Consider the following 72,089-nt stretch of genomic DNA (forward strand, 5'->3'; position numbering starts at 1 on the left):
TTTTGTTTTTGGAATTAGCCTTCCCCTATGTTTTCCCCCTAATTCTTTCGAAGAAAGGATATGACCTTGAAGTTGATTGTGACCTTATTTAGAGTAAAATGAAGCGGCCAAGCGATTTGAACTTCAAAATCAAAACAAATCGTCAGCCAAGCAAACACTACAGAAAGTATGACATCAGTATTGCTATGCACAACATAGTTTTCATGCATAACCGTAGGACATATCCCCATTGATCTGCGCCTAAATGTATGCACTTGGTAAAACCCGCAGATTGGTGATTTGGTGGGCGTATGGCATATCCTTTAACTCTGTGTAAACTCGCAAGGAAAATTCAGAAGATGACAACGAAGATATCAAAGTTGAGGTTAATGTTGAACACCATGTTCTTGAGAATATTTTGTTCCGCTCTCTATGTTTTCGGAAAATAACAATATTTTCTCAAGATACAACTTCAACTTTGATAATAACATAAACAAATTCAATAACCAGAGGAAAATGTTATAAACTCCATTGTTTTTGAAAAGAAGAAATGGTTCCATTATGATTCACACAATTTTGATTTCTTATTTTGAGAATCAAATCCAAACTGAGAATTACAGACTTTGGTTATGTTTTTTGAACCGAAAATGAATGCTCATGCTGTCACACGTTGTAAATAATATTTTTGGATGTGAATTATAGACTTTGGTTATGTTTTTTGAACCGAAAATGAATGCTCATGCTGTCACACCATTTCTTATTTTGTGAATTTTGAATACTTGAAAACAATAACCTTCTAACCTCTATCTAGCTCACAATTTCCTTCAATTGCTTGGCGGTTAAGGCAAAAAACAAATATCAACATTTCATCTATCTATTCAACAAAATGAAAGACAAATGTTTTGTGACATGTACGGTGAAATAATTAAACATTTGATTAATGATCAGGATACTTACTAGAAATATATGGTTCGATTACCGTAATTGAGACTAACGCGATTAAGACTAGACCTGAAATAACAAAGGAGATCGTAAGAAGGGGCTAGGAAGGTGTCCCGGCATATTCTCCTACGCTCAATTTAGGTACTGACGACAAAAAGAAGAGAGCATCTAAGGATGTTGCTGAAAGTTAATATATTGAATGAATAATTGGACTCCCAAATCTGATATTTATAACAGAGTGAGTACCTGCGATCTATCATGGGCTACCTACCTTGGTTAGAAATGGATTGGGGGTCCTAAGTTCAAACCTTGATGGTCCCATTCATGGAGTATCAGAACATAAGTTCATTTCTTCATACCAATATTTTCTCGGACGAATATATCACATAGAGTTTTCCTAATGCAATTCATCTTACTAATATGATTTACCAGTGATATTCCGTTAATCTACCCAATGTAGGGTTTATCTTAAAATGTAGGTGTTAATGTGAAATCAATAATAAACTATTTTTATCTAAAAAATATAAAATAATTTGATAATTAACTTAATTTACTCGGATAACGTATGTGCTTGAGATACTTTAGTTTCTAACAATAAAATATTGTTTTCACTTAAAAAAGTTCCATTGCAATGATAATTAGTTAGACCAACCACTCTATTGCTTGTAACTCACTCTTGTCCCCACTTATTTGGTACAAATTCCAACAAATGTTTGACAATATAACTGGAATATTATTAAACTTTGAACTATATTTATGTAATTTATTATTTATTGGAATTAAGGGGCCAAATGTGCTAATCATAGAAGTTTTAATTATTCATTTAGTATTACGTTAACTTTAGTGTATTTTTTTTTTCCAACGTCAGAATGTGCAAAAAAATCACTTGTGATTTAAATGTTACAAAAATTGAACATCAGTTTAATTACAAAATCCAGAGTAATTAAACCAAAATCTCCAATTTTCTTTATTTGAAAAAAAATGTTTATATATATATAGTAAAAATTATTAATGTACACATTGAATAATTAATAATCCTATTGGACTTGAGAGTTATTAAATTTTTTGTAAAAATTTGTTTGAGACGTTCTCATGAGTCGGATTTTGTGAGACGAATATCTTATTTCGGCCATCTATGAAAAATATTACTTTTTATGCTAAGATCATTACTTTTTATTGTGAATATCGGTAAGATTGATTCATCTCACAAATAAAGATTCGTGAGACCGTTTCACAAGAGGTCTACTCTAAATTTTTTTATCTAAGTAAATATTTTATATTTTTAAATAAAATTTATTCGAAATCTATTCTAATAAATCTTTGTTTACAATTTTCCATTAGTTAAATAAATTTTCGTGTTTTAAAATTTAATTAATAGTATTAGGTTTTAATATTTATTAAAAATATGCAAATCGAATTTAATTACGTCTAATAATAAAATTAAAAATTACATTACATTTGGTTTAAGCTTTTAATGATGATTCATTGTGGTACCGCCACTTTTTGGTTGGCGGAATCTGGGTCTCACGTCGTCGGGTCACCACCTAACGCCGCCTTCCACCCACGCTGTCCCACCACCAACGCGAAACCCTCGTTATTTCGGACAAGAACTGAGAAATTTCCACCCCTAATTCCCTACCCAACTCTCCCCCCCTCCCTGATTGCCCAGATTCGGCGAGGGAAAATTCTTTACGAGAATGCAGCAAAACCCATCTCCCCTGCCGCACATGCCAGAGCTTCCCGAAACTCCCACCATCGCCCCTCATACTTTCCCAGTCGATCCCACCTCGTCTTCGCTCTTTGACTGGTCTGATTTCCTTGATTTCAACCTCGATGAGAACTTCAGCGTTTCGTTCCCTGATTCCCAGGAACCCGAGCAACCCGGATTTGATCATAACCAACAACAAGAGAACCCGGGTCGGATCAGGAAGAGGGATCCCAGGTTGGTGTGCTCCAACTTCCTGGCGGGACGGGTCCCATGTGAGTGCCCTGAGTTGGATGAGCAATTGGAGCAGCAGCAGGAGGAGGAGGAGTTTGGTAGTGCCCTTCCCGGGAAGAAACGGGCAAGAACGGCGAGGCTCGCGGGTGGAAGCCAGGTACGATGCCAGGTTCCTGGCTGTGAGGTGGATATTAGCGAGCTAAAAGGGTATCATAAGCGACATCGGGTGTGTTTGCGTTGTGCAAATGCAAGTACCGTGGTTCTTGATGGGGAGAACAAGAGATATTGTCAACAATGTGGAAAGTAAATTCTTTGATCAATATTTATATGTTTTGATTAGTTTCTGGGTTGATTAATGCATAATTAAAGGAATGCTGCAAACCATTATGAAAGTAGGTATAATTAATGATGGCCGGATCTAGGGCTCAGGGGGCGTGCGTGTTGTCAAGTTTATGTTTTTTCCGGGGTTTCCAGTAGCGGTTACAGATCTGTGCAAACGAACTACTGCATCTAACTGTAGTTTGCTTAATTCGATTTTTTTTCCTTGCATGGTATTTTCTTCGTTGACTTGATAATGAAAAATATTCATGACCATGAGGATATTGCATGCCAACAATGTTTAAGTAAGCTCCTTCACTTCTGTTAAGGGAAGTTCTGTAGATGCAAGCCACTACAGATTGTGTTTTTTGTAGATTAACAATCAGAAGTCTTTTTTTCGTGTATATGGCGCTGATTATAGTTGGTAGTAATGGAAGACCAATGAGTGAGTTATTTATACCAAGCATTATTCTTATAGCTAGATCCTATCTCCTGTTCCCTACCAATTGGGAAAGCTCGATTAAGAGGGTTCATGGAAATAACATGTTCAAAATCATGATCACTTCCTGTTTTAAATCCTGCTGCAGCTGCATGAGCCCTTCACTAGCGCCATAAATGTTCTCTAATGGAGAAGATTTCGGTTACAAAATGGCAATTATTTTAGGATCTAGACTACAATATTGCAATTCATTAGGTTTATAGAGTAAGGTTCTTACCTTGACCCGATTCCCCCGTGTTTTATTGTGAAATGTAAATAACAAGGGCAGCTTAAAAAGTCGGAGGTTGACTTTCAATTGTTGTTCATACATCCTTGCTACTTCCTGGTTGGCTGTGACTAGATTTTCAGTGTGGATACTGTTGGTCTCATTTTCCACCTTTTAAAGATCTCGTAAACATCAGATTTATTTTTCAGAAACCTTTTAAAGATCTCGTAAACATCAGATTTGTTTTTCAGAAAATAAACCCAAACTTTTCTACTCGAATCGTCAATGAATGTGACATAGTATCTCGAGCCTCCAAGGGATGTTACAGGAGATGGTCCCCATACATCAGTATGAACCAGCTCCAACTTTGCTGCTCTCGGTTCTCTACCGCCTTTTGAAAAGCTCATCTTCTTCTGCTTTTCAAAGATACAACTTTCACATAGTTGGTGTTCAACAGTCTTTAATTCTGGTAGCTTTCTTTTCGACACCAACATCTTCATTTCCTTCGCACTCATATGTCCAAGTCTATAATGCCATAGACTTGAATTGGCTCCAGCATCCACAGCTGTTAATGTGTCTCTACAACTGGAAGTCATATACAGTGTTCAGTTTTCTTTCCTCGAGCAACAATCATGGCTCCTTTGTTAACTTTCTAGGAACCATCACCGAAGGTCACATTGTGGCCTTCATCATCGAGCTGTCCCACCGAGATCAGATTGCATGTCAATTTTGGTACATGCCTGACTTTGTTGATTTTCCAGACAGATCCATTTGACATCTTTATCTGTACATCACCCATACCAACAATTTTCAAGGGTTTTCCATCAGCCAGAAAAACTTTTCCGTAATCGCCAGCAATGTAATTATCAAATACGTCACGATCATCAGTGGTATGAAACGAAGCTCCCGAGTCCATAACCCTCAATCAACAGGGCTTTCCATGGATAATAGTAGAGCGTCATGTACTTCCTCAGTGACTGCATTGGCATTATTCTTCGTTGATCTGCAGTTCTTTTTCAAGTGACCAGTTTCACCACAACTCCAGAACTTCAAATTTTTTTCCAAGTTGCTTTTGTCTTTTCCATTTCTTGAGACTTGAACCTACCGCGCCATCGGTTAGAGCTCTTTTCGCCACTCCTGTCCTTTCCTCTGTTCTCGAAATTTAGAGCAGATCTCTTTGATGTTCCTTCCCCCGAATCCATCATGCGAACTTCTTCAGCAAGAATTTGATCTCTGACATCATTGGATTTTAGCTTTCTTTTTCCAACAGATTTGCTAACCGCTGCCCCATTGGTTCCCAAACATAATAAGTGCACGAATCTCATCATCAAAATTAATTTCAACTGACGTTAGCTGAGAAACAATCGTGTTGAACTCATTGATGTGTTTAGCCACCACCGAAACACCTTTTCCCATTTTCAAGTTGAATAACTATTTCATGAGATGAACTTTGTTGTTTGCTGATGACTTCTCGTACATGTGCGATAAAATGGACATCATCTCTTCTGTGGTTTGTGCCTCCGCCACGTTATGTGCCACATTCTTCGTTAGGGTCAATCGTATCACACCTAACACTTGTCGGTCAAGGAGCTCCCAATCATCATCCTCCATCTTTTCCGGTTTCTTTCCTGATAGAGGTTGATGCAGCTTCTTACTGTACGTATAATCTCTTATCTATAACCGCCACAACGAAAAATCTGTTCCGTCGAACTTGTTGATTCCCGGTCCCCATCCATCATCTCCGACCATCACTTTTCTAGCCTTAGCAAAAAATCTAAAAAATCTTTTCTGATGTGGAAGATCAGTCAAAGCTGCAACCACAGAGCATACTCATAATTCTTAAGAATTTTCACAACAAGGCTCTGATACCAGTTGTTGGGAAATTATAATGAAACGATGCCGACCACGATGATAATATAGTACCCAACTATTGCGGAATAAAATAATCAACAAGAACATAAAGATTTACGTGATTCACCCAAGATAGGCTACGTCCACGGAGCACCGCAACTTTTATAACTGAAAGAAATATTACAATAAGTTTATACACCAATACACTCAATATCTCTCACTCCCAAACCCGAGTATACCGATAAAATAATTTCTCTAACTCACACAAGAGAATTCCCGCACTCAAGAAAAAAATACACTCTTTTTTTTCTATCCACTCTCTTTTTATCAAAGCTGAAAAGCTTTTGATTTTGGGATACAGTAACTAAAGGAATTGAGCTCTATTTATAGCTAATTCCCTCGTTCAATTTGATAAATTTTCCGATGTGGGATGTGGTTTTATATTATTTTATTTAATATGTGGGTCCCACCCTTCACCTGACAATTTGCCATAATATCTTGAGTGATCTCAAGAAGAGTACGTGAAAAAGGTGGTTAGCAGATTTAATATGAATGAAGCTAAATCTGTGAGTACTCATTTGGCTAGTCATTTCAAACTAACCAAAGCACAATCACCATCGACGGAGCAGGAGCAGGCTTATATGAATAAGGTTCCTTATGCTTCTGCTGTCGGAAGCCTCATGAATGCATTGGTGTGTACCCAGACATAGCACATGCAATGGGAGTTGTGAGCATGTTTATGAGTAATCCAGGAAAGCAACACTGGGAAGCAGTTAAGTGGATTCTCAGGTATTTGAAAGGTACTGCTAGTTGTTCTTTATACTTCAGGAGGTCAAAATTGGGCTTACAGAGTTTTGTCGATGTCGATATGGGTGGTGACCTAGATGGCAGGAAAAGTACTACTGGATATGTGTACACATTAGGTGGTACCGTTGTAAGCTGGGTGTCTAAGATGCAAAAGATTGTTGCGCTTTCGACTATTGAGGCTGAGTATGTTGCAGTTATAGAAGCTAGTAAGGAGATGATATGGTTGAGAATTGAGATCCATTCTGGAGGAATTGGGTCAGAAGCTTGAGAGTAGCAAATTACACTGTGACAGTCAGAGTGCTATTCACTTAGCAAAAAATCCTATTTATCATGCTAGGACAAAGCATGTACAGGTTTGTTACAATTTCATCGGATCAGTTCTGGAAGATGGAGTCTTGAAGTTTGAGAAGATTCTTGAAGCAAGAATCCTGCTGATATGCTCACGAAGACAGTAATCACTGACAAACTGAAGTTGTGTTCGACTTCAGTTGGTCTTCAGGAGTAACATTGGAGATATGAGCTACTGCTGCACTGATGATGTGAAGACATGATTGAAATCAAGTCTTCAAATGAGAAAATTGTTAGTGAGGGGGGGCCCGCATATTAAATAAAATAATTTAAAACCACATCCCACATCGGAAAATTTATAAAATTGAACGAGGGAATATAGCTCAATTCTTTCAGTTATTGTAATCCAAAATCAAAAGCTTTTCAGCTTTGATAAAAAGAGAGTGGATAGAAAAAAAGAGTGTATTTTTTTCTTGAGTGCGGGAATTCTCTTGTGTGAGTTAGAGAAATTATTTTATCGGTATACTCGAGTTTGGGAGTGAAAATATTGAGTGTATTGGTGTATACACTTGTTGTAATATTTCTTCCAGTTATAAAAGTTGCGGTGCTCCGTGGACGTAGCCTATCTTGAGTGAACTATGTAAATCTTTTTGTTCTTGTTGATTATTTTATTTCGCAATATTTGGATACTATATTATAATCGTGATCGACATCGCTTCGGTATAATTTCCCAACAGATACAGTAGTCCAAGCACTTATCCCCAGTGACGGATTATCTTTCGCACATTGCTGTCCCTATCAATACATCATTTTCTTTCGTATTAAAACTTTTAAAATTTGAATACTAACTGGTGCCAATCGACTGTAAGTGTAGACTATAGTTTTCTCGAGGCGGATTCTGATGTGCGACTTGAATCCACTGTTGGATATGCACATGAGGTGATTTTTTGGGAGTATGAGTGTCTAGTCATGGCAAAAATAAGTTTCATTTAAGCTTTATTGTTGATATTTTATAGCCTTTACTCAAGTTTTCTGTTTCTGGGAAAATATGTATAATATACGTAGGAACTTTTAGTCGGTGGCCTTTACTTTTGAGTTAAAAATGTTAATGGTCCTGTGACAGATTATTGTTTCTTGGCTTTCTACAACACAAATTGTCTATGTTTCATTTGGTCATTGGCAAACTACTACTCCATTCCCACACCATTATTGTATTTCAGAATTTGTTTATTCCTATTAGATTAACTGCTGAAACTGTTGTTCACTTATTTCTATTGAATATCTTGTTAATATATCTAAATATCTATTTTTTCAGGTTTCATGTTTTGTTAGATTTTGACGAGGGTAAACGCAGTTGCCGAAGGAAATTAGAGCGGCACAATAACAGGCGTCGAAGAAGACCTAATGATTCTAAAAGAAGCGGGAGCAAGGAACCTCAGCCTGTTTGTCTGGTTGACGATGCCAGTGGTGATGATGACTCTGGAAAAGGTATATCAACCTCACATGGAATGGTGGTTGGCAATAATCTTAACGAAAGACTTTCAACTGCCTCTCGCCCTTATTTATTATCTTCTCTACATGCATTGGTGGGATGGATGGTCTCTTTTTTGGGACTTGTATTTATGGGAGCATATCAAATCGCCTCTTTTTTTCCAGTTATATATTTGGAGAAATGCTGTTCTGTGTGGTGATATGGCTTTGCTACAACTGTTCATGTTTACAATTAGCATTGCTGTTGGCGCTCTAATTGATATTTGATTGGCGGCAGATAATGTATGTGTGAGCAGTCAGACGGAAGAGAGACCGACAATGGTGGAGTTAGATGGACGTGTCTCACCTCGAGGCTCAGCTCTCACTTCCCAACATCTTCAGAATGATAGTGTTGTATCATTTGGTGCTTCAGGTGAGGCAAATCTAGAGGAGGAGAAACAGAATTCAAAATACAAACACTCCCCAGCATACCATGAAAACAGGAGCATGTTTTACTCTGTGGTATGTCCAATGCCTTGGAGCTTTATTATGTCTTCTATTTTTGTTCATTTTTTAACTTAGCTTTGATTAATCTGCAATGATTAAACTCTCTGGCAGTGCCCTTCTGGCCGAATCTCCTTCAAGCTCTACGACTGGAATCCAGCTGAGTTTCCTCGACGGCTTCGAAATCAAGTACCTTAAAGATATATTTTGTGTTAATTAGACAAGCAGACAAACATTTTTCTTTAACATGCTTGATTCTTCTATAGATATTTCAATGGTTGGCTAGCATGCCTGTTGAATTGGAGGGATATATCCGTCCAGGTTGTACAATTTTGACGGCTTTTATCGCAATGCCAAAGCCAATGTGGCTTAAGGTAGTCAGAAACTTATTCTTTTTACTATGGATAACTTAATAATTTTGTGCCTATTTTTCAATATCCAGTTTCTGTTGACGTCACGAGTTACTTCATAAAGTAAATGATAATTTTTTGTAAGATTGTTCGTTCCACTTTGCAAATGGTTAGCTTAGCCATGTGTGGTTTTAACTCTTTTGTGAAGTTAAGGAATGGCTAGCATCCTTTATATATCCTAATTGTTTAATGTCTTTGCAATGATCAGTTATTGGAAGAACCATCTCTGTTTATAAAAGGCCTTGTTGCACCACCAGGAAATATGTTGTTCGGAAGAGGTACTATGCTTGTGTATCTAAATGACAAGATTTTCCGTGTCACAAAAGGTCAGTTTGCATTGTAACATATTAATTTTATCATGTAGTTTTTACTCATAAACTTGGTGTTATCTACCTTTATGATTAATCTTGTTTATTTATTTTACAAACAAAGCTGTTAATAGAAAATGTTTTACGAGTATTTGCTTGCTTATTTATGTTGAACATTGCAAAATGTCCCAACTATGGCCTACTATGTGTTTGATTGATAACAGCTGATTATATTTATTGTATTCCCTTTTCTCCTACTTGTCTCAGCTCTTTGGTTGACATGTCGATCACAATTACAATAAGTCAATCTTCGTGTCCTTGGATTTTTACGCAGTGACAAACAATCAACCGTTGAACAAATCCTACTCAAAGCTTTTATCACCGCTGCCATATAGATTTTTCAACCCAGGATCATGTCATAAAGAGTTTATGAGGATGAATAAGAAATGGTGAAATATTACTGTCACCTTTTGTGTAGATACACCAGGCACATATAATTAGGTTTGAATGAAATCCGATAAATAATCTATAAATTGTTTGACTTTTCTGATAACAATGGTATAATAATTTAGCATATTTTGTTACTCAGTCCAGCGAGCAGGAATAAATGCCACACCTTTTGTGGAACGAAATAAATTTATGGAAGATAATATCTTTATTGCTATTATTTTTGCAACATTTTACTGAAGATTTTCCAATTATTTTAATGCATTCCTAACATATCGCTGGATCATATGGAACAGATGCAGCCTCTATAATGAAGGTTTCGGTGAAAGATCGAGCTCCAAAGCTTCATTATGTCTATCCAAATTGCTTCGAGGCTGGCAGGCCTATGGAGTTTGTAGCTTGTGGAAGTAATCTACTCCAACCAAGATTTCGGTGTGTTTGTTATATCTGATTCTATTAATTTCTTTATATTTGACCGTTATCTCCATCTTTAATTTGTGAAAAAGCATGAAGTATGCTCTTTTATTCATCAAGTTTTATTCTTTGCATGATGTTAGTTGTATGAAAATGTAATGGCTAGATATGCAACAATGCATTAGATTTTATGAAGCAAATTTGATGGGTGAAGAGGAAAGAAAGCAAGCTTTGTTGGGATTGGGTGGATCCGTGTTAAGAGTTATACGTAGGTGAGGTTCCATGTGCAATTAAGATGGATGATCTGCTACTTGATAGTATGTGAAGAGATTGTTGCACGTCATTAGGATGGATTAACTACATTGATTGGGCAATGTTAGAGGAGTGGTTTCTTATGTTCGTTCTGATGGAACTGTGAGATTGATATAGACATGTAATCGTTGAAGATGATAATGAGGTTTTACAAATCATGTTTGATGCTTTATTTAGTTATGATAATTGACCATTTTGTGGAGGTGCAATGTGAGTTATAAAAATGCTCTCTGGAATGCTTGTTTCAAATTATATTTTGAACAAGATTTACGGGGAAGACATGCTTGGTGCAGTTGCATTTTTTAAAAGTGTTTTAACTATGATTGAGTGCTTTTTTTTATCGGTAAATTGAAATCTGTAATAAAAAATATTTATTACAGACAAATATTCAAGTGTCGAAGCACTCTAGTGTGAAAACTTGAGGATACAAACTATGAAGGTGGTGAAAAGTAAAAACTTTTATCTCATGCAATAAAAAATCAACAGATAAGTCAACATTATCAAATAGTTTTGAATTCTGTGCATTCCAGATGAAATAAACTGTGGCCAAGAGCGCTAACAACCGAGCCTTGACTAGACAAGATGTTCATAAATTAGAGTTGGATGAACAATTTCACATTTATTAATTTTCTTTACTTGGTGTCTGTTGACCAGGTTTCTTGTGTCGTTTGCTGGGAAATATCTGGCATATGACATTTGTGTATCATCTGCCTGTTGTAAGAAAGGTGAGAATGACAATTTCGACCATCAATTGGTGAAGATATACGTGCCTCAGACTGATGTGGATCTTTTTGGCCCTGCTTTTCTTGAGGTGAGATATGCATTTGATTCTATTATAAAACTATTCTTAACGCTTAAATTTCTGACAATGGACACTTTTTATCGTGCTAGAGCTTCGGGCATGCACAATCTGGATCTTTGGTCATCACTTCAAAAGTTTATAGAAGCATGCTCTTTTGATGACTCCCAGTTGAACTATTAATAAATCATGTGGAAATATGAATTTTTTTTCTCATCGAGTATCCAGAGAAACTTGGGAATTCATTTATTTTAAACTTGTGGAGTTGGGACTTGGCTAGCTCTATTGTTTCTATATTGCGATGTCTATCCCCATTCGATTTATATGCTAACTGCCAAAAATTATTTTTCTTGTATCTATTTTATTGTTTTTCTCTATGCAAGCTAAGCTCTAGTTGACATTAAAGGGACATTGCATTAAGAAGACAGTCGGGAAATGTATTTATAATCATATGATAGAGATACTTGTATATGGATTTTGACTGTGAAGTTGACTGGAGCTGCTAGAAGAAGCGAGGACTTGTGCCATTATGATAATGGTTCTTTGATTTTCTTGTGCAGGTCGAAAATGAGTCTGGCTTGTCCAACTTCATTCCTATTCTCATGGGGAACAAAGAAACATGCACAGAAATGGAGATCCTGCAACTAAATTGCAACACACTTATCACCTCCGAAGAACAAAAATTATCTCCTTCAAGATCTCCATGTGAAGTTTTTACTTCAAGACAAGCACAGTTCTCCGAATTTGTTTTAGAAGTAGCTTGGTTGCTCAAGAAACCTGCGTCGGAGCAAAAGTTGACATCTCATCACATACAAAGATTTAACTATTTACTGAACTTTTTGATAGAAAATGATTCATCTGTTGTATTAGGGAGAGTGTTTTCATACATTAAAGATGTGGTTGATGACAATTTGATCGACGGAGATGCTGAATCTGATATGAAGCTATTACGAAAAAGTATGGATATTTCAAGAAATATGCTCGATCAGACCTTTCAAAATAATAAACATGCTGTTGTCCCAACTACCAATCAGGTAAGGGTATCGGATTTCTTGGCATATCTTAAAACCAACGTGATTGCTCTTTCTTTGGCGAGTTTAACTTTTCAGACATTTTGAAATAAAATATGTAAGGTGCACTTCACTTGAAAGCTTTGGTTACTCCCATGATGTTTTTGAAGGCAATTTTTTTCTTATTTGAAACGACTATCCTACTTAAGTATCTTGTTTCTTGCTGACGTATGTGTTTCAGGCCTTGGAGAAAACATTGAAGAATGTTCCCTGGGTGCAAGAGTTCTCGCCGGCTCAAGACGAAAGTGCCAAAGCTCCTCTTTTGAACCATCAGGTAGTCATGAACCTTAATCTTCACGAAAGGCCCAGAAACTCTGGTCGCATGTTGTTTACAGGGACACTTTGGGCTTCTCGACCTTTTATCATGGCAGTGGCGGCATTTGGTGTTTGTTTGGGGGTATGTGTAGTCATTCTCCACCCTCAGAGAGTTGGTGAAATCGCAACGAGTATTCGGAGGTGTTTGTTTGACCACAAATAGCGTCAGCCAGACTGATTGGCAAGTCTTTACCTCTGTCTGTGCATATTAGAATGTACATCACATCACGAATTGGATAAACAGCTTGGTGTACCAACATACAAAATCGAATGTCTGCTGGTCTGGGAGCGCAGGCCACTCTGGTAAAGTTGATTGCACTTTTTATTTTTCTTAATCTCAATAAATCAACAAGATAGATAAATGTAATCCAAGTTTGGTGATTGAATGAAGCTAATGTATTTCACTTGGTGTGCATTTTTTGACTAGTTATTTTTGTTCAGGTTTTATCTTCTAGGATTATAAAAAGCGAGAAAAGAGGCAAAATTTCGGCCAAATAATAGATAAAATAAACGTGTTTAGTTTATAAATACAATTTCAATTATTGGGAGAGAAAATAATATGTATAATAATAGTTCGAAAACACAACACCAATTTTTTTGGATGCAATAAGAAAATTTAGTGGGTGAAATTCAGCTATACTTAAATTTCAAAAAATTATGAAATTATTAATTTAGTAAATTGTTCGAAGTCAATGTAAAAAAAAAATTATAGTTTTAGAGATATTATTAATTTCTAAAAGTTTTTTTTCCCCTAATCTATCTAATCTAATACTGTTATAAAAGTCTGACTTTTAATTGTGAATTTTAACATCTGCCAGCTTTCAAACTTGTTAATTTTCTTTGTTTTACGGATTTAGTCGTCTTTTTAAAGATTTTTTTGAGAGTTTATTTATTTGTTTATTAGAGCTTTGCACATTAGATTCCGGGGCTAAAGTAAAATCCGTATGTCAATATTTGATTTAGTGAGATGTATTCAATTTAGAGTTTTGACGACTTTTATTGAATTTTTCAAATGATATACTTTTATGGATTTGATAGATTTTTATTGACTTTTACAGAATTAAACAGATTTATGTGGATTCATGTAGATTTTCTTGCAAATTTTTTATAAATTTGTGAATTTTTTTTTATAGAATTTTATAATTTTGTACTTAATTATAAAATATTATTTTTTATTAATTTCTTTGAACCAATAATTAATTCACATATATAACATATTCAGTTTGAAATAGTTTTTCAATATTTATATTAATAAATAAATTTATTTATTTAAAACTTAAATCATTTAATCCTTACATGTGTATATATAAGAGTTTGTATGCATGTTTGTAACATTGTTTTTGAATTGATAATTTACATGTGAAAAAAATATTATTTAGCATTGCGTGGATATAATTTTGTATAAAAATATCACAGCTTACATATTAATTGAAAATGCTAAAAATCATTTAAAAAATCATGGTTATTGCGATGTTATTCAATTATTAAGAATTAAGCGATATTTTTTTGGATAATCTTTTATTATTATTGAATATTACATTAATTTGTATAAATCATAAATTAAAAATCACAAAATCAATTCTAGAATTCAAAATTTCCTATGATGTTAAAATAAAAAATTATTAAATGAACAATCAGCCAAAAAATGAAACATTTGAAAAGGAAATATGAAAATATATATAGAGGTATACTTCGAAAATTCGAGAGAGTAATAGAGATAGACGAGAGGAGAGAAGATAAGAAGAGAGGTGATGTGAAGCGACATAGAAAGAAATAAATAGCTTGTGTATGAGTTAAAAGTTTTAAAAATCCATCCAAATCTTTGGTTGAACCAATTACAATTTTTGACAATTTATAATTGTACATTATGCTTTAATGTTTGTATGTTAATGAATTCCATGAAGTTATTAAAAGTCTATTGAAAATTTGAATATTCATAGACTTTTATAGAGTTTTCAAAGTCAATGTTGAATACCACTCAACTTTTTAAAACTCTATGAAAATCTATTTTCAATACCACTGTGTTAGACTTAATTTAATTGTAGTGATGAGAGTCAAAACCAGTAGGTCGTGATAGTTAAATCAGAAGATAGTATAATAAGCAGAATCTCTCGTATCGCTTAAACAGAAGCAATATTTTTCAAGTACTTAAACGGCTTGTATAAAGCAGATTCAGAAGTTAAAAAAGGCAGAAATAGAACTTAGCTTAAACAAGAAGAGCTTAACGTCTTTTGTTTGATAGTTACCCGTCTTAGATGTTACCGTTACTTTACCTAGTACTAGTATTAATTGCACCATTAATGTTGTACGAAGACATTTAACGCTCCTTACTAGTTTTGGTATGAGACAAAGACTGATTATTCTGAAGCTTTCTGCAAGACCCTTTTTAGGTGATAAAGCTGATTTACTCAGAGTCAAAGAAGTCGTTTTACTTATAGAAGTTGGATTCAAAACTTTCTATATATAAGGATCAACCCTATATAGAAAGAGACAGTCATCTTTTTATCAAGAAACACATTATCTATCCAACGTTATTTTGAGCAAATCAAAGAACTACTCGTTATCATTAAAGCTCAACATACGAAAAAGCAGCACACTCGTTATAACATTTATCTGATATTCTGAGATCATATTATGCTGCTTTTTCGTTATCTCTTCACAAGCTATACACTTTACTACATCTTGTTGAGAATACTCTGTAATCTGGAAAAAAGTCTTTTCCAGAACTTTGTTGTATTCATTCTATTGTGTTGTAATGCTAAGAGTTTCAGTAAGCTAAAGGTAAGTCCTATTGACGTGGGAGTGTACAAAATTTGTACTGTAATAGCCAAAGTCTTTTAGTGATACCTTCTGGAAACAAAAAAAGGGGAGACGTAGAAGATTTCATCTTCGAACTTCCAGAAACAACTACTGTTTACTGCCTACTGTTTTATTGTTTTCACCCTCATATCATCATATCGTTTCCGCACTTATTATTGTGATCTGCTGAATATTATTCGAACAAGATAAGATATAATCTCTAACAGGATTCTAGCACCCTTTTCAAAAACGTTCAACAAAGCAACAAGTTTATTCACTCCGCCTCTAAACTCGATATCGATCCCCAACAAATGGTATCAGAGCAGGCTATTCTTGTTCTAAAAATTTACAACAGAAATGGCACATTTCAGAAAGTTCCTATGTTCTCAAAAGAAGATTTTGATGGCTGGAAGATCAGAATGAAATCTCATCTTGCAGCTCAAGACGATGACATGTGGTTTGTCATCACAGATGGTCAATTGAAGATTCTAAAGCCTAATACTGCTATCGCTATCACTGATGGAGCACCACAAATGCTCGAAAAGCCAAGAAGTGAATGGACATGCGAGGACAAGAAGAGAGCAAACTTAGACAATGTTGCGAAGGATATTCTCTACAAAACACTTGATAAAAACACTTTCAGCAAAATCAAGATGTGTCCTACAGCCAAATAAATCTGGGAGAAACTCATCTATATTTGTGAAGGAAATGAACAAGCAAAAGAAAACAAGCTGTCTGTGGCAATGCAAAAGTTTGAAAATCTAAAGATGAAGGCTGGAGAAACTCTGAGCGAGTTTGATGAACGTTTCAGCAACTTAGTAAATGTGCTAGCAGCTATGGGAAAGGAATATGGCAATAGAGAAGTAGCACTCAAAGTGATGAGAGATTTACCCAGAGAATGAGATGTCGAGACAATGGCGATGAGAGTCTCAAAATATCTAAACAAGTTAGAACTACATGCCTTGTTTGCAGACTTGAAATGTAGAACCCAAAAACCAGTTCACGTAAAACCCATGCATTAATTTAATTGTTAAATTATTTATTTAATTTTAAAATGATTTATAGCGATGCATGATCTATTTAATTTATATTATTTTAAATTATTTATGTTTGTGTGATGTACGCTAAATGTTTTCTTGAGTTTCATGTTTTAGGCGATTATTCGATGCGAGATCGAGGAAAAGAGACCGGCGACGATTTTGGCAATTTTAAAACGTGGTATTTTATTTTAAGTTAAGAATGAGGCATTCTAAATGATTTATTAAGTTTTAGCATTTTTAAAGCCTAATTTAATTTATTAAGTGATTTTAAGATTTTTAAACTTTTAAAGTTTAAGGCACGTGCATTTTATTTCAAATTTAGGCATGCTAGTAATTTAATGGAGAATTGGTATTTTAATTATCATGTAAATTGTTTATTATTTATTTAATTGAGCTAATTGGCCCCTAATTAATCACACACACACACACACAATCACACGATTTTACACACACCATCAGCACACACATTTCATTCCATCTCATTTCAGATTTTTGAGAGCAAAAAAAAAAAAAAACCTAGGGTTCTAAGAAAACTCAGTAGCCGCCCCCTCCCTTCAAAGATTTCATCAATTCTCGCCACTTTTCTTCAAGAAAATCGTGCAACGTTTGTCCCGGATCGTCCCTTGCATCTTTCCCGCTTTGGTATCGTCGGTTCGGTAATTTTAAAGATCAAAGGCATGTATATTCTTTCATTTTTGCATCGATCTTGTCATATTATTCGTGTTTTTGTTTATTATGCGTAAAAATTCATGTATGTTATAAAAAGTTTGAGCAAAAACTTGTTGGATCGGTTTTGAAAATATTTTAGATATGAAAACTAGGAATTTGCTGTCATTTTAAATACTGCGACTTTTCGGTCGATTTTCTGGAAAAACTTTCAGCATATAAAATGTAGAACCTTTTGATATCTTCGATTTGACAGTAAATTCGAAATATCTGGATAAGAAATGAGTGAGTTATGATTGTTTTCGTGAGACTGCTCAAACTGCGTTTTTCTGAAAAATGCGTTCTTGATGTGTTCTTGAAGTATTATTGTTGCAGGCCTTGTTGGGATCGACGGGTGTTCACTGCTGTGTTTAAGTATGTTGAGTATGATGTTGGGATGGTTTTTGGTGTGTCAGTTCGCATCGATAGGCACTTGTATGCATTAGAAATCGTAGGATGCGTTTTGGGTGTCAAATGTCGTGTTCACGGATTGGGTTGCGTTGTTTGTGATTTTGAATAAGTGCCTTAGCATCCTAGGAATGTGTCTTGAGGTAGGATTACGTCACAAGTGTAGAGAATTCCGTTCATCCACGATCCCAGCACCTACACGGACCTGAAGCCGGACCTGTACACGGGGTCCGTGCCCTTTTTCCTTCAAAATGCGAATTTCCAGCATGTACCCGGACCCTTACACGGGGTCGTGTACCCCTTTAAATATATATATATATATATATTTATATGAATATAAAATATAGGATTCGTTTTGTGGTTATGAATATAAATTATAGGATTTGTTTTGTGGTTATGAATATAAAATATAGGATTTGGTTTGGGTTTTATGTCATGGTTTAGTACGATGATTAAACGAGGTCAAGTCCCGAGTGATCTAGAATGTCATAAGCTATTTATTTACTTCGGTGCTGAGCACGAGTACCTACGTCTAAGCTATGAAAGATAAGTGTTTGAACTCATGTTAGTATGTACAACAGTGGCCCCAAGCGAGATCCAAAGAATCCTTCAATACTACGTAAGCATGTTCGATGTGCAAAAGAAATTTTTTTAAGTTTTTGAGATATGCTAAATGTCTTGTGACCAAATTATGAACGGGTTTGGAAGTCGGTGGACATGGCCGAGGATCTCTCCACCCCGGTAAAGCATGACCAGAGACCAATCCACCCGTTAAAGCATGAACGGGGATCTCATGTTTGTGGTAGTGGACTTTCCCTGCCAGCTCAGTACTGTGGTTTAGTCTGATCAGGCACATTTATGTATGGGTCACTTGCTTTGAAACATATCTCTACGCAAAATGATGTTATGTATGCTCAAGTATGTATGATGCAAGTATGTTTAAGAAAAGTTTTATGATAATGGCACGTCTAAGTTTATGCTACTACGTTCATGTTTCAAGTATGTTTATACTGTTACGTTCAAGTTTCAAGTATGTATGCTCTATTTTAAAGATGCATTTGGTTTTATTACGTATTACTTGTTATCTCCAGTTTATAAATGTTGAGTCTTTATACTCACTAGACTTGATCGATGCAGGTGAGGATGAATTTGAGGAGACGAGGGGTGGGGACCAATGAGCCGGCTTGGACTGAGCAGGAGGCTAAACCCGAGGACCGCCCATGTTTTTAAAAAATTATGCAATGTTTCAAGTACTTTGATTTCACGTTATTGTTTACGATATTTAATCAAATATTTTTCTTTAGCAAACTTTATTAATGATCTCTTTTATTACAAATATTTTGGATGAACAATTGATTGATGACCGAAATTTGAAAGTTTATTTTATATTTAAGAAAATTTTTATTTTTCTGCAAATTTCAAGTAGTTCAAAATACGGTACGTTATATGAAAGTTTATGAGTTTGAGCTGGAAGTGAGAAGCGGAGAAAATCCCTTGTTGAATCCAGCTATCAAGGCTCTTGCAGCTACTGCCACTACTACTGCTACTAATGCAGTTATCTCAAATGTTTCACCTGCTGCTGAAAGCACATCTTGTAGTGCCCAAATTTAGTACACGTATAACCAATGTATTTATTAAATTGTTAAATATTTTAATTAAGTTTAAAATTATTTTAGTGATGCATGATTTATTTAAATTGCATTATTTTAATGTTTATGTGATGCACGTTAAAATGTTTTTCAAGTTTCATGTTCCATGCGATTATTCGAGGCTGGATCGAGGAAAAGAGACCGGTGAAGATTTTGGCGATTTAAACGTGGTATTTTATTTAAGTTAGAGTTGGGGCATTTTAACTCATTTATTAAGTTTTTAGCATTTTAAAGCCTAATTTAATTATTAGGTGAATTTTAGAATTTTAAAACTTTTAAAAGACTAGCACATGTACATTTTATTTTAAATTAGAGATTTTTGTTAAAGTTAAGGGAGAGTTAGTATTTTAAAATTAGTACTAATTAATAATTAAGCAAATTTTACTCTCCCTAATTTACTAATCACACGTACACACACATACTTTTACACACACTAAATAACGCAAAACATACACACTCTTCAATTCAGATTTTCATCATTCTTGGAGAGGAAATCTAGGGTTCTTCCTTATACAGCAGCCGCCCCATCCCCCTTTATCATTCCAGCAATTTTTCGTGAATTTTATTGCAAGATTTTATCGTCACGTTAGTCCTGGATCAATCCTCACCCCATCTCCGCTTCGGTATCGTCGTTACGGCATCATCAAAAGGCACGTATATACTGTTATTGCTGCATCGATCTCGTCATATTATGCGTGTGTTGATATTTATGTGTAAAAATTCATGTGCGATGCGTAGGAGTTTGAGCAATTATGTTTAGAACGCTTTTGAAGCCATTTTTAAATCTAAAATTTCTTTTTTGCTGCAATTTTAAATACTGCGAGTTCTCGGTCGCGTTATTGAGAAAACTTTCAACACAAAAATTGTAAAACTTTTCGTTACCTTCGATTTGACAGTAAAGTCGAATTATTTGGATTAAAATTGAGTGAGTTATGATGTTTTTTGTGGGACTGCTCAAACTGCGTTTTCAGAAATATCGATTTGATGCGTTCTTGAAGTTTTAATGTTGCAGGTTTCGTTGAGGATCGACAGGTGATCGTTGCTGTGTATAGGTACATTGATATTGATGTTGGGAGTATTTTTGAGATTTTGTTTCATGTCAATAGGCACTTGATTTAATTAGAAGACGTAGGAAACGATTTGATGTCAATTGACGTATTTTTGTGTCGTATGTGTCGTAGGGTGAACGTCGTTGCTTTGGGACGTTTGTGCGAGTTGGGTCAATGTTATGGCATCTTAGGTTGGTCTCGTGGTGTCGGTTCGTGGTACGTATAACCGAGTCCAGAATGATTAACATTTCGTGTTCAGAATTTTCGTGAGTTTCAGATTTGCGCAGGTACACAGACCCCCACACGGACCAGGGCACGGGGTCCGTGCCTTTGTTTCTTCTCGGTGTCAAAATTTGCGAAGCTACTCGGACCTTTACACGGAACCTAGCACGGGGTCCGTGTCCCTTCTTTTTCCCGAGTAAATTCTTTGCGCACATACACGGACCCCCACACGGACCTAGGCACGGGGTCCGTGCCTTACCTTTTCTTCACGACACATTTTAGCGAACCTACACGGACCCGTACGCGGACCCGGGCACGGGGTCCATGTATTTCATATTTTGGGAAAAATGTAATGTTTACTTTGAGGTTTGATGTCATGGTTTAGTGCAATGATTTACAAAGTCGAGTCATGGGAATTTTAGAATATCCTAAGGAGTTGAATGAACTCGCAATTAAGCATGATCAATACGTCTAAGCTATGCAAGTTAAATAGGTGAATTCATGTTAGTATGTGCAGCAACGGCCCCAAATCGAAGTCCAACGAATCCCTCAACGCCAAGTAAGTACTTTGACGTGCAATAAAATTATTTTCAAGTTTTTGAAGTATGCTAAATTTCTTGTGACCAATGTATGTATGGGGTTGGAAAGCGTTAAATCATGAACGGGGACCAACCCACCCCGTTAAAGCATGAACGGGTTTAGATCAGGATTGGAAAACGTTAAAGCATGAACGAGGACCAATCCACCCGTTAAAGCATGAATGGGGATCTCATGTATGTGGCAGTGGATATGTCTCTGTCAGCCCAGTACTGTGGTTTAGTCTGATCAGGAAAAATATGTTATGGGTCACTTGCATTGAAACATATCTCTACGCAAAATGATGAAGCTATGTAAGTTCAAGTATGCAACATGTTTAAGAAAGGTTTTTACATATGGCACGTCTATGATATGTATGAATATTCAAGTTTACTTCAAGTTCAAGTTTCAAGTATGTATGTTTTATTTTTAAGCTGCCTGTGGTTTTATTATGTATTATTCGTTATTCCCAGTTTATACGTGTTGAGTCTTTAGACTCACTAGACTTGATCGATGCAGGTGAGGACGTTTATGAGGAGACGGGAGGTGGGGACCAAGGAGCAGGCTTGGACTGAGCGGGAGGCTAAACCCGAGGACCGCCATGTTTTAAGCTTTATGAAAATATTTAAGACTTTTGTCAAACTTTAAATTTCAAAGCTGTTGTTGCAACAACTTGTGAGACGTACGGTTTATTTATTTTATCGAATTTTGAATGTTCACGTTAATTCAAGAAAATTTTAATTTTTCCGCAAATCTTGAATAGTAAAAGTACGGTACGCTACAGTTGGTATCAGAGCGGTGTTCTTGTAAAGGGTTACGCCTACTGCCAGCCGCAAGAAGTTCACGAAGTCACACCTCAAGTCTGTAAGTTTTAAGGTTTCAATTTTGAGTTATGTAGTAAGCATTAAGTTCTGATTTCAGCATGTGCATATTTTAAAGTTCAAGGACGTGCATCTTATGTTGTTTATATCATGTTCATGCATATGGGGCTTACGTGTTGGGTAATTTATTGGAACAGTATGCCTCCTAGACGCTTGATTATCCGAGAAGCAAGGGAAGAGGATAGAGAGGCCCGAAATGAGGAGAGGGCCAATACTCCACCTCCACCTCCGGATATGAAAGCTCAGATGCTTGCAGGTATGATGCAGTTCTTCGCACAGTTTGCGAGGAACCAGACTGCAGTATATGCGGGGGATAGGCCCAGACCGAAAATAGTTTACGAGAGGTTCAGACGTATGAGCCCAAAGGAGTTTTCGGGTACCACAAAACCGATGGTAGCTGAAGGATGGATAAGTCCATCGAGGTAATCTTCGACTTCATGGAACTGGCTGATGCAGACAGGGTCAGGTGTGCCACGTTCTTTCTGATAGGGGACGCCAGACTATGGTGGGAGAATGCGTCAGTGGCAGTCAACTTGTAGGTACTGCCTTGGAATGGGTTCAAAGAGGTTTTCTACTCGAAGTACTTCACTGAGGAAGTACGTTCTCGCCTAATCAGAGAGTTCATGACGTTGCGCCAAGGGGATAACAACGCGGCGGAGTTTTTTAGGAAGTTTGAGAGGGAGTGTCACTTCATACCCCTCATTGCGAATGATGCCCAGGCAAAGTTGAGGCATTTCATGGATGGTTTGCGGACGTTTTGCGCCGTGATGTCCGAGATGCGGGTCCTACTACTTATGCAGTCGCCGTATCTAGAGCATCGGCGGTAGAGCAGGACCATAGGGATATCGAGTTGGACAGGCAGGGCAAGAGGCCCTATCAGGCACAACTGCATCACCAGCAACAGCAGCACCAGAGACCCCAGTTTAAGAAACCATATCAGGGGTCGCCGGGGAAGAAGCCTTATCAAGGACCACCAAAGGGCAAGGGCCCAATCCAGTAGCAGGTGGCGCCTCTGAAGCCCGGTACTTTCTTCGTGTGTGCTAAATGCAACCGCCAGCATCCAGGGCAGTGTTTGTATGGGACAAGCAAGTGTTTCAAGTGTGGAGCTAGTGACCACATGCTAAAGGAGTGCCCACAGTGGAAGCAGCAAACCCAGGGCAGAGTGTTCGCCATGCATGCACAAGAGGCGAACCCAGATACTACACTGTTAATCGGTAACTTGTTTAATTCGGTACAGTTTTAAATTCGTGGCTTGCATGTTGAAATTTTATTTGGGATTATTGGTGTGATAGTGATATTTTTGTGTGACTTGGGATATTAATTTTTTGCTATGTTGAGGTTAATGTTAGAATAGTGGGGTATAAGTTTTGTGTTGTTCTAACGTCCCTCAGGAAACATTTTCGACAAGAGGTTATCCACGAAGGCCCTGGTAGATTCAGGGGCCACTCATTCATTCATCTCCGAGACCTTTGCTAATGATTTGGACATCAAGTCCATCGGCCTTGATGTGAATTATTCGGTGACAGTCCCATCAGGGAAAGAACTGGTAGCTATCAGCGTGGTCAAAGACATTGATCTAGAACTGCAGGGCCACCTAGTGTATTCAGCCTGATAATATTGCCGATGCCAGAGTTTGACATTATCTTGGGTATGGACTGGTTGACAAAGAACAGAGTTCTGATTGACTTTCAGAAGAGATAAGTGTTGGTCAGACCGATGGGAATGAAGCAGTTTCTATTTGAGCCATACAGGTGGAGAAGTTTCCCTAGCACGATCTCCTGTATGCAGGCGCGGAAACTTATTTCTAAGGGGTGTGAGGCCTTCGTGGCCAGCACTATTTCAGCACCTGAATCACACGCTCCGTCTATATCAAACATACCAGTAGTCAGAGACTTCCCAGACGTCTTTCCTGACGACGTCACAGGTCTACCACCAGAGAGAGAGAGGTGGAGTTCGCAATCTATCTTATGTCAGGTACAGTGCCAATCTCTAAAGCACAATACCGATTAGCTCCAGCTGAGATGTTAGAACTCAAACAGCAGATTCAGAAGCTTCTCGACAAGGAATTCATCCACCCCAGTTTCTCGCCGTGGGGCGCACCAGTGCTTTTTGTGAAAAAGAAAGATGGGAGCATGAGACTGTGCATCGATTACCGGGAGTTGAACAAGGTAATGATAAAGAACAAGTACGCACTTCCTAGGATCGAAGACTTGTTTGATCAGTTGCAGGGAGCCACGGTGTTCTCTAAGATAGATCTTCGATCAGGGTATCTCCAGCTGAAGGTGAAAGAGGCAGATGTGCACTAGACAACTTTCAGGACCAGATATGGGCATTACGAGTTCCTAGTGATGCCGTTCGGACTGACGAATGCTCCAGCAATTTTCATGGACTTGATGAACCGAGTCTTTCAGCCTTACCTTGATCAATTCGTCATAGTATTCATTGACGACATTCTTATCTACTCGAAGAGCCATGAGGAGCATAGCCAGCATTTGAGGACAGTTTTGCAGACCTTGCAGAGTTGCAAGTTATTTGAGAAATTTAGTAAGTGTGAATTCTGGTTGAAAAAGGTAGCGTTTTTGGGTCACATAGTGTCTAGCAGTGGAATTGAGGTGGATCCATCAAAGGTAGCAGCTGTTAAGGAATGGGTTGAACCGAGGAATGCTTCTGAGATCCGTAGTTTTCTGGGTTTAGCCGGTTACTACCGTAAGTTCATTCAGGGGTTTTCCTCGATAGCAGTGCCACTCACTTCACTAACCAAGAAGAATGCTAAGTTTGTGTGGATTGACGAGTGTCAGAAGAGCTTCGATACTTTGAAGCAAGCTCTTGTTTCAGCACCAGTGTTAGCCATGCCAACAGGGCAAGGTGATTTTGTGCTATACACCGATGCATCTAAGCTCGGTTTAGGCGCAGTCTTGATGCAGCAGGGTCGGTTGATAGCTTATGCTTCCAGACAGTTAAAGGTGCATGAGAAGAATTACCCGACGCATGATTCAGAATTAGCCACTGTCGTCTTTGCATTGAAGATTTGGAGACACTACTTGTACGACGAAAAGTGTCAGATATTCACGGATCACAAGAGTCTCAAGTATTTCTTCACATAGAAAGAACTGAATATGAGACAGAGACAGTGGTTAGAGTTGGTGAAAGACTACGACTGCGAGATTAGCTACCATCCGGGAAAGGCTAATGTCGTCGCAGACGCCTTGAGCTGGAAAGTTGCAGTCATAGCTCAGTTGTCAGCGCAGAGACCTCTTCAGTCTGAGATTCAGAGGTTTGGTTTAGAAGTTTATCGCAAGGGTAAAGCTCCGAGGCTGTCTAATATGACAGTCCAATCTTCCTTGCTTGATCGTATTCGTACAGACCAGCCTTCAGACGAGCAACTGGAGAAATTGAGGCTGAAGGACGAGGCTAAGGGCAGTGTACTCTACGCGGTGTCCGATGGTATTGTGAGATAGAGGGACATAATGTGTGTGGGGACCCGGACGCTAATCATCTTCTTAATCGTCATTGGGACTAATTATCAATTCAGATAAACAGGGTCTAAAATTTTTTTTCTTTTTAACATGCAAGTGCGGAAAGTAATGGAATCATTCTATTATACAAACCAGTATAAGAAATACAAATCTTGTACCTCATACATCTAGTTTAAAAACTAAGGTTCAGCTACTATGATCTAGTAATGAAACCTATCTATATCCAAGTCCGTGATCACCACTCTAATCTCGATCTCTCATCATCTTCTGGACCCTGATCCTGCCCCACCTGTTGTCATGCACACATACAAAACAAGACAACAGCCGGATAACTCCGGTGAGATATAAATATCCCAGTATAAACAATGTATACATGCAGTTAACTGAATTAACATAAAAGCATGAATCATATCTTATCACATGTAGCATAATCAAACAACATGTATCAATACCAGTCTGTAAATAAAACATGTATCGTAATCTATGAAACATAAATTCATACGGATCTGTAAATCAAATTCTAGTCTCAATATCTAAGACTCAACTCATCTCTCATTCTAACCTAGAGATCCCGATCTAATTTAGACTTTGGTATGCTGTATCGAGTATTTGCTGCATTAGACGTCGATCTACATCTAAGCTCGACGATACACCGTAAGTCTAGAGTCTCAGCTGTTCTGACAAAGACTCGGCTGTTCTGCCCTAGCTAGGCTGTTCTGCCCTAGACTCAATCTCTGGCTCTGCTATTAATCAATAGACTTCAAACATATCAATCTGATATTATGCAAATATCTATGCAATAACATACAGTATGTGATTTAGGGAAACTCAAGTCAAACCTAACTCGAGTTGTGAAATCCCGAATCAACATTAATTTATACCTTTATCTTCTCGATCTGATGAAGACGAGGTCTTGTCTTCCAATCTGTCCATACCCAGTCTTTATCTTCTCGATCTGATGAAGACGAGGTCTTGTCTTCCAATCTGTCCATACCCAGTGTCCAGTTGTAGCCTGCTCTGACAGGAACACAGTATCGCAGTCAGATTCAGAATCTGACGGGCGGATTGAAATATAAAGGCGTAAGGATTTTTCTTAGAAACTTTCTGAGCCTTTCTCGAATTCTTGCCGGGGGAAATGAAGGAATTGCTAATATATATCACAAGTTGCATGAAGACGAAACGTGGCTTCTTTTCACAAATTTTGGTCGGCGCTCGAGCGGTAATAATTTACCGCTCGGGCACGACCCTTTCTGCCCAAGCCTATCGAAATGTTCCCTTGGCGCTCGGGCGGTCAAAAACTACCGCCCGGGCGCCAACTCTTCTGCCCGGCTACTCATCTTATCATCCTCTGGCGCTCGGGCGGTCAAAAACTACCGCCCGGGCGCCAGACATTCTGTCTAGATTCCTTCTTGTGATGCATTGGCGCTCGAGCGGTACTTTTCTACCGCTCGGGCGCCACATATTCTGTCCGAACTCTTGGCTCACAATGCAACGACGCCCGGCTTCTTCATTCAAGTCCATATAATCTTAATCATGTCAATTATCAGCAAATCGTGTCCGATTATAATAACCATTGTCAAATCATTTCGGATTAACATGATAAATTTCTCGGGCCTTACAATGTGGGTGCCTAGCTTTGATTCGATCAGAGAGGATATTGTGTCAGAGGCATACACATCTCCGTATTCCATTCACCCGGGAGGTACCAAGATCTACAAAGACCTGCAGATTTTGTATTGGTGGCCAGGGATGAAATGAGACATCCGTAGATTTGTGTCTGAATGCCTCACTTGTCAGCAGGTGAAGACAGAACATCAGAGACCAGCAGGATTTATTAAGCCACTCCCCATCCCAGAGTGGAAATGGGAGAATATTACAATGAACTTTGTGGTTGGTTTGCCGAGGTCAGTCAGAGGATCGAATTCTATTTGGGTTATAGTGGACCGACTCACTAAGTCAGCACACTTCTTGCCAGTGAAGATGACCTTCTCCTTGACGCAGTACGCGGAGCTTTATATCAAGGAGATAGTTCGATTGCATGGGATCACAGTTTCTATTGTGTCCGACAGGGATCCGAGATTTACATCGTCCTTTTGGAAGAGCCTACATGCAGCCATGGGGAAGAAGTTGCTTTTCAGCACAACTTTTCACCCGCAGACAGATGGCCAATCTGAGCGAGTGATTCAGATTTTGGAGGATTTACTGCGAACGTGTATGATCGATTTCCAGGGGATGTGGTAATCAAACTTACCTCTAGTGGAGTTTACATACAACAACAGCTTCCAATCATCGATAGGTATGGCTCCATATGAGGCGTTGTATGGAAGGAAATGCAGATCACCAATTCATTGGGATGAGGTTAATGAGAGAGCAGAACTTGGTCCCGATATAGTTCAGCAGACTGCAGATGTGGTGGTCAAGATCCGAGATCGAATGAAGACCGCCCAGAGTCGTCAAAGAGTTATGCTGATAAGAGGAGGAGAGATCTCGACTTAGCCGTTGGTGATCACGTTTTTGTAAAGATATCACCTATGAAGGGTGTTATGAGATTTGGGAAGAGAGCAAACTCAGCCCGAGGTTTATTGGACCGTTTGAAATTCTGGAAAGATTTGGGACACTAGTTTATCGTGTTGCCCTTCCGCCAAATCTGGTCGGGGTGCACAATGTGTTCCATGTCTCAATGTTGAGGAAGTACCTAGCTAATCCTTCGAACGTGTTGAGCTATGAACCGTTACAGTTGGCTCCAGACCTGTCTTATGAAGAGAGACCTATCCAGATCCTAGACAGACATGAGCGTAGACTTCGGAACAAGGTGACCAAGCTGGTCAAAGTCCGGTGGTTGAATCAAGCAGTAGAGGAAGCCACTTGGGAGACCGAGGCGGATTTGAGGAACCGATACCCGGAGTTGTTTGGTAAGACTTAATTTCGAGGACGAAATTTTTATAAGTGGGGGAGGAATTGTAGTGCCCAAATTTAGTACACGTATAACCCTTGCATTTATTAAATTGTTAAATATTTTATTTAAGTTTAAAATGATTTTAGTGATGCATGATTTATTTAAATTGCATTATTTTACTATTTATATGATGCACGTTAAAATATTTTTCAAGTTTCATGTTCCATGCGATTATTCGAGGCGGGATCGAGGAAAAGAGACCGGTGGCAAATTTGACGATTTTAAACGTGGTATTTTATTTTAAGTTAGAGATGGGGCATTTTAACTCATTTATTAAGTATTTAGCATTTTAAAGCCTAATTTAATTATTAGGTGAATTTTAGAATTTTAAAACTTTTAAAAGACTAGCACATGTACATTTTATTTTAAATTAGAGATTTTTGTTAAAGTTAAGGGAGAGTTAGTATTTTAAAATTATTACTAATGAATAATTAAGCAAATTTTACTCTCCCTAATTTACTAATCACACGCGCACACACACACACACACTTTTACACACACTAAATAACGCAAAACACACACACACACACACTCTTCAATTCAGATTTTCATCATTCTTGGAGAGGAAACCTAGGGTTCTTCCTCATACAGCAGCCGCCCCATCCCTCTTTATCATTCCAGTAATTTTTCGTGAATTTTATTGCAAAATTTTAGCGCCACGTTCGCCCTGGATCAATCCTCACGCCATCTCTGGTTCGGTATCGTCGTTACGGTATTTCAAATCATCAAAAGGCACGTATATACTGTTATTGCTGCATCGATCTCGTCATATTATGCGTGTGTTGATATTTATGTGTAAAAATTCATGTGCGATGCGTAGGAGTTTGAGTAATTATGTCTAGAACTCTTTTGAAGCCATTTTTAGATCTAAATTCGTTTTTGCTGTACTTTTAAATACTGCAAGTTCTCGGTCACGTTATTGAGAAAACTTTCAAGACGAAAATTGTAAAACTTTTTGTTATCTTCTATTTGACAGTAAATTCAAATTATTTGGATTAAAATTGAGTGGGTTATGATGTTTTTCGTGGGAATGCTCAAACTGTGTTTTCAGAAATATCGATGTTGATGCGTTCTTGAAGTTTTAATGTTTCAAGCTTCGTTGGGGATCGATGGGTGATCGTTGCTGCGTATAGGTACATTGATATTGATGTTGGGAGTATTCTTGAGGTTTGGTTTCATGTCGATAGGCACTTGATTTAATTAGAAGTCGTAGGAAACGATTTGATGTCAATTGCTGTATTTTTGTGTCGTATGTGTCGTAGGGTGAACGTCGTTGCTTTGGGACGTTTGTGAGAGTTGGGTCAATGTTATGGCATCCTAGGTTGGTCTCGTGGTGTCGGTTCGTGGTACGTATAACCGAGTCCAGAATGATAAACATTTCGTGTTCAGAATTTTCGTGAGTTTCAGATTTGCGCATGTACACGGACCCCCACACGAACCAGGGCACGGGATCCATGCCTTTGTTTCTTCCCGGTGTCAAAATTTGCGAAGCTACCTGGACCTTTACACGGAACCTAGCACGGGGTCCGTGTCCCTTCTTTTTCCTGAGTAAATTCTTTGCGCACATACACGGACCCCCATACGGACCTAGGCATGGGGTCCGTGCCTTCCCTTTTCTTCACGACACATTTTAGCGAACCTAAACAGACCCGGGCACGAGGTCTGTGTACTTCGTATTTTGGGAAAAATGTAATGTTTACTTTGAGGTTTGATGTCATGGTTTAGTGCAATGATTTACAAAGTCGAGTCATGGGAATTTTAGAATATCCTAAGGAGTTGAATGAACTCACAATTAAGCATGATCAATACGTCTAAGCTATGCAAGTTAAATAGGTGAATTCATGTTAGTATATACAACAACGGCCCCAAATCGAAGTCAAACGAATCCCTCAACGCCAAGTAAGTACGTCGACGTGCAATAAAATTATTTTCAAGTTTTTGAAGTATGCTAAATTTCTTGTGACCAATGTATGTATGGGGTTGGAAAGCGTTAAATCATGAACGGGGACCAACCCACCCCGTTAAAGCATGAACGGGTTTAGATCAGGATTGGAAAGTGTTAAAGCATGAACGGGGACCAATCCACCCGTTAAAGCATGAACGGGGATCTCATGTATGTGGCAATGGATACGTCCCTGTCAGCCCAGTACTGTGGTTTAGTCTGATCATGCAAAATATGTTATGGGTCACTTGCATTGAAACATATCTCTACGCAAAATGATGAAGCTATGTAAGTTCAAGTATGCAGCATGTTTAAGAAATGTTTTTACGTATGGCACGTCTATGATATGTATGAATATTCAAGTTTACTTCAATTTCAAGTTTCAAGTATGTATGTTCTTTTTTTAAAGCTGCATGTGGTTTTATTATGTATTATTCGTTATTCCCAGTTTATACGTGTTGAGTCTTTAGACTCACTAGACTTGATCGATGCAGGTGAGGACGTTTATGAGGAGACGGGAGGTGGGGACCAAGGAGCAGGCTTGGACTGAGCGGTAGGCTAAACCCGAGGACCGCCATATTTTAAGCTTTATGAAAATATTTAAGACTTTACTTTAAATTTCAAAGCTGTTGTTGCAACAACTTGTGAGACGTACAGTTTATTTATTTTATCGAATTTTGAATGTTCACGTTTATTCAAGAAAATTTTAATTTTTCCGCAAATATTGAATAGTAAAAGTACGGTACATTACACAACTGAAAAGACTGGTGAACAAATCAGCAATGATGCAATGTCCCTTTTCATGAACAAGCTTTCTAGATTCGTGAAGAAGAATCACCAAACATACCAAAGCCCAAACCAGAACTTCAAGAAGGAATCACCAGCTGGTGATATGGCTTGCTTCAACTTTGGAAAAATCGGGCATTTTATTGTTGATTGTCCGAAACCTAAGAAGGATAGCCAGACGAAGAAAGAGTACAAGAGAAATGATAAGAAGTCCAGAAGTGACGCAAAGCAATGATTGCTGAGGAAAGTGAATCTAAGTGTGCGGATTCTAGCTCTGAGCCTTCTGACTCAGATAGGCACTCCAGTGATAGTGATGAAGAAGAAGTCAAATGTCTCATGGCAAACACTGAATCAGCCTCGACAACTGGAGAGGTATTTGATTTCGACTCTAGTGAATTTACATGAATTTATTTGGTTAAAGCACTGCATGACATGGTGGAGACTTTCTCAATCATTCGATGAAGTTAAAACTGAAAATCAAAACTTAAAAGATCAAATCAGTAAGTTTACTTGCTTGCAAGAAAAAAACCGTAATGATCTAAAAGTTGAGATAAGTAAGTTGAAAACTGAGAATGACAGAGTAAATGCAGATTACCACAAAATGAGGTCTGAGAATCAGAAGTTATCAGTTCTGGTAAATGCATGGAATAAGTCTTCTGTTTCTTTAGAGAAGATGCAAGAATTACAGAATCAATCCAGAGACATGAGTGGTCTCGGATTCAGTAATAATGAAAGCACTTCTGAAACAAGTACTAAGCCAACACTGGATATGAGCAAAGAGAAATACATTCATTTTGTTAAGTCCAGTGTGGTACATAAACCAGAAGTAGCAACTGTTCAAGTTGAAAGGTTTTTAAATCAGTCGAACAAAAGAAAACATTATGGTCTGGGCTATGTTGAACCTAAGAGAAGAGTCAACCAGAGTGCTGGATCCAGTAGAGGATTCAACTCAGGAGAACTAACCTCTATGAAGGTTAGAAACTACCAGTACCATAATTGCATACCAGTTCAGAAGAGATACAGACCCGACGATAAGAATAGAAGGGAATAACAACATCCTGTAATGCATTCTGTTAGAAATAACATACCCTCTGTTGCACACACCTCTGGGGATACCCGAAGTACAAGGTCACCTAGAATCGTAAAAATGTGGGTTCCTAAATGACTGATAAGGCTTGAACCAAAATATATTGGGTACTAGTTACTAAAACTTGTGCTTGCAAGAACATGAGAAGAAAGACAAGATAAGCAGCTGTACATGGTATTCGGACAGTGGATGTTCCAGACATATGACTGGACAAAAGAGTCTACTTTCAGAAATAATGAGTTGTACTGGACCAAAGATAACTTTTGGGGACAACTCAAAAGGTAAAACAGTGGGTAAGGGTAAGATTATCCATAGTAATATTACTATAAATGATGTGATCTTGGTTGGAAATCTTTGTTACAATTTAGTCAGTATTAGTCAACTGTGTGATAATGGTTACTCAGTAGCTTTTCAGAAGAACACCTGCACAGTTAAAGAAGCCAATGAGTCTATAGTCTTAACCGGAATAAGAGAAGGCAACACCTACAAAGTATCATGGATCAAAGATCATGTTAATGTTCCTACATGTTTAGTTGCCTCCCTTAGAGATAAACATTGGCTATGGCACAAATGATTGTATCACCTTAACTTCAAGTCTATCAATAATCTCAAGAAGCATAACATAGTTGATGGTTTACCTTATATTAATTTTGTTAAGAATCATATATGTTCTGCATGTCAACATGGCAAACAAGTGAGATCTAGCTTCAAGAATAAATGTAGTAAATCAACATCAAGATGTTTGGAATTATTGCATATGGATTTGTTTGGTCCAATCCCTATCACGAGCTTAGGAGGAATGGAATATACTCTTGTTGTTGTTGATGACTTTTCTAGATTTACTTGGGTAATATTTCTTGCTGGAAAAGATCAAACCAGTAGCCACTTGATCAAGCTTTTGAAAAAGATTCAAAATGAAAAATCAGTTTTTTTCATTAAAATCAAAAGTGATCAGGGCACTGAATTTACTAAAAAATTCTTGAGTTATATTTAGATGAACAAGATATTCATCATGAATATTCAGCTGCTAGAACGCCTCAACAAAATGGAGTATCTAAGAGGAGAAACAGAACTCTTAAAAAAGTTGCTAGAACAATGCTAGCAGATGCAGACATGTCTCAGCAGTTCTGTGCAGAAGCAATCAACACAGTGTGTCATACACAAAACAGAACCATGATCAACAAAATGCATAATCAGTCTCCATATGAGATATGGAAAAGGGGTAAGCCTAATGTGTCTTATTTTCACATGTTTGGTTGCAGATATTTTGTGCATAATAATGGTAAAAATTATTTGTCTGTATTTGATTCAAAATCAGATGCTGGGCTATTTCTTGGATATTCAGCAGTAAGCAAAACATATATAATTTTAAATAATAGAACTCTTAACGTTGAAGAATCTATTTATGTTGTTTTTGATGAAGATCACAGTGCTCATGGAATTTCTAACACGTCAAATCTAAGTAACAGATTAGACAGAATTCATCTGGAACTGGATAATGAAGATGATGCAGAACCAAGTGTCAAAGATGCTCAAAATCTAGAACCAGACATTCCTCTGGTGGAACCAGTTGTTCAGACACATGATGTACCAGAACCAGCATCTAACATTTCAGAACCTGCTACTGCTTTAGCTGAGCATGATCTGAATCCATTAAATCAGGAAGAAATCTCTCTAAACCTTTTTGTTTAGAGAAATCTCACCTTCCATCTTTGGTTATTGGAAATCCAGCAGCTCCATTAAGAACCAGAAGGCAAATGATAAATGAATATATGCATGCTGCTTTTATTTCTCAGGATGAACCAAAGAAGATTGAAGAAGCTCTTCTGGATTCCAGTTGGATTGAAGCTATGCAAGAATAGAATCAATTTAAAAGAAATGAAGTGTGGTTTCTTGTACCTAGACCATCTCACAAGCAGTTATTGGAACTCGGTTGGTATTTAGAAACAAGCTAAATGAATAAGGTACCGTGGTTAGAAATAAAGCAAGACTGGTGGCTCAAGGTTTCAGACAAGAAAAAGGGATAGACTATGATGAAACCTATGATGAAAACTATGCACTGGTAGCAGTGCTATAGAAATTACACACAATTCAGTACTTCATTCCAGAACGAAACACATTGACATCAAACATCATTTTATTAGAGATCATGTGCAGAAGAAGAACATTCGTCTGGAATATGTCCCTACTGATCAACAAGCAGCAGATATATTTACAAAGCCTCTGTCTGAGAATAAGTTTTCTATTTTCGTAATGTTCTCGGTTTAATTGATTTATCGTAACTACTGATTACTATCTTCTGTTTATTTCGTGTTTGGTAAAAAAACAATATATAACAAGAAATTTGACAAAATGAAACATTTCATTCATAACATCAGATGTGTAACAATAGATAAACAGTTCCAATTTTTGTTATCAGCATTACTGAGATTTACAGCAGAAACCCTAACTAAGACCTGCTTGAATCACCCCACTCTCTTTGCATGATCGTGGTTTGTGAACCGGATGATTCCGCAACTTAACCTAATATTATATAGAATAATCTAACTAATTATTCAGATTACTGGTCAAGGAATGTCTTCCAAGTCTTCATCACTTGGAGAATGATGTCTTCAAACATCTTCTTACGAGACGCCGGAAGTTGCCTCTGGAGCTCCTCTGCTGCATTCGACTCAAGAGAAGACTCAGATGAATTACTTACACTATCCATTTTTTAAGTGACTAAATTGATTTTATTTGAATGTTTGCAGGTATTTATATTCATTCTTGGGGAATTCGAAAGGCCAAGTGACTGTTCACGTCCTGCACGAATTTCAAGAGTCATCTGTCATTCCCTCAGATCTCGAATCAGGCACCTGTTATGGAAATGCTGAATCATGGCATTATTGCTCTTACTGGCCAAGTGGATGACTTACTCACTCGAATACAAGTTCATGATGCTAAAAAGGAGGAAGCAGAAGGCAGAACTGGAGGACATCATGCAGAATCTTCCTTTAGAAATCAAGATCCTCGGATGAAGAAACAATGTTCAGGGATATAGGAACTACTGAGTAAACTCTTTAATAATCTTTTATTTATTTAATTATCAAGTATCTTGTTACAATTTCTATCTGCTTTATATCATAACTGTTGTTCTTCATCGTTACTAACATATAAGTTTTGGCATCACCACAAAGGGAGAATTTGTTAGACTTAATTTAATTGTGGTGATGAGAGTCAAAACCAGTAGATCGTGATAGTTAAATCAGACAATATAATAACCACAAGCTCTCGTATTGCTTAAACAGAAGCAATACTTTTCAAGTACTTAAACGACTTGTATAAAGCAGATTCAGAACTTAGAAAGGCAGAAGCAGAACTTAGCTTAAACAAGAAGAACAAAACGTATTTTGTTCGATAGTTACCAATCTTAAATATTACCGTTAATTTACCTAGTACTATTATTAATTGCACAATTAATGTTGTACAAAGACATTTAACGCTCCTTACTAGTTTTGGTATGAGACAAAGACTGATTATTCTAAAGCTTTCTATAGGACCCTTTTTAGGTGATAAAGCTGAATTACTCATAGTCAAAGAAGCCGTTTTACTTATAGATGTTGGATTCAAAACTTTCTATATATAAAGAGCAACCCTATATAGTGTGGGGACCCGGACGCTAATCAAGTTCTTAATCATAATTGGGACTAATTAATCAATTAAAAACAGGGTCTAATTTTTTTTTAAAAAATGCGGAACGTAGTGAAATCAAACTCATATACATATCAGTATCAAATACAATACAAGTCCTGTACTGCATGCATTCAAAATAAACTAAGGTTTAACAACTAATGTCAAGTGTCCAACCCTATCTCTAATCCAAGTCCGGAGCCTCCACTCTAATCACGATCTTTCCTCATCTCCTGGACCCTGATCATGTCCCACCTGTTGTCATGTACACATACAGACAAGAAAACAGCCGGATAACTCCGGTGAGAATAAATCCCAGTATAAATCAACGAAACATGCCATCATATAAACAAATATAAAGCATGTAATCAGGTAACAGATATATGTATCAAAATCTGAAACATAATCAATCATAAAACTATCAAACATATACGTGACTCTACGTCTTAGACTAGACTCAATCCTAGTCTAGGGATCCCGGTTTCCAAATGTGGTATTCCTATATCGAATTCCGTAATAGAAGGAACTCTGTTCCTATTACTCGATATAACCAAATATGGTATTCCTATATCGAATTCTGTAATAGAAGAATTCCAATCCTATTTACTCGATATAACCAACATTCGGTGTCCTGACCTAACCGTCATGGACTGTACCTCTATCGCTAATATCCCATCTTGAGACATCGTGCAATGTGCCCGTGGCGATCCCGCCACTGTCAGGGACTTCCGTCCCAAGATGTCTACACTATCCTGTGACATCGTGCAATGTGCCCGTGGCGATCCCACCACTATCAGGCACTTCTGTCACAAGATTTCTCGTCTGATACCTGCTATCTATAAATCAAGAGAACAAGTATATCCATCAAATCAATGCAATATCAATGCAATAAAGTAAAGTATGTGATTTAGGGAAACTCAAGTCTAAGCTGACTCAAGTCGATCTCCCAGTACCACATTGACTTATACCTTTCGTTTATAGTCTCGGTCTAAAGCAATCGAAGTTCTGAACTCAAGACTGTCTCTGTAAATCTGAAACGATATATCAAGAATCATAATATCAATATTTTATTCTCCATTCAACTCTGGATCTGATTAATCTGAATTAACTCAAATTAGCGGATAACGGCACAATCTCAATATTCATGTCAATACCATATCACCAGATATTAATTACAAATCATAACCCATATCCATTACAATTTGTAATCAATCCATAACTCAAATCTATTCAATTCCCAATCAATATAATCAGAAAATCATAATAATTCCAGAATCAGTCCCTTCTTCATTCTGACTTCGATTCTACGGTGTCTAGTATATCAAGAACACTATATATGAAATATATTCAATTCCATCAACATCATAATTTCAAATGATAATAAAACTCAATGAAACTTACGTCCAGTTGTAGCTCCTGACGAGGGGATCTCAAAACTATGCTCGGATTAAAAATAGGATGGCCGGATCTTGCACAACCAATTTTCTAAGATACAAGGAAGTTTGAGGGATTTTATGAAGATGGAGTCTCGAATATCTTGCTGAAATGCTGAACAAAATGGGAGGAATTTCCTTTATAAGCATGGTGAAGACAAGTGTCCCACTCAAATCCCATAATTGCACTTTAGTCCCTCAACTTTTCACTATTTACAAATCGGCCCCTATTCAATCTTTTCCATTCAATTTCAATCCTAAATAAGTTCAAACATCTTGGAATATAATTCAACACTCCATAATTCTCTAATTCAATAATCTCGGTTTAAAATAATATCATTTCTATAATCTCGGACCTTACATATAGAAAGAGACGATCATCTTTTTTTTTTTTTTTAATCAAGAAACACATTATCTATCCAACGTTATTTTGATCAAATCAAAGAACTACTCGTTATCATAAAAGCTCAACATAAGAAAAAGCAGCACACTCGTTATAGCATTTATCTGATATTCTGATATCATATTATGCTGCTTTTTCGTTGTTTCTTCACAAGCTATACACGTTACTACATTTTGTTGAGAATAGTCTGTAATCTGAAAAAAATTCTTTTCCAGAACTTTGTTGTATTCATTCTATAGTGTTGTAATGCTAAGAGTTTCAGTAAGCTAAGGGTAAGTCCTATTGAAGTGGGAGTATACAAAAGTTGTACTGTAATAACCAAAGTCTTTTAGTGATACCTTCTGGAAACAGAAGAAAGGGAGACGTAGAAGATTCATCTTCGAACTTCTAGAAACAACCACTGTTTACTGCCTATTGTTTTATTGTTTTCATCCTCATATCATCATATCGTTTCCGCACTTATTATTGTGATCTGTTGAATATTTATTCGAACAAGATAAGATATAATCTCTAACAGGATTCTAACACCCTTTGCAAAAACGTTCAACAAAGGAACGATTTTATTCACCCTCCCTCTAAACTCGATATCGATCCCCAACATACTAGACTTCTATAGAGTATGTAAAAGCTATAGTTGAATACATCTAGACTTTTAAAATCTACAAAAATCATTAAAACCAATAAATCTCCTACATTGAATATATAATCAAAATATATTTTAAACTCCTTACAAAACTATACTTACGTTTTTATCTTTTGTTATTTATATTAATATATAAATATATTCAATTTCAACCAAACCTATCGGCCCAAATAATTGTCTCATTCCTTCAACCAAATCCATTGGACCCTACCCCAAGAAAATCCATTTATCCGATCTAATTCAATTTATAGAAAAATGATATTCTGATTTTTTTTCCACATTTATCGTTTTTACCTATGATTAATGAATGTGAGGGTGTTGTTCTACCTACCTACTTATTTAGAAATCTCGAAAGATTTGCGTTCAATCTATATGGTCAAGAAAATAACAGATCTGTGTTTGCATGAACATGAGTAAATTTTTGGTCACATGTCATGCATTTTATGTGTTTGATGATTTGTTTTAGTTGTGGGAAGGAAATCACCCGATCGTGTTTTTATTGTTATGAGTAAATACTTATTTTGACCTACAAAATACTTAATTTGAGTTTTGAGATATTTGCTTTTGTCCTTTGAATACTAAAATGTGCATGAAAATAATTAATTTTCGAGTAGTCACCAAAAATTCAATGACGGTTGGAAGTGGTGACCATACTGCTTTAATTGGTTATGAGTTTGTTTTGAGATTAAGTTAATATGAATGATCTTATGCCTTTTTTTTATGTTTCTCAATTGATTTCTTTTTTTCACGATTATTTTGTAACTTAATTTACTTATCAAACATTTTTGAAAATAATTGCTAAATTATTAGGATGATTTTGTTGTTAACAATTTCTAAAATCAGTATCGAAATAATTGGATTATTTTTTTGAACTATAATGTGAATAAAAAGAGTTTCTACTTCAATATTGTCTGAGCACACATGACGATTTGGTTCGGTTGTGATTTTATTTTATGTATTCAATTATCCCAATTATTTGATTTATTATAAAAATTAAAAAATTGTATAAATTATTTTCTCTTTTGGATGTCCATTTTATTGAAACCTAAATCGAGAAAATAAATTTTTAATTTTCAGATATTCCACGATCATTTTATTGATAGAAACCGGATTTGGGAGCGCTAATTTTTCATTTCTTGGAAGTTGTCGCTACATAAATGGTATTTATTTGATTTCAATTCTTTATGGCTCAACTCTAAAAGATATTCTAGAGTTTAGAACGAAAATGTGATACTATTAATCCTGAAATAACGGTATTGCAATACACAGTACTCTATGAGTAGATTGCAATAATCCTGAACAAAGATGATATCCGAAACATGATAAACCTTCATAGTTTTTTGAAATTAAATATAATCAAATTGAATGCAACTCCAAAAGATGATTAGATTTAGGGTAATTTAAATGTTGAGAGGTGAACTTTTTATTTTTTGTTTGCATTTTGGTATGAGTGCAATTTTCAGAATTTGAAAAGTTGATAAATTTTTTTGTTATTGTTTTTTTATTATTGTGCAGCACGTGACTATTATTTTTCATTATTGATTTTGTATAACAAATAGAGCTTTTCTATAATGGATTGAATGGTCAGACACGTACAACTGTGGATGCAGCGGCAGGTGGCACGATCTTTGCCAAATCTCCTGCTCAAGCCTATGACTTGCTTGAGCAGATGACTATTAATAGCTACCAATGGCCGTCTGAAAGGTCAGGAGTACAAAGGACTGCTGGAGTTTATGTTGTGGATCCTATCACATCACTGACTGCACAAGTATCAGCATTGACTACACAGATAGCAACTATGAACAAAGTGAGTACATCAAATTTTGAGGGACCGTCAATTGCCGTTGAAGAGTCGCACATTCCTGAAGAAGTGCAATACATCAACAATAAGAACTTTGGAAGCTACGGAGGATATCGAGGTAACCCTCCCCCTAACATTTATCACCCTGGTTTGAGAAACCATGAATATTTTTCTTATGCAAACAATAAGAATGTGTTGAATCCTCCACCGGGGTTCAACACATCAAATGGGGAAGGGAAGCCATCATTTGAGGATTTAGTTGGAACGTTTGTTGCTGAATCTGGAAAGAGAATGTCTAGGACTGAGTCTAGGCTTGACAACCTAGAAACCCACATGGCAAGTATTGGTGCTACTTTGAAAATCCTGGAGTCGCAAGTTGGGCAAATAACGAAGCAACTCACATCTCAACCATCAGGTGCAGTGCAAAAGAATGCAGACCCAAATCTGAGAGAGGTGAATGCTATTTTTATGCAGCATGAGGAGATTGGAGTGGTAAGCAAAGAAGAGAAAGTTGATCAGCCGATTCCAAGCAAAAGGAACCGAGGTAAGAAAGGTAAGAGTTATGATTTTGATCAATGCGTTGATATTTCTTTATTTCCCTACCCCCAAAGATTTTTACAATTGAAGGCTGAGTTTCAAAAGAAAAAAAGGACTTGAAGATCTCAAGAACCTACACTCTAACATTCAGTTTGCAGAGCAGAAAGAGGTGGCATTTACTGGAGGAGATGATAAGGGTAGGAAAGGAAATCTTCCTCAGAAGCTACAAGACCCCGGGGAATTTGTTGTACCATGTGAAATTGGAAGTCAATCAGTGAAAAAAGCTATCTGTGATTCAGGAGCGAGTGTGAACATAATGCCAAGTTTCCTTTACGAGAAACTTGGATTGAGTAGGATAAAGCCCACAGGACTAAGCTTGCAGATGGCAGATAAATCGGTTAGGACACCGCTGGGTATTGTGGAAGATGTTGAACTTAAGATTGATAAAATAAGGCTTCTAACAGATTTTGTGGTGCTTGACATGGGGAACAGTCAGAATGTTCGTGCTATTTTAGGACGACCATTTTTGGCTACTGCAGGAGCCGTCATTGATTTGAGACAAGGAAAACTGACCATGGCGGTTGATAGTCAAAACATAGAACTCAAGGCTTCCAAGATATCATACGATCCACCATGAACAAGATTGGTATAGTCGGGCTGATGACGTTAAACCAAGCGCTGTATGGGAGGCAACCCACAATTTATTTTCTTTAGCATTCATTTTGTTTTTATTATTTTATTTTATTTTACGTCCTTAGTTGTTAATTTTACCCACCACCAGATCTATCACCGCCACATCCCATGGATGACACAGATGATGCGGACAACAACTCGAGCGCCCGAGTTTTGACACTCGTGCGCAAGGTATGTGTTGTCGTGTTCTTTATTTCTATACATTGAGGACAATGCATACTTTAAGTTTGGGGGAGAGTAAAATTGCGTTGCTTTTTAGAAATTTTCTGCAATTTTTTTTAATTTTTTTGTTTTATTGCGTAGTATTAGTTAATTTGTTTTTTTTTTATTGCATGTTAGAACTTGTTAAGTAGAGTCATGGATAAATAAAATGTGTGGCCGATGATGAATTACGGTCCTGAAGTTTATATGTGTTCATGATAACTTAGGAGTCACAATTATTCTGCACTGTCGTGTTTGTTGATACCATTATTGCTCAAAGACAAGTTGCATGCCTGTGATGCTAAATAGACGATGGAGATTCGATTCTTGGTAAATCTTGCATGACATTGATTGACACTTTTGCAGACTTAGTAATGATCTAGGCAGTTTTTCACAATATTCTTGGGCCTGTGTTCTTTGTTTACTGTCAATTGTAGCCCTTTGAGCTTAAAAGTTAATTGAGATGCTCACTTTTTCTTCGTGCACCTATTTCATATATCATTTTGATTGAAAATTGCATGTGACTGGGTTGTATGAGATGATTAATAGATTGACGGTAATCTAGAACTTGTTTGAACACTTTTCGAGGCGAAATACGGATAATATGCGACATAGGAATGATTTAGGCGATCTTTGGAGCCGTTTTGAGCCTTCGAGCCTACCAACTGAACATGAAGTATCCCTAGTGTCCCATTTTGATCCTATTAAAAAAATCAAGTGGCGTATGTCAATGACATACAAGTAGCCCCCACTTGTATCTATTCTATATCCCACAGCAACTACCAAACGAAGCTTATACACTTAATTTCCTACCTGGTTTTGAGAGAAATAAATTCAGTGGTGTTGTAATGATTCAAATGCTCCTTGAAAAGAAAAAGAAAAAAATTTAAAGCATGCAAAAAGGAGTTGGCAAAGAAAAGAAGAAGAAAAACAATGAAAAGAATGAATCAAAAGTGGTGAGCAAGAAAGAAAATACGGGAAATGGAGGATATGAATGAAAAGAAAACAATAAAGTGGGTGGTGGTTGAAAAGAAAAGGAAAATGAGGGAAGTTGATGAAGTTCAAATATTTCACTCAAATTTTGATTTCCATACTTTTATTGTAGCCGTGAGCCGTGGCCTAACGTTACAAGCCTACAAGACATATTAACCTTGTCACATTTATCCAATATACTAGTGGAGAAAAGTTGTTCAAGTCAAGCCTATGGATACCTGAAAAACATTGTCATCGAGTATAGACTTTAATCACTTGCTTGCGAGCATCTCGTTGTGTGATTTCATCTTTGGTATATTTTCGTTGAATATTCATTGAGCCAATTAATCACCGATAAAGACCTTTGTGATCTATGAATGTGAATTTGTATTTTGATGAATTGTGAGTTGAACTAAACAGAAGATTTCTTGATTCTGTAAGGAGAATGGGCGTTACGACTCTATTTGAGCACTCGATGGGGTAAACGAACATTGACATATCACACACACACGTGACTCTTGGGAAATCATGAATTACATTAAAATAGATAAGTCTGAGGCCAATATCACTTTTTGCGAATCCATGACTGTTAAGAGTTTCTTTACTTGTTAATTGACTTCCTGTTTTTATTTTATTTTGCTTGGGACTAGCAAAAGTTCAAGTTTGGGGGGTTTTGATAAGTGCAAGATTTACACTTAATTTACATTTGAATCCATTTTGAATTATGCTTGTTTCGAACAGAATTATGCGTTTTTGGTTTGTTTTTATTATCATTACAGGAATGGAGAAAATAGCGGACACGAAGTCAATTCGAGTCAAGGAAACATAGCGCCATGAAGCACTCGGACAGAACCTCGCGCGCGCCCGCGCGAGATCACGCGCAGCCGCGCGCGCACAGATGATGCAAATGACCAGAAGCTCGCGTGTGTCCGCGCGAGATCACGCGCAACCACGCGCGCGCAAGTACAAGCAAACAAGCAGACGCCTACGTGCCGTCGTGCGACATCTCGCGCACCAGCGCGCGCACAGAAGCAGAAGATGACCCGAGAGGTGCGCGCGACAGCGCCACTTTACGCGCAGGCGCGCGCACCTAGACAAGCAAGTGACCAGACGCTTGCGCGCGGCCGCGCAAGATCACACGCAGCCGCGCGCGCACATGCACGGCCAGACACAGCAACTCGCGCGCCATCGCGCGCGCGCCACATCCAGAAAATGTATAAAAGCACGATCGCTAGGTCAGAAAGGAAATCAGCAGCCGTGGAGAGAAATCAGACAAGAATACACCATCTTGGAAGGAAAAGAGGCGAGAAACGGAGCACATACACGAGACGAAGATTCAGAGGGCGTAGTACAGTCACAAATACGAAGAACGACAGATCTGGGAACAGAGACAACACTTCGGATTTGTTATCTTTTCCTTTGTTTCTTTATTCTATTGTGTATCGATGCCTAGAATTACAAATATGTCTTGGGTTCTCTTGGATTTCGTGATGAACTAAACTTCCATTCTAGAGAATGACGTAACTCTGTTGAAACGATGATTTGACACCGTTGTTTATTTGATTGAATTTCGCTTTCGTTTAATTGTGTTCTCTGTGTTTACTGCACTGCAATTTACTGGCCATAAATTGTTGTTGTTTGATTAATCTTATAACTCGGGAGAGAGACTAGGATTATAGATCATTAGAGACACATCGTTAAATGTTTATAGCGTTCGGAAGGCGTATAACTTTAGCGAGGCTTAGTAAGAACATTGTTTGCATTAATCTATGAAACGTAGATTCTAATTAGGAATAATTGAATCGAAGTTGATAATTACACTTTATTCGTCACTTGGGAAAGGGGGAATAAAACAATCTAAATGTTCTTGGCCATTAATTGATTGGAATTCAGGAATATAAATTAAACTGTGAATAATTATCGTGGAAACTTTGTGAAATCATTTCTCTAGATATTTTCTCTCATTATTATCTCTCAATTCGGTGACTTAATTAATTCATTATTTTCAGTTAATTCTTTCAAACAAACCAACCGTTTATTCAATCTCTCTAAATAAAATTGAGACTATTTTAATTACAAGAATTGATATACAATTTTACGCACACTCCTCGTGGGATCGATATCTGTACTCTAACCAGTACTAAAACTTGACACCGTACACTTGCGATAGGAAAACGCGCAACAGATGTCAATTCAGGATATTCATGGAACTGATAATAAATTTCGATGAAATTTTCAAGCTATTGAAGAAACAAATCCCGGGAGTTTTGTTCAATGTGAAATTGTTCCGATGACAAACAAATTTAGACAATCATTCATATGTTTTCACGCATGTCTTGTTGATTTTATAAGTGGTTGTTGGCCATTAATTTTTTGGATGGAACTCACATTAAGAACAAGTACAAAGGATGTTTATCAGTCGATGTGACCAAGGATGTGAACAATGATATTTTTACACTTGCATATGCAGTTGTTGATGTACAAATCGATCCTAATTGAGAATGATTTTGCTACGACTTAAAACATGTTTGACATCCCAACACCTCATGATATTCAGACACTTTTTTCTTTGACCTACAACTTGGATTGATCAAAACTATTCAGTCTGTGTTCACTGGTAGCCACCATTCTTATCGTCTGAGTTATCTGGTCAATAACGTTTTCAAGAGGTTTGTCGTATATTGATTTTTGAATGTTTTATCCATTTGTTTTTGTTTATTTTTTTTTATCAATTGGTTATTATCTTTAATGTTTTTAAAACTTATTCTTGTAGATATTGCGTAGGTATCTTCTCCATAACAAAAAACATTGGTCTTCTGTTTTAAAGAAAGCTAGGTACACCTATCAAGACATGAGTTTTGTCAACATATCAAAATCATAACTGATTCAATGCCGCTCGCCTAGGAGTTTGTTGTGAGCGTGTCCCCATAAAATTTGGCCAATTCTAAGTTTTTGGTGATCGATGTGGTGTCATTAACAATAATATTGTTGAAAGCTGGAACAATTGAGTAAAACCTGTGTGGTGTCTACCTATTATGGTATGGTAAATAATACACTAATTCAAATAATTACCATGATGCACAAGTCATGTGGAGCTCAGTTTGAGGTCATGGAAGGGGACACCAGTTTTGTAGTGAATTTGAATTTATGTCATTGTTCATGTCAATCTAGACATATCTATAGGCTACTATGCAAGCATGCTTGCTCGTGCATAGAATCAAAGTCTCTATTGGTTTATCAATTCTGACGGATATTTTAATATAGATATGTACCGCCAAGTTTATAAAAGAATCATTAATCGAATTCCAAATTATGACATGACTGAGGGCAATATCAATGATGGCCATTATTCTGTTACAACTCGTAGCCATCCAAGACGTAGAACGCTAAGCGGACACCTTCTCAAGTTGAACAACATGTGGCAATGTGTGGGAAATGTCACGGGCAAGGACATAATAGACGAACATGCAAAAAACCAGTGCCATAATTGGTTTGATTGGCATAGATATTAATACTATCTCGTTTTGTTCAATTATTCTAATTTTATTGTGATGTTATGTATTTTCAAAATTCCTAATTGATATCTTAGATTTTGTTTTAATTTGTTGCAGGCATAAGCTGTTGCTGAACTAAGAAAGTAGCACTGACGGATGTTGAAAAAGACGTACACGATGTGGTGGCATTATGTGATTAATTTTTGGTTTGTATTCAACAAGACCATTGTGTCGGTATCAAACTCTATTACTTCAGTGAGATTTAAAAACTTTACGCCATTGAACAAAACATTGGATTTTTTGTGTGTACTTGCAATTCATAGATGCATTATGATGTGAGTTTATGTATTAATAATTAAACTTTTGTGTTCACTGATAGTTTAATTTATGTTGTGATTTGTTGTGGTTTGTTACAATTACAAATGATCTCTTGAAATTTTTTTCCAGGAATGGTTTGTTAAAATACTCACTTTTAAGTTGTCAATACTTAATTTTCCTAAAGTGATATCCAAATTTGTTGTTAATTAATATTATAGTTTTAAATCTCAACTTTTTGCATTCACCACAAATTCAATTACGGTTGGCGTTTCCATGGAAGATAATTTGGATGACTTATTCATGTCATTAATTATTTTTTTTTTAAATTTCTAACTAATCATGTAATATTTTTAAGTATTTAGTTTTACCTACGAAGTACTAATTTGAGTTACAAATACTTGATTTGGTTTATTAGATACTCAACATATGTAATAAATACTGGATCTTCGAGTGAGCACCGTAAATTCACCAAGTGTTGGCATTTCTAAGGAAGATGCATTTGAATGACTTATTCATGTCATTTAATTTTTTTAAAAAAAAATCCAAGTTCTCAACTAATCATGAGATATTTTTAAGTACTTAGTTTTACTTTCAAAATATCTAATTTGAGTTTTTAAATACTTGATTTAGTCTATTAGACACCCAGAATATAGAATAAAATACTGGATCTTTGAGTGGGCACCGTAAATTCACCAAGTGTTGGCGTTTCTATTAAAGATGTATTTGGATGACTTATTCATGTCATTTAATGTTTTTTTAAAACATTCCCAGCTAGTCATTGAATATTTTTAAGTACTTATTTTTACCTATGAAGTACCTAATTTGAGTTTTCAAATACTTGATTTTGTCTATTAGATACTCAGAATATATAATAAAATGCTGGATCTTCAACTGAGCACCGTAAATTCACCAAGTGTTTGTGTTTCAAAGGAAGATGGATTTGGATGACTTATTCCTGTTTTTTTTTATATATATATATAAAGAAAAACAAGTTTCCAACTAACCTGGAGTATTTTTAAATACTTATCTTTATCTATGAAGTACCTAATTGAGTTTTCAAGTAACTGATTTGGTCTATTAGATACTCAAAATATATAATAAAATACTGGATCTTCGAGTGAGCACCGTAAATTTACAAAGTGTTGATGTTTCCATGGAAGATGTATTGGAATGACTTATTCATGTCATTTAAATTATTATAAAAAAAAAACAAATACCAACTAATCATGTAATGTTTTTAAGTACTGAGGTTTAACTATGAAATATCAAATTTGAGTTTACAAATTACTTGATTTGGTCTATTAAATACTCAAAATATAGAATAAAATATTGGATCTTCGAGTGAGTACCGTAAATTCACTAAGTGTTGGCGTTTCCATAGAAGATTCATTTTGATGACTTATTCATGTCATTTAATTTGTGTTTTTTTTTTAAAAAAACAATGAAAAAAACAACAACTCCCAACTAATCATGTAATTGTTTTAAGTACTTAGGTTTACCTATGAATTACAAATACTTGATTTGGTCTATTAGATACTCAAAATAATAATAAAATACTGGATCAAGTGGACACCGTAAATCCACTAAGTGTTGGCGTTCCTATGGTAGATGCATGTGGATGACTAATCATGTCATTTGGATGACTAATCATGAAATATTTATAAGAACTTACTTTTACATATTAAATATATGCATTTGGATGACTTATCATGCTACTAATATTTAAAAAAAAACAAATTCCCAACTAATTATGATTTTTTTTTAAGTACTTAGTTTTACTTACAAAATATTGACTTGGTCTATTAGATACTCAAAATATGCAATAAAATGTTGGATCTTCGAGTGTGCACTGTAAATTCACCCAATTTTGGTGTTTCCATGCAAGATGTATTTGGATGACTTAACCATTCGTAATACTATGAAGTACCTAATAGATATCGTGCTATGGCCTAGAAGCCTGGTGAAAGTGCTGCTTAAAGAAATGAGCCATGCCCTCCAGCGAGGAAAAATCACTCAGCTTGCCTATTAATACTAGCTGCGCGTCTAGGAGGCATTATATCTGAACGTTTTCCAAATTTCTAAACGTAATCAACATTCATTTAAATCTAAGTTTTCCAATCATGCAATGTATTCTAATCCATTTTGAGCAATTTCATCATATAAAACATATATTCTGCAAAAAGCTATAAAACATATGACGTAAACATATAATTAATGTAATCATGCATGTATCATCATAATTAAAAATCATATAAAGCAATTAAACTTACAGATTGAGGCTTGATGACTGAGCTTCCCGGCACTGATGGTGGCACGACCCTTTACAGGAACCTGGCTCTGATAACAACTGAAACGTCTAGTACTCGATTTCTTAAAAAGTACTAGAATTTTTTTTCTGTCCTACAAGATTCGGCCGAAATAAATGTATATATATACACACACACTTTAAAATACCTTGCACTATTTTAAAAATAAAACAACCAGCTATATTTCAAAATCCAAAGGAAATAGTTTAAAAATAAAAGCGTCCAACGTTTGCTAATCCTGACTTAGCAATAAAGCTAGATTTATCAACTTCTCAAAAATCACTCAAAATCAATCATAATAGTCGTAAAAATCTTTGATATAAACTTAAAATCATAAGTGTGGAAAAACTAGCGCTGGTCCTCGGGTTATGTGCACCTTCAGTCCAGTAAGATCAACCATCAAGACGTTCACTAGCATCAACATCATACTCACCTGCATCGATCACACCTAGTGAGTCTAAAGACTCAGCAAACCATAATCTTGATAACAAATAATACGTATATCATCACATGCAACAATGAAAATACTTTTACTTGAAATAACATTTCATAATCATGCATAAACTTAAACATTTTCATATCATCATAAACATATACGTATTCCTTTTCGTTGAATTCAGATGTTAATTGTGACTTTCGTATGAGGGGTCGATGGATCCATCTACATGTAACCACTATACTGGGCGACGGGGACATCAACGACACTCTCACCTGTCAACTGAGTCTCGGCCTTACGTATTAACATATCATCGTATTCGTATTAGTCACAATTACTTCACTTCCTCAACATTTCATATTTTCATCACTTTATAAAATTCATGCATATAATAATCATTTTTCTTTTATACCAAGCATGCAACATATCTCTAGCGTTAACGATTCATCATAAAATTACATAAACATTTAAATAAATATTTTAACATATAAAACAGCATTCAGAGTACTGTCATGACGTTTACTATTTTTTAGGTGTAAAATGACTGTTTTACCCTTAGACGTAAAATTTCTCAATTTTTACTTTTTCCTGCTTTCATTGACTCTAGACCATCCCAAATGATTATTTAAGCTTAAATTAAAATTTTCATATTTTTATTTAGCTTAAATTCTAGGCTTTATAATTATTCTTCAATTATTAATTCGCGGAGCGTTTAATTTCCGAATTAATCCAAACTTTAATATAAAATTCCCAAATTTTAAAAATAGACTTTTTATATTTAGTTTACCCTCGTGAACCATGATTCGACCCCCGTTGAACCATGTTTCAAACCTTAACCCATAGAAACCCTAAAATCGAACCATTCTAGCATACCATTGAACCAACTCACGGTTTCATCGAGCTAAGCGCGAGCCATCTTGAGCCATCCTGACCATACCTCCCCTCGACCCTAACAAGCCCATTGGACCCCTGGGACTCGACCCTAGCCCGAGCCGAAGCCACCTACACTAGAAGCAAGCTGCGGCCGAGACACCCTAATACACTAGGACTCTTGTAACTTGGCTAGGACTCCTACCCTTGAGCCACCAATGAGCCTAGCCCTTTGTGAACCCTCTCAAGACCCTAGAGACCTAACCTAGCCCGGCCCTGACCACCCTGGTCGAGCCTCAAGCCCATGCGCACAGCTGCACATCACGCGGGAAGGCTCGAGAAGTGTCCTAGCTTGCTTGGACTCTTCCCAGCCGCGGTGCTCGAGTCCTAGCGTGGCTAGGACTCCTCTACTGACCCAAACACGTCCCAGCCCAGCCCTGGTCGAGCCAAAGCCAAGCCATGCATGGTTGTTCTCTCAAAACCCAGCCTTGACACAAAACATGCAATAATCGATTCCATCTTGTTCTAGTTCGGTGCTGCTACAAAACCGTGCATCTTATGACCCTTAAACTCGTGTAAAAACGTTACCTATTGATCCTTTATCATGGCAGCCCCTTCATGTGTGCATATATCATGTTTTTGGAACACAAATCAAACTTTAAACAAATGTTTTATGCATAAAACGAAAATAATGAAAAGGTGTTCATGTTTTTAATGCAAATCATAAACAAATACATATTAGGGTGTGATAGATGAGAAAAAAAAGAATTATGGCGTGTCTTTGTGTATATTACACAAGAAAATACATTGACGATGCGAAGAACGGTGACGAGAACCCTAGGCTGGATTCCTCTTGCAAAAGCTGAAGCTTTTCCTTGCAAAATATCGAGTGTGTGCCGTGTGTTTGAGGGGAAAGAGTTTTTGTGGTGTTGGAGAGGTGGGCGTGAGTTTTAAAGATAAATGGGGTAGGGTTTTGGGCTTAAAAATTGATAATAAACTTGTGTGCAAGATTGGGCCTATTAGCAAGCTATATTAGGCCCAATAAGCCTAATAGTGCATTTAAAAATGATTTTGTTTAGGAAAGTTCGTGAAATTATTAGTCGAGTTGTCAAAAAGTTAGTATTTTTTTGTTGAAAATCGAATACCAATAAAAATTACGTCTCGGTGTATAAAATCACCAAAAACTCCTTATTTTCAAAAATAACAAAATCATCAACCTTATTTTAAATAATTAAAAACAATTTTTTAATAAAAATATTTTTCATTTTTCGTCATCGGTCTCCGTTTCTCGATCACAACTCGAATAACCTTTAAAAATACATTTTCAAGCATCCAAGTAGAAAACTACTTTGAAATCATATAAATATATCAAACATAATCAATTTAGCAATTGAAATCATTTAATTAGTTATTTTCTATTTTTCATAGATTCGCATGCAGTTGGATTACATCGTCTTAATTTTGCACATTACAATTCCAATATTGATGCAAAACACACCTAATATTTGTCAAATAATAATTGCGTTGGCCCCCGTGAATAATCATATTCCAATACTATTTTGTCAAATATAAACTTGGGACAAAATCTAGAACGACTTATTTGACATTCAAACTTTAACCAAATGATACCTGAATTGGTACAAAAAGTATATAATATTTCTCAATTGAACTTGAGCTGGCCCCACAAATACTCATATTCAAATGTTTTTTAATTAAAAAAATATACTTTGGACTTAATTTGGAAATCAAATTATTTGGAATTCAAGATTTAACAACAAAAAAGTGCCTAATATTTGTCAAATAGTACGATAAACATATTCGGTGTTGGCTTACAAAAAATTGGCATGCCCTCAACTCACGATAGATATACCATCACGTCAAAAGTGCAAAAAAAAAAAAAGATGCTATCCTAAATCCAATGCTCAAAAGGTCGATAAATTCAAGAAACAACACCAAGTTAGAAAAAACAACATTGTTATACTCATCATCACCAAAACAAAACACTTAAATCTTTGAACAATTATTGTTAAATAATTATCCCTCTAGTCACATATAGATCATTTCAAACCTTTGAACAAGCTTCGTTCATCAGACAAAATCGCCGAAGCAATCCGAGCTCTATACCATTCAATTGAAACCTCCCATTTTTTATTCCAAAATGTCGGGTTATATCTAGCAAAACATTCACCCCAAAATCAACACCACAACTCAAATAATTTTCTTGTTGCCACTCTTTACCGCGATCACTTAACATTTGCCAATATCACACTTTTTCACATTCTTTTTAAGATATCTAGACAGAAATTTGGCCTAAACAAGCAATTCAATCAATATTATTTTTCAAAAAAATCATAAAAGATGTGTGCACTTCTTCTTTTTTTAAAATAATATTATTTTGTGTCCAACTTACACTTTTGTAAATAGCACAACTATATAATCTTTTAGTGTGAAGCACTAATTGCCTGGAGTATACATCAGCAAGATCCAATGTGGGGACCCGGACGCTAATCAAGTTCTTAATCATAAATGGGACTAATTAATCCATTAAAAACAGGGTCTAAAATTTTTTTTTTTAAAATGCGGAACGTAGTGACATACAACATATATACATATCAGTATATAAAATACAAATCCTGTATTTCAACATTTATTCAAACTAGGGTTTAAAACTAAAGTCAAGTGTTGAACCCTACATCTAGTCCAAGTCCGGTGCCACCACTCTAATCACGATCTAGCTCTTCATCTCCTCGACCCTGGACCTGTCCCACCTGTTGTCAAGTACACATACAGACAAGACAACAGCTGGATATACCGGTGAGAATATAATCCTCAGTATAAATCAATGAAACATGCAATCATATAAACAAATATAAAGCATGTAATCAGGTAACAGAATATGTAACAAATCTGAAACATAATCAATATCATGCTGTCGACAATACTCGTAGATCTACAATTCAGACTAGACTCAATCCTAGTCTAGGGATCCCGGTTTCCAGATGTGGTATTCCTATATCGAATTCCGTAAAGGATGGAACCATAATCTCTATTACTCGATATAACCAGTGCCCTGGTATTCCTATATCGAATTCCGTAATAGAAGAATTCCAATACCCTTTACTCGATATAACCAAATATGGTGTTCCTATATCGAATTCCGTAATAGATTCCATTACTCGATATAACCAAACATCCAGTGTCCTGACATAACCGTCAAGGACTGTAGCTCTATCGCTAGCATCCTATCTTGTGACATCGTGCAATGTGCTGTGGCGATACCACCACTATCCGGCACGGTGTGTCACAAGACAGTTCGACCAATACCTGTTGTCTAGATATCAAGAGAACAAGTATATTAATCAAATCAATGCAAATATCAATGCACTAAAGTAAAGTATGTGATTTAGGGAAACCCAAGTCCATACCGACTCAAGTCCATCTCCCAATACCACATTGATTTATACCTTTAGTTCGTAGTCTCAGTCTGAAGAAATATCAATTCTGAACTCAAGACTGTCTCTGTAAATCTGAAACGATATATCCAGAATCATAATATCAATATTCCATTCCCAATTCAACACTGAATCTGATTAATCCGAATTAATTCAAATCAACAGCATAACGGCACCGTCTCAGTATTCCCGTTAATACCGTATTATCAGATATCCATTACCAATCATAACTCATATCCAATACAATCTATAATCAATCCATAATCCAAATCTGTCCGGTATCAACTGATTATAATCAGAAAATCATAACAATTCCATAATCAGTCTGTTTCTTAATCTGACTTCGATTCTATGATGTCTAACATGTCAAGAACATCATATATGAATATTATTCAATTCCAATAATATCATATTTTTAAATCATAACAAAACTCAGCAAAACTTACGTCCAGTTGAAGCCTGTATCACGAGGATCTCAGTACCGTGTCCGGATTCAAAATCAGATAACCGAATCTTGTCAAATCGCAATTTAAAGTTACGATGGAATTTGGAGGATTTGTAGTGGATTCTCTCGGTCCTCTTCCTTTAGAAGATTGAGAATGATACAATATATATATATCAATTGCATGGCTAAAGGACAAGTGTCCAATCAAATCAATTATTGCACTTTAGCCCCTGAATTCTTCACTATTTGCAATTCAGTCCACAAAACTCTTTTTAATTCCATTTCCATCCTAATTAATCACAAAATTCGTGGAATTTAATTCATCATTCCAAAATTCGTAAATTAAATAATCTAGGATTAAAATGATATAATCTCGAGCCTTACAATTCTCCCCCTCTAAGACATGATTTCGTCCTCGAAATCTCAAGTAATCATATCCCAGGCAATCAACTCAGAAATAACAAAAACTGAAGTAGTAAACTTACATCAGTGGAATAATGCTGGGAATTCTTGTCTCATGTCAGATTCAGTCTCCCAAGTAGCTTCCTCAACACCATGACGAGTCCATTGTACTTTCACCAACGGAATCATCTTCGTTCTGAGCTGTTTTTCTTTACGATCAATAATCCTGATCGGTTTCTCGACATAACTCAATGTCTCATCCAACTCGGTCTCGTCTGGCTGAATCACATGTGAATCATCAGGGAGATATTTCCGCAGCATCGATACATGAAAAACATCATGTATTCCAGATAATGAAGGCGGCAATGCTAGTCGATAGGCACGATCTCCTATCTTCTCAAGAATCTCATAAGGACCAACATATCGAGGAGACAATTTCCCTTTCTTGCCAAATCTGACAACACCTCTGAAAGGTGAAATCTTCAGGAATACTCGGTCTCCAGCCTCAAATACCAACGGTCTACGTCGAAGGTTGGCATATTTGGCTTGTCTGTCCTGAGCTGCCTTCATTTTCTTCTGAATCAATTTAACTTTCTCAGTCATATCTCTGATCATATCAGGTCCAGTCTCAGGAACTTCAGAGATATCATCCCAGTAAAGAGGGGATCTGCATTTCTTTCCGTACAACGCTTCGAATGGAGCCATCTCAATACTCGTCTGATAGCTGTTGTTGTACGAAAACTCACAAAGAGGCAATGCATCTTGCCATCCAGTGCTAGAATCAAGTACTACAGCTCTCAGCATATCTTCCAATGTCTGTATCGTACGCTCTGACTGTCCGTCAGTCTGTGGATGATATGCGGTACTAAGATGTAACTTCGTACCAAGAGCTTGTTGCAAGCTCTGCCAGAAGTGCGAAGTAAATCGAGGATCACGGTCTGAAACAATCGACTTCGGCACTCCATGCAATCTAATCACTTCTCGGACATAGATATCGGCCATCTGATCATATCTATATGTCATCTTGTATGGAATAAAACATGCAGATTTGGTCAATCGATCAATCACGACCCAAATCGCATCACAACCTCGGGAGGATCTCGGCAACTGTGTCACAAAATCCATGGAAATGTGATCCCATTTCCATTCAGGAATGGACAAACTCTGTAACAATCCTCCTGGTTTTTTTCTTTCAGCCTTCACCTGTTGGCAATTCAGACACTTGGCTACAAATTCAGTCACATCAGATTTCATTTGTTTCCACCAATACTGTGTCTTTAAATCATTATACATTTTCCTGCCACCAGGATGAATGCTAAATCGGCTGTTGTGCGCTTCTGTCAGTATTCGCTGTTTCAATTCTGAAACATTTGGCACAACAAGAAGATTATTAACATACAAAATACCATTTCTCACCTGATATTCCGATCGATGTCCCGCTCTGACCATAGCAATCGAATTCTGTATGTTCTGATCACTTTTCTGTGCCTCTTTGATTCTCAATATCAATGTCGGTTCAGCTCGAATCGCACATAATCTCAGAGGCTGATGATCTATTTCAAAAGCTAATCCAGACATACAGCAGTCTTCTATCAAATTCGAGACACCTATCGTCGATAAGGATAGTGCACATACCTTTCGACTTAGTGCATCAGCTGCTGCATTGGACTTCCCTGGATAATATTTGATTTCACAATCAAAGTCTTTCAGTAAATCCAGCCATCTCCGCTGTCTCATATTCAGCTCTGATTGCGAAAACAGATATTTCAAGCTTTTATGATCAGAATAGATTTCGAATTTCTCACCGTAGAGGTAATGTCGCCATATCTTCAAAGCAAAGACTATGGCTGCCAATTCAAGATCATGAATTGGGTAACGAGATTCGTGGGATTTCAGCTGTCTCGAGGCATAAGCAATCACATGCCCCTACTGCATCAAAACACAACCTAATCCGCGGTGAGATGCATCACAATAAACGACAAATCCACCAGTGCCTGAAGGAATCGTCAACACAGGCGCACTGGTCAATCTCTTTTTCAATTCGAGGAAACTGGATTCACAGTCTTCTGTCCACACAAATGGAGCATTCTTCTGGGTTAACTGCGTAATCGGTTTGGCAATACTCGAAAAATCTTTAATGAATCGGCGATAATATCCTGCCAAACCCATAAAACTGCGAATTTCTGGCACAGATGTAGGTCTCGGCCAACTAATCACGGCTTCAACCTTACTGGGATCAACGGATATACCGTCTCCCGATATAATGTGACCCAAAAACACAACCTGTTTCAGCCAAAACTCGCATTTCGACAATTTAGCATACAGTTTCTCTGCCCTCAAAATTCTCAACACAGACCTCAGATGATTAGCATGCTCAATCATATTCTTTGAATAAATCAATATATCATCAATGAATATGATCACAAAATCATCTAAGTATTTCTGAAAGACGCGGTTCATCAATCCCATAAATACCGCTGGTGCATTCGTCAAACCAAATGGCATGACAATAAATTCATAGTGTCCATACCTGGTTCTGAATGCTGTCTTTGAGATATCAGAGTCCCCGAATCTCAATTGATGGTATCCAGATCTCAAATCGATCTTGGAATACACCGATGAACCCTGCAACTCATCAAACAGATCATCAATACGAGGCAAGAGGTATTTATTCTTTACTGTTGCCTTGTTCAGTTGCCTATAGTCGATACAAAGTCTCATCGACCCGTCTTTCTTTCTCACGAACAGTACTGGAGCACCCCAAGGAGATACACTCGGTCTAATATATCCCTTGGCCAGTAAATCCTCCAACTGTTCTTTCAGTTCCTTCAACTCGATCGGTGCCATCCTGTAAGGAGCTCTCGAAATCGGAACTGTTCCTGGCATTAATTTAATGCTGAAGTCTATCTCTCGAATCGGGGCAATCCAGGAATCTCATCTGGAATGACATCAGCAAACTCACACACCACTGGCAAGTCCGCCAATGATGGGCTCGACTTCAGTAAATCAACTGAATATACCAGGAATCCATCCGCTCCTTTTTGCAATAATCGTGTCATATTCATTGCAGATATCAAAGGAATTCTAGCTCGAGAACCCTTACCATAAAATTTCCACTCCTCAGCCATCTCAGGTCTGAATCGAACAATCTTGTGGAAACAATCGACTGTAGCTCGGTACTTGGCCAACATATCGATACCGATAATGCAATCAAAATCAGATAAACCAAGCACAATACAGTCTAGCTCAATCGTATGTCCATTGTACTGCAGTATACAAGGTTTCACAGATTTCACTGATATCAAACATGTTCCTAACGGGGAAGAAACAGACACTACCGCAGACAATGACTCAATTGGTAATGCACGACTCAATGCAAACCTCTCAGAAATAAAAGTATGTGATGCACCAGTATCAATCAATACATATGCAGGATAACCAAAAATAAAACAGTTACCTGCCACGACATCATCATGTGCATCCTGTGCCTGCTCCTCAGTCAAAGCAAACAATCGGGTCTGCTGTCTAGGAGGCTGGCTCGCGGTCTGGCCCCCTCCTGGCCTCTGCTGTGACAGAGTAGACGGTACTGGCTGAAAGGAATGAACGGCGGATGGTCGTCTACCGGTCTGAGCCACTGATCCCGATGACTCAGCTGCCTGTGATCCCTGGGCACTCCTCTGGGGACACACTCGAGCAAAGTGTCCTTGCTGTCCACAAATACGACAGCTGCCACTCACTCCTCGGCACTGATCTGTGGAATGCCTCCCTCCACAAGTACCACAGTACGGTCCTGCATAGCTCTGGCTCTGACCGGTCTGTCTAGAGCCACTTGAGCTGGACGAGGTAGTCCCTGATTTCTTGAATTGCTTCCCTCTAGTCTTCAAGAAATCCTTCTTCCTATCACTGCTGCTGCCACCTTCAAATCTAGGAGGTGGTGGTTGTTGTCCCGGTACTGGAACTACAAAAGAAACCTCTCTCTGCCTCATCAAGCCTGCCTCGGCTCCCTTGGCTCTGTTCAGGGCATCGGTGAAGTTGTTTGGCCTCCCAGTATTTACCAAGGTAAAAATCTCAGGATTTAGGCCATTTATAAACTGATCAGCAACGGCCTCATCATGTTCAGCTACGTGGGGAGCAAATCGGAGCAGTGTCGAAAACTTAGCCACATAATCCTCAATGTTCAACTGGCCTTGTTTCAGGTTTTCAAACTCAGCTCCCTTGTCCTTCCTATAAGATACTGGAAAGAACCGTAGATAAAATTCAGATTTGAACACATTCCAGGTAATGGCCGTACCTCGTTGTTCCAATGCCCTTTTTGTCGTGATCCACCAGTGTTTAGCAACGTCATGCAACTGGTGTATTATCAGTTTAGCCCTCTTTTCCTCAGTATACTCCAAAGATTCAAACAGTGATTCAATGTCGTCCAACCAACTTTCACATTCCACGGAGTTCTCCGTACCTTTCAAAGTCGGTGGATGAAAGGACTGAAACCTTTTCAGCAATTTCTCCATTGCTGTAGGTGTCACATCCATGGGAGGATTCGAGGTACTCTCCTGTTCTGGCATTCTTCTTGGAGGCATATCTGAAATCAAAAGGATTAGCAACCCAAACCAGAGTTCTATTTCAGTCCTCCTCCGATCATCTTACTGCTGATCCAGAATCGGTTCTGATTCATTCTCAATAATACATGTTTTCAAATCAAGTCAGATAAACAGATAAACGTGCATTATGAAGCAGTAAATCATGCTAGCAATAAAAAACAGGAAAGAAAACACATTCTACCCCGCTCACTAGCTCCTATCTCAATCTCAAGGATCTATCGCTCTGATACCACCTGTTGTGGGGACCCGGACGCTAATCAAGTTCTTAATCATAAATGGGACTAATTAATCCATTAAAAACAGGGTCTAAAATTTTTTTTTTTAAAATGCGGAACGTAGTGACATACAACATATATACATATCAGTATATAAAATACAAATCCTGTATTTCAACATTTATTCAAACTAGGGTTTAAAACTAAAGTCAAGTGTTGAACCCTACATCTAGTCCAAGTCCGGTGCCACCACTCTAATCACGATCTAGCTCTTCATCTCCTCGACCCTGGACCTGTCCCACCTGTTGTCAAGTACACATACAGACAAGACAACAGCCGGATATACCGGTGAGAATATAATCCCCAGTATAAATCAATGAAACATGCAATCATATAAACAAATATAAAGCATGTAATCAGGTAACAGAATATGTAACAAATCTGAAACATAATCAATATCATGCTGTCGACAATACTCGTAGATCTACAATTCAGACTAGACTCAATCCTAGTCTAGGGATCCCGGTTTCCAGATGTGGTATTCCTATATCGAATTCCGTAAAGGATGGAACCATAATCTCTATTACTCGATATAACCAGTGCCCTGGTATTCCTATATCGAATTCCGTAATAGAAGAATTCCAATACCCTTTACTCGATATAACCAAATATGGTGTTCCTATATCGAATTCCGTAATAGATTCCATTACTCGATATAACCAAACATCCAGTGTCCTGACCTAACCGTCAAGGACTGTAGCTCTATTGCTAGCATCCTATCTTGTGACATCGTGCAATGTGCTGTGGCGATACCACCACTATCCGGCACGGTGTGTCACAAGACAGTTCGACCAATACCTGTTGTCTAGATATCAAGAGAACAAGTATATTAATCAAATCAATGCAAATATCAATGCACTAAAGTAAAGTATGTGATTTAGGGAAACCCAAGTCCATACCGACTCAAGTCCATCTCCCAATACCACATTGATTTATACCTTTAGTTCGTAGTCTCAGTCTGAAGAAATATCAATTCTGAACTCAAGACTGTCTCTGTAAATCTGAAACGATATATCCAGAATCATAATATCAATATTCCATTCCCAATTCAACACTGAATCTGATTAATCCGAATTAATTCAAATCAACAGCATAACGGCACCGTCTCAGTATTCCCGTTAATACCGTATTATCAGATATCCATTACCAATCATAACTCATATCCAATACAATCTATAATCAATCCATAATCCAAATCTGTCCGGTATCAACTGATTATAATCAGAAAATCATAACAATTCCATAATCAGTCTGTTTCTTAATCTGACTTCGATTCTATGATGTCTAACATGTCAAGAACATCATATATGAATATTATTCAATTCCAATAATATCATATTTTCAAATCATAACAAAACTCAGCAAAACTTACGTCCAGTTGAAGCCTGTATCACGAGGATCTCAGTACCGTGTCCGGATTCAAAATCAGATAACCGAATCTTGTCAAATCGCAATTTAAAGTTACGATGGAATTTGGAGGATTTGTAGTGGATTCTCTCGGTCCTCTTCCTTTAGAAGATTGAGAATGATACAATATATATATATCAATTGCATGGCTAAAGGACAAGTGTCCACTCAAATCAATTATTGCACTTTAGCCCTGAATTCTTCACTATTTGCAATTCAGTCCACAAAACTCTTTTTAATTCCATTTCCATCCTAATTAATCACAAAATTCGTGGAATTTAATTCATCATTCCAAAATTCGTAAATTAAATAATCTCGGATTAAAATGATATAATCTCGAGCCTTACATCCAATGTGCTTTATAATTGGGAAAATTAAGTGCTTACAGCGTCTAGAACCTCTTTATTTAGTTCTGACAGCTTGCTCAATGTACTCATGTCCAACTTTGATGTAAATTCCGAAAAATCTTTATATTTCACCATCTTCTGCTTTGTTTTTTCGAGCATCCCAATCACATTAATCTATACAAGTTTCAAAAAATATTGTAACTATCATTTTGATGAAAATATTCATTAACTAACATCAACAATGTGTACCTGCGATATTGGAAGACACACGGTATATGTCATGCTCATATTTATGCTTTTATTGCTCAAAATATTGAAATATGTATGAACAAGGTCATACCGTAGTTCGCTGCCAAAGAAACAAAGCAGTAACTTGTGTTCATGCAATATTACGACATCATCTTTCCATACTACACCACCGCAAAGCCAAAATAAAAAACTTAACAACTCAAACAAACATAAAATGACAAATTATGATTTCAGGAAAAAATATTTAAGATATTTTTACCAAAAGTATCCCGTAAATGTACTTTTCAATAATTTTTTTATGTTCCATTGATATTTGATCATTCCCATTATAGTCTCATCTTTCTCCGAACTCCTGCAAAGATTCCTTTACAATACTTTCAACTATACCTTAACATCAATATCATCCTATATAAAAACAAGAAAGATGCAAATACAAAATTCAATGAAAAAAAGTAAGCACTAACAAAGCATAAAATATTTTAGGTATTTTCAAATATATATATTGAAACCACCACATCCAAGAATTGGATTGAATGCTGCTTTCTTTTGCGCACTGTGGTCTTACTGGGGTTTTCATATAGTCAGGATCTTTTCTCTTTTTCAACCGATCTTTACTTTTTGAACGGTATTCTCAATAGATGATTTTGGATTATAAATAATCATCTCTTTCCCTTCTTCAATGTCAGTACATACGTGATAGTTGTCTCCATAATTTGTGTTTATTTGTCTTTCGTCCACAATCACTCTGCCAAAACTCTCTAGTTTAATGATGTTGTCTGTGTTCGTTTTCATTTTGTTGTCAACCACTTCATTCAAACTTTCAACTGCAGGATCACTATCTCCAGTGGCGGATTTAGTGTAAGACCCGGGGGGGCTGTGGCCCCCCCCAGAATTTTTTTAAAAATTATTATTATATAATGTATATTTTATTATTTAGTATATATATTATTTGATCATAAAAAAATAAAATATCTATTAACGGCCCCCTCGAAATTTTTTTAAAAAATAATTCCTCTATAAGATATATTTTATTATTTAGTATATATATTATTTGATCATAAAAAAATAAAGTATCTATAATTAGTTTAATGATTATAGACTTTCAAGGTTTATATATGTGTTCCACGTTCCATTCTCTGCAATTTTTTTCGAAAAAGTAAATAACGAGCCTTTACAAAAAGTCAAATGCCCAACTTAAAACTTTCATCATTAGTGGTGAGCCGGCCCCCCCAAACTTAAAATCCTGGATCTGCCCCTGACTATCTCCATCCACATCTTGTTCGGTATGAACTTCATCATATTATGTGTGAGATCCTTAAAGCCAGATCGGGTTGTATAATCTTCAACCACTTCATTTTCTTTTCCTTCAATATTTTAATCGCATTTTCAAGTCTTTTTATGTGATCCAACAATTCTGAATAATTGGATCGAGAATGAACAAGAAAATAAAACCGTTAATTAAACATGCTAATTGGTTGAATAATATATTATTAATAAATTTGCTATCATCAAATACAAATTTTACCTTAACAATCCTCTCTTTACATCAACAAGTATTTTTTCCTCTTCGAATGTTTTGATCGGCACAATCTAAAAATAATAAAGAGAATTTTTAGTTTTAATAATACATTTAAACAAAATTGTAGAATAATATAAATTAAATTGTGCTAACCTTGTTTGATATTGCAACCATTAATGCATCCTCTGCACCTTTAGGCTTAATGAGAATATTGCTCTCTCTCCCACTTGAATAAATGAGGAAACAATGTAAAACACGAGGTTCACCATGTTCTCTCTCATAGACCTAGGCCTATACATATACAATGATTCACATTTACTCTATGATGACATTTCTCTGAGCACAATTCATTCCCTTGAAATGACGTTGAACGAAGTTAGAACCCAACTTTTCATCGATGTTAACCCATCGAACAACGCTAGGCAAACCTACAACGATCGAGAAAGCCCTAGAAATGAATGGCACCATGGTATTGTTTCCAAAACAAAAGTTGCATGTCTCTATTTCAAAGCGTTGAAGCATTGTATGTACTCTTGGGGTGCTTATAGAAAGCTTTTGGATCTTCAACCATGACACAAGAGGTGAAGCTTTTATCATCTTTGATGCTGCACGAAACTCGGGTGATCAATCAATCCGGGTGAACACGCTATTATGAGAGAATATCCGCTACTTTTGCATCCACCCTAGTAAATATCGGGGTCGCCACCTATGTCACGGAATGAGGTTCGAGGTGTCGGTAGATACCCGGCGAAAAATCCTCCAGCACTCAAGTTAGCAAACACCTCAAGATACGTACTCACAAAAGCTAGAGACTTTTGGAGCTTAAAATGAGATAATGTGAATGTTTTTCTAAAATGGAGATATAGTTCATATTTATAGACTTCCATGATGGGTCATGGGCTCTCTATTGAGCCTATTTTCCTTGATTAATGGATCATACCAATCTTTATAACCATAATCAATTTAATTATGCCAAACTAATATTAACAAAAATAAATAATTTTCTAGACTAACACCCATCACTCTTTAAATATAATTAACCCAATTTAGGAACCAATTGCTCCATTACAGATAAAAAAATTTCTTGGAGAACACCTGGAGTATCTTTCTTTTCTAGTTGGTCCAACTCCCATATGTGTGTTACTATCCAACTATTAATATATAATAATGATAAAAATAAGTTACATTTCAACTTCAACATCAAATAATCATGTTATTTAGATTTGGAAACAGAAACCAAGATGAAAAACCAAGAATTACATGTGTCGATACACTCTTAAATTTAGCATAAATTAATGGAAAATGGTACCCCATTTACAAATAAGATCCTTGGTTTTTGTATATGATTTTAATGTTGAGAACAGCACACCAGCAGAAAAATTGTTGGAACTTATCACATGACTAAAAAGATGAAAACACATATCAACCTTGTAAAAATAGCGTGGCTTCAACGCGGAAACTAGTATATCAAGAAATTATAAGGAGAATAAACGAATATAAATTTTAACATCATGGGACACATTTAATTCTTGAAGAGAAGTGCCAGAAACCGATAATTTACGGGCTCAATACTGTATGTATAAATAGTTTCTTCTCAAACACAACCTCACACATAATCTGAATTTCCACAAGCTACTGATTCAGAACTTAACGTGGCCTATGTTATCTTCATTGGTATTCATCTCAACCTGAAATGAATTCGAGATCAAAATGTTGTTCACACAAAATTTACCTTAAATTGTATTTAATCAAATATATTTACCTTGTTCTATCTTCTTAGCGCAACCGGTGTTTGTCTGAGCAAATTGTCTAGCATAAATTCAAGCTTCTTTGTGCAACTTGTTGCTCTCACCTTTGCTTGCTGTCCTATGGAACTCTTCCACCTACGAAGGGGTCACTAGTGGCCGGGGGTGCCGATAGTTATATTATTTGTTAAATGGAATATAATTTGTATGGTTAATTATATTTGAAATGTGATTCATTAAAGAAAAAACTATGATGCTACTGTTTAAAGGAAGCTCATATTTTTTTTTTGAAGCTAAGGAAGCTCATATTTGAAGGTTAATATGTGCATTCTTCTTATACTTTGTTGATTATGACATTACGGAAAGAAATCATTAGGTTAAATTTGGACGGATGAATTTAAAATCCATGTGAAAATGTGTTTTCTTGCAGTATTTATGACTTGTTTTTATCGTTGTTTATTAAATAAGTGAACAATAAAATCAAAAACACGAGACCACAAGGATTTTAACGTGGTTCGATTCAACCGACCTACATCTGGGGGACCACGCCCAAAAATAAAGTGAATTCACTAAATATAAAATTTTATGATCATCCAAGAACTTATTCAAATAAAATTCTCATTTTATATTGGTATCTCTATGACAAACTGTAATGCCCGAAAATCAGTCCACGTAGACAGAATGAATGAAAAATTATTAAATTGTTAAAATATTTTAATTAAATTATTTTGGATACATGAATGATATATTTTGAGAAACAAAATGATTAATTGTGTAATTTTGTTCGATTGTATAACTTAAAGATGTTCAAGCGAATATCGGTGGTTGGCCGGGGACGAATGATCAGAGACGATTAAGGTGTTAAAGATTTAAAAGCTAAATTTTTATTTTTAGTCAAGAAAATGTTTATTTTAAATAATTCAAAAATTTTAGTATTTTTAAGGTCAAATTTAAATAATTAGTGGAGGAAGGCATTTTATGTAATTTATATGAGATTTTGGAAATAAGTATTTTTAAATCTTTTAATTTGATACCTAATGATTTTATTGATCTTAATGGGACTAATTAATTAATTAAAAACTAGGGCTAATTAAGCCCATTAATTAAGTATTTAGAAAGTCTTTTTGTTTTTGTTTTTGTTTTTGTTTTAAATATAATAATTATTAAACCCTAAATACACACACCACTCCCGTAACATAGAGGAAAACGGCCGAAAAACATAGGACTCTTACAAGGGAAGTTTTGAAATTTTTATCTCCTTCGTTCTTTGATTTTTTTTACATCGTTCTTCTTTCCAACAACAATCACCGTCTCCCTTGCATCATAAGGTGGGTTTTTTGTGGGTTTTTAATGAGAAAAAAGGGTGGAAAAAGGCCTTCATTCGTTACCGACGTTCCGCCGCACCGATAATCGTATTTCTAGCGTTTTAAATGCGAAGACATGTTTTCAAACCTTTATTTATGCACCATTCAATCCATAATATTGCATGTATTTGATTTTGTGTGAAAAGTTCATAAGGATGATGGTTTTAAGTTTTATTCATATGCATATCATGTTTTCAATAAGAAATCCTTGCCGTTTTTGAGAATTGTTGAAGGAGGGATGGAAACCAAGAGATCCAAGTTTAGACCTAAACGATTAGAGTATGTTTTGAAGGGTAAGAATCATAAGAGATGCTGGTTAGGGGCTGCACAGCCCTGCAGACAACAAGTGTGCAGGCCAAGAGGGAAGGGGGCGCGGCTTGGGGCTCGTTAGACTATGGCGGCTGTATGGGGTCCTAACAGTGGTCTTGACGGAAGTTTTAGGGTCCTAGAAAGGTCTGGGAGGGGTTCGGTCAGGACTTGGACAAGCTGGTACAGCGCTGCGACCGTGACTTCAAAAGTTGCACTTGTTGTCCTATTTTGGGGGTGTGCGGTCCTAGGGCTAAGGGGATTGTGTAAGGGCTGGACCAGGAGATTGGGAGATGACTCAGGGTCCTGGTGAGGGGCTGATATGATCAAAGAGTCAAGCCAAATGCTGTGACAGCTGCTGGTGCGCGAGGGAGCTGCTGCTGTGCATGGGGACGCATGCGGTGGGCTGCTGATGCGAGAGGTTTAGGGCTTATGGCATCGGTTCTGAGTCCAAACGGGGCTGATCATGGCCTTAGCTAGGATCTAAGGAAGAGGTCTAGGGCCTGGTTCAGGGTCGTTTTGAGTCGTGGTCCGTTCAGGGTCGTAATTTTCCCGAGCGTGTCAAAATAGAGACGAAATGGGTCTAGGTTAAATCTTTTCTTCATGTTTCAATTTTGGCTTGGTATTGGGAAGTTCCATCAGTTTAAATTGGGTCTTAGCATGTTAATAAAGGTCTGGTCTCGGATTGGTTCGAGTTGGAAGGGTAGTTTGGTTATTTGTTTGCTCGAAAATGCGAAAACGAGAGTAAACGAGTCATTCGGTGAGAGAATCGAGTCGTTTTTGAAACCTAAGTCCTAAGGTGAAATTTCCAGAAAGTTTCTGGGCATTTTGGGTGTTTTTCAAGTTGTGGAATCGAGTCACTTTTGTTAGGACAAAGTCCAGGGTCGTCTGTGTAGGTATATAGGTGAAACATGGGCGATCGGTTTGAGGAAAAGTAGAGGGCGGTTTGCAACTTCCTGAAAAAATTCCATATCAAGTTAAATGTTATGTTTAGAAGTTTTAAAGTATATGCATAATATATGCTATTTTCAGAAATTTTAACATATCTGCATGTTTATGCTATTTTTAGCAGTCTCGGCATATACGAATGATATAAGCAATTTTTGGAAGTTTTAAAGAAAATGGAAAGTTATGCATGTTTTTTTGAATTGATAAAGCAAAATAAAATATTTCTGAGGAATTAGAATTGATCGTGATGTAAAAGTAGTAACGAATACGTTGAAAACGGGAGCGGTGACCTTCCAATGAAAATGGAGTGAACCGTTGAAAATGGTGGCGGGAATCCCAATAATAATGGATCATTTGAAGAAGTGAACAGTGAAGTTTTTATGATAGTCGGAGAGATCATCGAAGAAGTGGACATTGAACCCAATGGCCTAATGCTATGGTTTTTATATTGATCAATCGACTAAATGTTGTCACTATCGATGATCAAACTTCACTTAAAAATGATATTTTTGTGGAAACGCTCGTATTTAAGAATGATTTAGAAAGTTGGATATTTTTGAGGGTTTTGCATTAGCACGACAAATCTATTTTTATTAAACATATTTCTACGCATGTGATTGTATAATTACGTGCTTGCTATATCAGGTTTGAGCATGCTGAGTCATTAGACTCACTAGGTTTAAATGGTTGCAAGTGAGGTTGTTATTGAGGGAGATGCTGATGCTTAAGTGGATCGGGCCCGGCAGTACACTCTCGATGAACTTTTACTTTCCGTAGTACTAGATTTATATTTAAAGTTTTTAAGCAAAAGTTTGAGGATTATTTTATAACAATTTTATGATTGTTTTGAAGTTTTGACGTTGCATCTTTTTGGAATTATCGTACGTTTTTACGATATAATTCATGGAGTTTTTATGCATTTCATATTTTTGGATGTTAAAATATTTTATAGATGTGATGGTTTCGAATTTTAAAGGAAAAGTTTATATGAAAAAAATTTAGTAGTTTTTAAAAGTTAAAAATTAAGGGACGTTTCACGAACATATTCAGTAGACATCACTTGGCGAGCATCACTCGTTTTCAATATTCGTTAATTCAAACTCCCTTCAAAACTACGGATTTTTCTCTCCCCAAAACGTCATCTTCCTCTTTTGAGAAATGAATCACGAAGCTTTGAGTATATGTGCACCGCCATCAATTAAAACTCTCAAAATCATAATGATATAGTGGTGTAGTCAAAACCTTGTTAGAGTATTTTCCACGACACAAAATGAATAGTCGTACGTTTTATCTTTAAAATCCTCACACTTCAACTGATACTTTCACCACATAATATAAGCATTATCAAGTTTGTATCTACACGATATCATCTTCCGAAATCTCCCACTCAATGTGATATTTTCCTAAAATAAGCTTTCAACACACAAATTAAATTGACCAAGATTGAATGAGTATGAACAAAGTTCTAGTGTAGCCAAGATTGAGAATCTATAAACACAAAAAAATATCTTAGTGCCCAGACAAATCTCTAAACACCAACAAAAAACGAAGCCACACTAAAACATGCAAAATATTGGTTCATTTTCTGTGCAAATTAGAAAGTTAATTTCCAAACTGAAATGACAACTTCAATATACCAAAACAGACAACAAAAAGCATATTAGATGAAAAAAATTCAAATATATCAAAAATTACAAATCAAAAATTACTGAAAAGCTTAAACATATATGTGCCAAAAATATTCGAGGTGAACCAAACGAACATTTCAATTTGAGTTTGCCAAGTATATACTTCTTGATTTCTAACTCTCCTCACGTCTAGACATGAGTTTAAAATTTACGAGAATATGAGTTGACTCTAAGACAAGGTAAATTTAAGAATTTCAAGTTCAAACTCGTGTAGCCAATCAAAATTTAATTTTTTTTTTTTTCTTTTCATGAATTGGTAGCTCCCACTCTAAAGAGACATTCTATTAGGAATTTTAAGTAGATTTTTCCGAACATGCACCAAAAATTCTGTTTGACATATTCTCCACATGCAGGTTGGTAGCTCACACTGTAAGAAAACCTTCCATTGGGTTTGTTAGGTAGCTACTTAGTTTGGTAGCTCACACTGTAAGGAAACCTCTCATTGTGTATGTTAGGTAGCTTTTTCAACCATTTTTTTTTACTTCAATTCACCTTTTCTTCCAAATCACATCCCCGTATTTTTTTAAAAAAATATTAGCAAATAATAAATCTTGAGTCACAAGAAGTTCAAATAATTTGTCAATGTCAAGGAAAAGCATTCAAAATTTTCAACATAATGTATTCATCTCACAATCTAGTTCAACTCAAGCCAAAACTCTACTTTATAAGCTTGTAAACTCAAATATTCAAAATGCATAACTTTTATCCTATGAATGCAAATTTACATGGCACATATACAAAAAGATTTTTTAATGCTTCAAACCTCAAAAAATCAAGTGGCTTAGTGAATATGTCAGCAATTTTCTTTTCTCTCGCGACTTGCTCACAACCTTTTTCCAGTCAAAAAATTCTCATTTGGATATGCTTTTAAAGATGAACAAGTCATGAAATCATTTAAATCAAATTTTTTAACCCAAATTTTTCTAATGACCAGTTGACACAAGTAATTTCTAGTTTTATAAGTTGATCTTGATCTTCCAAAATTGACAGGACTGGATAACATCCTTTTTTTCAAAGCACTTTTATATTTATAGCATTTTGGTCTTATGTATCCATATATTCAGCAAAAATGACAAATCTAGTACACTTACTTACAAATTTTGAGGCCGTGATTGCTCTCTTGTGTTTTTTTAAAAAAATAATGTCCTTGAGAAAGAAATGTTTCCTTCAAATCCAAGTCCAGTTCGATCATCGTTGTGCCTCCGCAAAGATAAAACATGATCTAGATTAGTGGTTCTCATATTAAATAAATTAACTTGTTCTTTTAAGTGACAAAGTTCTTTCAACGAGTCATTCAATTTATTTTGACTTTATCTAGCCAAGAATTCATGCTCAACAATCATTTTTAAAATTTTTGTTTAACACTTTCAAGTGATTTCAACATCTCCGTCAACTCTATGTTCTTTTTGCTGAATATTTTCCACATCTTATACATTTCCTCATAAAATTCTATGATTTATCCTTCACCCAAAACAATATTTATGATGACTTACATTTTTAGTATGAAGGGGTCGAGGGTCAGTCAATTGTGCATTGCATGTATTGTCAATTGATGGCGAAGCATGTATGTTGCTAGCCGATGATGATTTTGGATTGATAACTTACATGTCTCTTAGTCTTGTCACTCGTTATTGATACCCCATATGGTAAAAGCATGCATTTTGGCTTGAATTTTGAAATTTTTTTATGCACATACAATGGGTTTTGGTAGTTGTGTGAATGATAGTTGAGTTTAAAAATTTGTGGGGAAAACTGGAGAGACGTGAGATGTGAGTAGAACTTCAATGAAGGTATGTGAAAATGAGTGACTAACCAGTAGCATGAACTCGAGTATGAAGCTTCTATAAACCTTGAATTATCTTTTTTCTAAATCATGTATGAAGCCTGAAAATTATTCCTTGGGCCAAATAAACTTACATGCCACATATTCAGAGCCTATGGAGTATACGTGAGAAAATTATACACTTATTCAAAAAAAAAAAAACAAAGAGAAAAACAAAAGGAGATGTGAGGTGAGAGAAGCCAAAAAGGGTATGAAATTATATCCCTAGTCTGAAAAGGTGGAGATGTATGGAGTTGGGGAATATCAGATAAAAATTCTAAAAAATGCATAATGAAAATGATTGGTGTACTCCCAATATTTTTAGACCACTTAAACACATGTTGACAATACCTCCCTAAACATAATTGTGCAACAATGAAACTCTACTGCATTGTGTTTACTGGTTGGTTGCGAATGGAAACGGAACTCAGGAGAGTGAAATTTTGCATCATTGATTTGGAGACTCACACGATTTGAGAATAAAGCTATCTGAAGTACATACTACTAAAACCCACAACCGCACACACACAAACACATTTTATATCCAAATAAAAATGCGATGTGGTGATTTAAAAGGGGTGTTGATGGATATTGTGATGTGACTAATGAGGTGTATTTCAAAGACCCACCGAGGCATGAGATACTAGTTGCTGTTTCGCCATCGAGTTTGTTGTTTTAGAACTTTTATTTGGTGTCTTTTTGTGTCATAATTGTGGTCTATGACCTATTTTGCTTGAGGGCAAGCAAAAGGTCAGTATGAGGGGGTTGATAGGTGTCGTTTTTACGTTTTTTATTACATTAATTTTTTGTGTGTTTGCATTGTGTGTGTGTGTGTGTGCATTTCATCTACATTTTTTTCTTTTTAGAATTAACATATGCTTATAATCATGGCTCACTCGTACTTAATGAATTTGCAGGTGAAATGGCCGAAAACTGAAATCGGGGGAGCACGAAACAAGCCACAAAAAAAAGAGGAATTGGAAGAAAGGTTGGCGCTCGGGTGGTAGAATCTTACCGCTCGGGCGCGAGCTAGAAAGAGAGAAGTTGGTGCTCAGGCGGTAGAATCTTACCGCACGGGCGCAAGTTGGTTCCATTGAAGAGTGGAAAACAGAAGAGTCGTTGCTCGGGCGCAAGTTGGTTCCATTGAAGAGTGGAAAACAGAAGAGTCGGTGCTCGGGCGATAGAATATTACCGATCGAGCGTGAGTGATGTACGATGGAAGGAAAAAGACAGAGGAGTCGGTGCTCGGGCGTTAGAATCTTACTACCCTAGTGGGATTCAAGTTGGGAAAAA

The 72,089-nt window shown here is 36.6% G+C and overlaps 1 protein-coding gene across 1 annotated transcript; it reads left to right on the plus strand.

The window, feature by feature from the left end:
- The first annotated feature begins 2,419 nt into the window (after positions 1–2,419).
- LOC140832971 (squamosa promoter-binding-like protein 7) lies at positions 2,420–13,281 on the plus strand. The gene is made up of 10 exons (XM_073197308.1): positions 2,420–3,163; positions 8,144–8,316; positions 8,597–8,820; positions 8,917–8,991; positions 9,069–9,176; positions 9,421–9,538; positions 10,264–10,399; positions 11,348–11,504; positions 12,053–12,526; positions 12,744–13,281. The coding sequence occupies exons 1-10, from the start codon at positions 2,619–2,621 to the stop codon at positions 13,038–13,040; spliced, it is 2,307 nt and encodes a 768-aa protein (XP_073053409.1). The 5' UTR covers positions 2,420–2,618; the 3' UTR covers positions 13,041–13,281.
- Positions 13,282–72,089: the final 58,808 nt, after the last annotated feature.

This window comes from Primulina eburnea, chromosome 5, assembly GCF_022965805.1.
Source record: "Primulina eburnea isolate SZY01 chromosome 5, ASM2296580v1, whole genome shotgun sequence".
Lineage (NCBI taxonomy): Eukaryota > Viridiplantae > Streptophyta > Magnoliopsida > Lamiales > Gesneriaceae > Primulina > Primulina eburnea.

What these genes read in the sequence shown, in the direction of transcription:
- LOC140832971 (XM_073197308.1), top strand. Translation starts at nt 2,619, where the DNA reads ATGCAGCAAAACCCATCTCCCCTGCCGCACATGCCAGAGCTTCCCGAA. An exon ending in GGAGCATGTTTTACTCTGTG is followed by an intron (nt 8,821 to 8,916) that starts GTATGTCCAATG and finishes ACTCTCTGGCAG; the next exon opens with TGCCCTTCTGGCCGAATCTC. An exon ending in GATTTTCCGTGTCACAAAAG is followed by an intron (nt 9,539 to 10,263) that starts GTCAGTTTGCAT and finishes CATATGGAACAG; the next exon opens with ATGCAGCCTCTATAATGAAG.